Genomic DNA, 58,338 nt, shown 5'->3' with positions numbered 1-58,338 from the left:
TCAGAGGTCAAGGGACCCTTTTGAAAATGGCCATAACAGTTTTTCCTCGCCAAAATTTAGCGTAAGTTTGGAGTTATTTAGCCTCCTTAGCGACAAGCCACTATGACATTGTCGGTACAAATGAATTCCTTAGGCTTCCTTCCTTCCTTCCTTCCTTCCTCTAGTTTCATATGATGCCAGTTTATTCACTCTAGTTTTAAAACTGAGCCCGCTACAACCTAAAAGTCACAAGTTACTTTAATGCTTTAAAGAAATTAGTGGCGTTAAAACAAATTTGCGTTAACACGACAGCCCTAACTGCAACACAACGTTTACAGACACCTCACACACTATGCAGTTCTCTGAAAGTCTTAAATAAAAATATGATCAAAACTCTAAAGCTATGTTCACACTAAGAGCGACAAAAGCAACAATGACCAGCTACATTGTCGTTTAACAGCACTGGGAGCTAACTAACGGCATTAATTTAGACGGAATGGAACGGGGTGAAACAAAAACATATCAAATTTTTTAGGTTGACTCTTCACCGTGTCATTGGAGCGCTGAAAAAAATGGAGACCAGCTCAGCTTTATTTGTAGCGCGTCATGCAGCGACAAGTGCCGAGCGTCAGCTGTAGTTTCATGTCACCGGCTTCAATTGAAAATTGCTCGTGGCCTGTTGCTGTGTCGCTCAAAGTGTGAACAAATCATAAGCCTTTCTACATTGTTTCCAAATGTTGCCCGTGTATAACTCGTACAAGAGTAAGAGGGAGTTGCTCGGGTTCTTATTTTCGAGGTTTTAAATTGCTGCAGCCCCACCTGTCTTCTCTATGGCTGTAAAACTGCTGCTAACGTAGAGAAAAATGTCCAGATTTTAAAATATGGCCAAGATTTGATTTTTTAATATGGGCATGTAGAGATGAAAACTGAAGTAATGCTCCCAAACACACACGTCATGCACCTTGTGTGCCTGCGTGCATGCAGGTGTGTATGTCTGTGTGTGCACACAGGGTCCCAAATTAGCAGCCAGCAAGTGCCAAATGTTGGTCTGATCTATCCGTGGGAGTCAAATGAGTAAAGTTCACCCAACATGTTGACTGATAACTTTGTCAATGAGTAACAGTGTAGTTGTTGCATTCTGTTGCACCTGATCCAATGTATCAGTCAGTGAGCAAATAGATTTTATACAGGACATAGCACTGAAAAGGGGTAACTGTATGAAAAATGTGCATTCATTGTTAAATGAGTGAACCAGCCCTGGGCAGGTAACTCAAAGGTAAATTTCAGACATTGTGTATGCAATAAATTACTTTCATTTGACTGACTGCAAAGACTGAGTCAGTGTGACCGCCCCTGCTGTATGACTATTCTACCATTGTTATAACATTTTCATTGTGTTTGTCATATTACGTTGTCATAAACCTGAGCCTTGATTTCATTCACACGATGCCATTGTTTCGACTGTTTGTCTTAAAGGGGCACTCCAGTGATTTAATATTGCATTGGGGGGACTTGAGGGAGACCGATTTAAAAAGAGAATAGCAAGGCAGCAGAGATGTCCTGCCTTTTGGCTCCTACACTTCCCATAATGCAATGTGATATCATCTTTTGTTAGACCCACCCTGACTTGTCAATGCCTTTCAGAGTCCCGGCGTCGGGGCTTTCTCTTAAAAAAGTATGTCCAACTGCCAAGAGATAACCCCATAGAAACACAATAGGAGTTGAACGGACATTGAACTGTTTTCCGTGATCATTTGACTAGTACAAAAGAAAATGAAGATTGAAATTTGTTGTTATGGTGACAACACACGTAAGTGGCACTGGGGCTGTAAAATGTTGTCACAGCTCGCCGGTAGCTTGGCCAGTGGCCTGCTTTTTGCCTCGTTTTCTGTTACCAGTCTAGTATTAAAGCATAGCGGAATTAAAAGTGTGCACTCGGAGAGTGCAGACCTCCGCCAAGGCAGGTTTCATATACGTCGTTGGTGGCGATCCGGATCCCCAATTTCATCCATCGCGGACTTTTGGAGTAATCCTCCAAACGGACAAACCAACCAACAAACCAACGCCAGTGAAAACATAACCTCCTTCCTAGGCCTTCGGCCTTGGTGGAGGTAATTAGCAAGCTAGCTAACTAGCCAGCTATCCGCTAGTTAGCTAGCTAGCTAATTCCACCATGCTTTAATGCTACACTGTTTACAGAAAGTGAGCAAAGTTGTCACTCATCTGGCGATAGCAATGTGCTTTCCTCCGCTGTGACAAGAGTGTGTGGATGAAGCATTAAGTTGGTCACTTTTACTCATTTACTCTGGCTCTCTATGCTTTGTAACGTTACTACTCCACTGCTCGTTTTAGTCGCGAATGCAAAACCTCACCTCGGAGAGTCCGCGACTTGCATTAAGTGGGATTAATTAATACGGAAGTTAGCCAGTCGAAGTTAACAGTCGCAATGGCATATAAAAATGGTCGCCGCTCTGACCATCCTGCTACATTGATTTGAATGGGAATGTCTGTTCTACTACTATGCTATTTCTATGGATAACACTGCCGTCACATTCGGGGTTATGTTTTCATAATTTGGAAAGCTCCCACAGTCACAGAAGATATTATACAACTGATGTTGATGTATAAAACTGGTGGACTGCCCCTTTAAATGGATTGTAAAAAGCTTCCATTGTGTCCTTACCACAAAACATCTGTTGCCACACAGGCACAATAGCAGCATTAGCATCCTGCCAAAACAATGTATCTCAAGAACCTCGGCACTTTCTCATTAAGCCTCATTCATTTTTAATATAGAGTGCTTATGAAGTGGCTTTATTTGGTCCAGGACCATGGAGGTTTTTCTGCACATGATATTGTTTCAATAATGGGCAGGTTTTGTGTTCAAATTCCACAGTGAGTTTCAGTTTCTGTACACTACCTGTTTGTCTAGTTTCTCAACACTGTACATTTTGTTAACCGGTGATCTTGGCAGATGCCTGAAGAGGAATGTGTTTGTGGCTGAAAGATCATTCAGAAGGACTCGTTTCTCTCAAACCGTTGAGCCATACATCATAAACTGTACAACAGCAGTCAGCTTACAGTGTTAAGCCGCCCTGGAGGGACGAAAGACACCGCCGGATTAAGGCTTCAGTTTGAAATATTGCATACCACGAAGAGGCAAATTCACTTCTAAAAGTTATCTAAAACACAAAAATAAAATTAAAGCTGCAAGCAGCGTCGAACAATGTTTGTCCAAGTATATGTAATGTGTAATCTTACATCATTTCACCTAACAGTATCACAGGTTTTCATTGTGATGTTTTCATTACTGATAGCTGGTATACTTAACACTGACACAAGTCTAAAATACAATTACAAGAACAAATCATTTACTTTTAAAATCAGCCATATTTTATTTATACAAAATTGAATTTACAAAAAATATTCATAGCCTACAAATATTCCAAGTTTTGGATCATTGAAGCTGAAATGATTACAGCAACTGTGGGAGCACTTTAGCACTGGAGAAGAACCGTGTATCAACATGTCTACATTCATTTCACCCAGAATCTAAACTGGTAGCCTGTACTGGTAACTGGTATTAAAGGGACTGTCTGCAGTTAATCTATTGATAGGATGTTAAGTATAATCCAGATGCTGTAAAAGAGATTTATTTATATCCAGAAAACAAGTTACTTTCACACAAAACCAGACTAGAGGAGTGTTTGAATGAGCACTTTACATGTGTTGAATATGAGGTTTCTGGGTAGTGCAATGCTGACCTCTGCTGGGTTTTACCGGTGACAACATGTGCAAAGGATGGCTGGTTGATGTGGTTGTATTCTAGATATAGATACTGTACTGCTGATATGCTGATTTCAGACAAACCAGGCTACATGTTAATTTTCAATAAACACTCATTGATAGATTTTACTAAATGTTGATTACAATGCAAGATATGGACTTTGCCTTGATTTAAAAAGGTAAACCATTTTATAATATTACAGCTAACATGATGAGGTGAACTTATTTTGAAAGTTATAGCGAAATATCAATATTCCACCCAGACAAAGTGTTTCAGTAGGTTTTTAAAAGATAAAAAAACTGTTGCTAAAGTAATTTTAAGACTTATAGATACATGATGCATAAATCTGCTATGTGGTCTTGGTGTAAAAATGAGCTGCTATAGGTCCCCGTTAAGCCCGCATTCCTCCGTTTCATGGTGCAGTGTGGACAGTTTTTCTGCTACAGGTGTGCTGTATGGCAATATGGGTCAGCGCACACTTTAACTGACTACTTGTGGATTGAAGTGACTACTGAGGTGAACTATACTGCTGGCGAGCTCACTGCTAACACCAGCCTGATCTCATAGAAATACGTGAACAATGTAACAAACACAGGCCTAGGTCTTTTAACCGAAACCAACATAATTTCTGCCTTAACAAAGTCATTTTTTTGCCTAAAAACCTAAATTGTTTCCGGGTAGGAGCCACGTAATTTTAACACATTACTTGTCACCAATTGCTGTTAAGGGGTTGTGGTTATTTCATGTATTTCTGTGAGATCACGTTGGCTGACACGCTAGACAGCCGGTAGGCCTATACATGCAAGTCCTGGTCAGTCACAACAGCTCCCGAGCTTCTTTCTAGTTTTTATGTACTGGGCCGTTTTCTCTCCCCTGACATCGTGTACTTGGGATTGTTCATCATTTTATCCAATAAAGAGTTTTATTGTAGTAATACATAAAAACAGGGAACTAAAGCAAAACAATTAAAACAAGCATAGGACAATAGATCATAAAAACAGTAAATTATGATAATAATACCTTTCCTGCTTTGATAAGTCAAAATGTCTGCCGTGAAATAGGTCTATTTGTATGTCACTGTCATGTGAAAACTTCATCGTGAGATGTAATCATTTCAAATGTGAGCACGCCTTTTAAAGAACTTTCCATTGTGTTGGAGTTGCAGGAGAAATTTCAGATATCGCAAAATCTCAGCAGATAAAATGAAAAAATAAATATCTTTAGTGTAATTTGTGTGATCTGACCTGAAGAAATAAATCTAGTAACTACTACTTTTAACTATATATAAGCAATTTGTGAGAGTGCTTCTCTTTAGAAGCTGGTAAAGTGCTTGTCCAATAATGATTTAATGACACGCAACAAAATTACTTTTCCTCACATCAACTTTATCACAAGTTTACAATGATTGTAAAAAATCACACATTTACCACAAATATCATCACTTATCAAAAATTGTAATTTATTACACGGCTTTGTTGAATACTTAATTCTGATTGGTCAATCATGGCAATCTATGGTCTGTTATTTCTTTATAACAGACCGTTGCTATATGTAGCAGACCGCTGCTATGTATAACAGACCGTTGCTATGTATAACGGACCGTTGCTATGTATAACGGACCGTTGCTATGTATAGCAGACCGTTGCTATGTATAACGGACCGTTGCTATGTATAGCAGACCGTTGCTATGTATAACAGACCGTTGCTATTGCACAGTTCTGATGTCGGACTCTGGCGGAACGTTTTTGTGTCAAATTATTGATTTCTTCAGTAAGTAGCCGTGTAAAAAGCGGGATAATGTACAGCTAGCTGGTCATTGTTGTGAAAGAATCACCTTCAGGGCGATGAGAGACCCCGTCAAGAGGGAGACACCCTGTCAAGAGAGGTTATCCTGTCATTTGGACTTCGTGTTTATTTTTGTCTTTTTACAAAAATTTTAATTTTTTAATTTTTTATTTTACCAAGTCTTCCAACACATATTTTTGGATCCTTACCCTGAGTTCAAGATACATCGCTGTACAGTTGCAGTCTCACATGAGATCCAAAGGTCCAGTCACAGTGGCTATCCTACACAGCCAGTCTATACTAGTTAGATCCAGTAACGGAAAGGTCACAAGTTTGATACCGGTGCATCTAAACAATACAGTGGACTAGATGAGAGTTGAAGATCTTGTACTGGAAAGGTTGTAGGATAAATCACCATTGTTCTATTATCAAGTGGATGAAGCAGCAACCACCACAGCTGACACCAGTGCTTCAAGATGCTCTTCCTCTAGAGGCCACTGGATGTTTCTTGCGTTGAACGTGAATGGGAAAACCTCAAACTTCTCTATAGAATATAATATAAACAAGGCACATGTTTTTCCCGGAAGTTAAAGTCTAAATTTCACTTGTTCTGATGACTAGTGGTCATTTTGAAAATTGCTGTCCTCCTAAGAAGATATTAAGGCTCCGAGTTTTCCCAAATTTAGGCTGCATCAACTGACGTTCCCAGACGCCACATTTTAAACTCCTCTTATGAATGCATCACTATTTATTTTGATGTGTCCTGTCACTTCCCAGCCCTCTGGTTCTCGTCTCTCGCAGGGTCACCTCCTGGAAACATCTCCGGGTTCTCCGACAGAGTGGCTCTCACTTTCTTCTTCTCCTTAAACCTCCCAGAGTGAGACACCTTGACGTGGCGCCCCTTGCTGGCCGTTGTTTTATCCATGATCCTCTCCAGTCTGGCGTCCAGGTGAGAGCCGTGCACCACGTCCTCTGGGTGGGCGGCGGCTCCGGTGACTGTGCCGGACCCGTGCTGGCCAGTGGCGGCATTGGAAACAAACTCTGCGGGGATTTCATACAGAACCTTGGGCTGGGATTTTTTTCTCCTCAGGAAAGTGAGCTTCCACCAGCCTGGAGACGGCTCTGCCATGATGGATGAATGGTGGGATGAAGGGAGGGCTGAGGAGAGGGGTTAAAGGGATAAAAAAAAGGTTAAGATAAAAAAAAATAATTAGGCTGGGTAAGAGAAAACATATTAAGAAAGACACTTAAAAAATAATAATCTGCAACACAAACACTGTATGTATGCAGGTGCACATATCTCTCTCTTTATATGAGTATGTAGGTGTTTCTATGTGTTTGTTATAATATGTGTGTGTGCGTGTCCGAGTCCTATCCACCCATGACACACACTGTTAATATTTCAGTGTAATTCAATAGCCTCCATATGCTGAGGATGCACACATGCTCAGGTTACAGTGTGTGTGTGTGTGTCAGTGTGTCACATCAGAGAGTGTGTGTGTGTTGGAGAGAAAGAGAAACATATATACTGTAGGATGTCAGGCTAATGGATATGTACAGTATTTATGTATGTATGTATTATTAGGGCTGTCAAAGTTAACACGATAATAATGCGTTAACGCAATTTTGTTTTAACGCCACTAATTTCGCAACTTGTGATCTTTAGGTTGTTGTAGCGACTCAGTTTTAAAGCTAAAGTGAAGATACTGGCATCATATGAAACTAGAAAAATCTAAGGAATCCATTGGTACCGACTATGTCATAGAGCTTGTCGCGAATGACGCTAAATAACGCTCCAAAGTTACGCTAAATTTTGGTGAGGAAAAACTGGCATGGCCATTTTCAAAGGGGTCACTTGACCTCTGACTTGAAGATATGTGAATGTAAATGGGTTCTATGGGTACCCACGAGTCTCCCCTTTACAGACATGCCCACTTTATGATAATCACATGCAGTTTGGGGCAAGTCATAGTCAAGTCAGCACACTGACACACTGACAGCTGTTGTTGCCTGTTGGGCTGCAGTTTGCCATGTTATGATTTGAGCATATGGTTTTATGCTAAATGCAGTACCTGTGAGGGTTTCTGGACAATATTTGTCATTATTCTGTGTTGTTAATTGATTTCCAATAATAAATATATACCTACATTTGCATAAAGCAGAATATTTGTCCACTACCATATTGATAAGTGTATTAAATACTTGACAAATCTCCCTTTAAGGTCCATTTTGAACAGATAAAAAAATGTGTGATTATTTTGTGATTAATCGTGATTAAACATTTCAATCAATTGACAGCACCAATTGGAACAAATGGGTTGAGATCAAACCATGAAAAACAACCACAGACCAAAAAGCATGTGCTTAAGGGTGTCCACATACTTTATAGTATACCATACCATATTGTGTTTAAGTCCCAACATGAATGTTTGTTTCCTATGAGGCCATTACATGATAAGTAACCAACAATAAGTTTAACAGAGAAAGGGAAAGAAATAAAAATAATGAAGAAATGATCCACCAATGCTAAGATGAGACCTCTGGCAGAGATCAACGTGGTTAACTGTTTCATTATTTCATTAACTGTCCCAGCTGGTATGCAATCTGACTGCAGGTCAGCTCCTGATTGCCTTCTGGCCCCGGGGCAAGTTTTCATTGCAGCTGAGTAAACAGAAACTAACCCATATTGTTTTATTGTTTCTTTTCTTCTCTCTCTCTCTCTCTCTCTCTTTCTCTATTTCATGAAGACGTGATACGCTCAGCTAGTTGATTGTTGTTTGCCTCCCTTTGTCCCTTTTGATGTAGATTCTATACAACTTTGAAGTGACGGCGAGTATCGACTTCCAAGCCGCTCTGTGTTTGACTGCCTTTCAGTGGGAGGGAGTGGGAGGGAGCACCCATTCTGTTGCTTGTGGTGCAAAAAACAAACTAAATATAACATTTTTAAGTTTCAGTGTTCCTTTTGTGGTGTTATGTAGGCGTAACGGATCTGCAGTCATGATGGCTACATGCTGTAATATCTTTGTTGTACATACAGTACTATGACTTTTTACGACATACTATAGTATGACTTTTTTCCAACAGAATATACCATGACTTTTTTTTTGCCATAATATACAATGACTTGTTTTCAACATGCTATGGCCTACAAATAGTTGGTGCAACACAGCTAATAAGCTACAATAGCTTCCTCCATCAGAGGTCAGTAATGCCGAGACAGCTTGCAAACAGCAAAAATTTGCTAGTCAGAGTTCACGTTGAACTTCACGCAAAGAAATTATGAAAATTGTAGCGATGTCTGAGGAGCTAGAGTGAAGATACTGGCATCATATGAAACTAGACAACCTAAGGAATCCATTGGTACCGACTATGTCATAGTAGCTTGTCGCGAATGACGCTAAATAACGTTCCAAAGTTGCGCTAAATTCTGGTGAGGAAAAACTGGCATGGCCATTTTCAAAGGGGTCCCTTGATCTCTGACCTCCAGATCAGTGAATGTAAATGGGTTCTATGGGTACCCACGAGTCTCCCATTTACAGACATGCCCACTTTATGATAATCACATGCAGTTTGGGGCAAGTCATAGTCAAGTCAGCACACTGACACACTGACAGCTGTTGTTGCCTGTTGGGCTGCAGTTTGCCATGTTATGATTTGAGCATATTTTTTATGTTAAATGCAGTACCTGCGAGGGAATTAAAGACTTGACAAATCTCCCTTCATGGTACATTTTGAATGAAAAAAACGTATGATTAGTCGTGATTTACTATGGACAATCATGCGATTAATTGCGATTATATATATATTTATATATATTTTGCATGAAATCTTATTCTGAGAAGAAACTAGTCAGATAAACTAAGCAGAATAGACGAATAAAATAGCATAAAATGGAAATACCGTACTTGTATTTAAGAGCAGTACTTCGCAAATGCACTTAGTTACTTTCCATCACTGGCTTTGCAATGCAGTCTATAAACTCACCTGTTTGAAAGTTATATTGTCTCTCTCCAGCTGTGGTTGACTTCAGCAGGGTTCAGGATTAGTTTCCATCCTCTTCACTCCAAAACTTGTTTAACTACTGAATTCAGCCTTCTAGCCACAAAACCGCTTTGTGAAACTGCATTCAACTTCCACTGTCCTGCTGAGAGGTCTCTGCTACGGGGCAAGTTAATGATAAGCTGTCTCAGCAGGAAAACGGACACTTAAGTCTCACCTGACGGTTTTTAATTCCCGTTTCTTCTCAGAGGAGAGCCCATAATCCATTCTTCACCCAGAACTACAGTAAAAGCAGAAGTGGAAGTGAAGATACATCTCAGGTGAGCAGGTTTGAAGGAGAATCAATGTTAAATTGCTTGGTTTTATTCATCCTGTTGCAGGGCTTAGAAGTCTCTCCTGAAGGTGGCAATAGTAAATCACATAACATCCTACAAAAGAGAGCTAAAAGCTGTTGACAGTCAACACCACAGCATGGTTACCGTCATTTATTCTGGTACTCTCTAGTTTCCTGTCCACATTCACTCCTCCGTCTGTCTTCTCCGAGGTGCTGAGTTACAGGTGCTGTGGTTGGCCCTTCCCACTGATACACACACACACACACACACACACGCACACACGCACACACACACACACACACACACACACACACACACAAACCTCAGTGTACTTGTGAGGGCTTTGGCTGAACTCACATTATTGACTAACTAATCTTCACCTTAAACCACAACTCCAACCCAGACTTAATCTAATCTAATATAGCCTGTAGCTTGACTGTCATCAAAATGAGTCCTTTGGATTATTTCGACAGTCATGTCAACACATTAACCAGGTGATCTTACTTACTAACCTCAAAGTCAGAGCAAGCATAACTCAAGCATAACAGAGCTCATTATTCATCAATCATTCATCCTATTCTTGGCAAGTTCACACCTTAGTTTGATTTCTTACTGTGTTTCGATTATATAGATAAGATAAAAATATGCCTTCATTGATCCACAGAGGGGACATTCAGGTGTCACAGCAGCACAAAGACAGAATAAGTGCAAATAAATAGAGAAATAAAAAAATAAGAATATAAGCATAAATGAAAATAAATAAGAGGAATATACTAGTAAAAGAGTAGAAACTGTACAAAACTATACAAGAATGAACAAGAGCAATTAAAGACAAACTTACAAGGTAGTGACAAGTTAAAGTGACAAGTTACAAGATAAAGTGACACGGTATGATTAATAGCAGCAAGTCTATATATAAACAGTGTACACCAGAATAATACATACTGTGATTAAGTAACGCTACTGGAGCCGATCCCAGCTGACATTGGGCGAAGGCGGGGTACACCCTGGACAGGTCTCCAGACTATCACAGGGCTGACACATAGAAACAGACAACCATTCACGCTCACATTCACACCTACGGGACATTTAGAGTCAACAATGAACCTAACCTGCATGTCTTTGGACTGTGGGAGGAAACCGGAGCACCCGGAGAAAACCCACGCTAACACGGGGAGAACATGTAAACTCCACTCAGAAGTGTTCAAAACCCCTTCCAGGGTTTGGGGCATTTAGGTCTTGCTGTGAGGCAGCAGTGTTAACCGCTGCACCACAGTGCATGTATTAGAAACAATTCAAAGGCATTTAGGCACATTGTAATACTCTACAAAAACACGTTTTGGTTTCACATTGATCACCTGTTGCTTCATGAATTCCACATGGGACTTTCCAACTGTGAATGGATGATGGTGTTGCTGAATAAACTGCTCTCAGTATTATACAGTACAGTATTCATATCAACTGTGACTGCTTCAGGAAGTAGGACAGGAGCTAATAAGCAACCGAGTTATAATCTTTGGCATGGTCACAAAAACTATACACACGCACACATACACACACGAACACACGCATACACACACGCACACACACGCACACACATCGTATCCTTAAATCTTGGAAGTGTTTACTCTGTCTTATCTGTATCTCTTGTACTTTGATGATAACTTTATCTAATATAACAAGAAGTAGTAATATTGGATGACTGAATATCTTAAAGAGACACTCCACTGATTTTCATCATCAGGATTATCTCAAATTTGAGACTAAGAGAAAGCCTACGTTACTAATGGAGTGCATTGAGTTAAAGGTGTGGGCATTTACCAGCCAGGTAGGGTCTGATGAAAAGAGGCCTTTTGTTTTGGATCCAGTGTTTGTGGAGCAAGTCATAAATTAGTAACTAAACGTCAGGATATCTCGGCCTTCGTTTCTTCAATTTATATCATTCTTTGTTTCATTTGTCTCTTGTGAGTCCCCCAATATTATGGAAGTCCAGTGCTAAATCACTGCAGTACCCCTTTAAACTCAGTGATGTTTCATTAGGCGCTTACACTGAATCTCCATGGGAGGTGAAGCTGATGAACATGCTGACGGAAAAATGTGCCCGTCTATGTCGGCGGCGCGTCATGCAAATCAGGAACAATAGCGCTTGCTGTGATTCTAATCCACATGTCCTCATGTCTTTATCTAGATCACTGGAACTGTTTTTCATGAGAGGAAATAGGCTGCTCTTTGCTCCTTTGTCTTTGATTTCCTGTAATAAAATGAGGCTGGTAAAGGATTCACAGATGTACACAAGATACAAAGGAACGCGCAATCACAGATAATATATCATCCATAAAGATAACAGTCGGAGCATTTCATTGTTAAGAGCAGTGGATATACACCAACCATCGTTGAAGCACACAGTTTAGCAGTAGGAGAACCTCTGTGGCGTATTAACATATATCACCTGAGGGTACCACTGTATCACTTACAGAAAGAAAGAAAGTTTACCTTTCATGGAAACAGCTGACCTGTCAGTAAGACACTGGGTGCACATGCTTTGGTCAAGTATGGCCATCTTGTGGTGAATTTGGTGAAGTGCATCCCCACCACCTGCTGTACTGAAGACAAAGAATATTATGGAGAGAATGGTCAGAGCATGCAAGCATATTTCTATATCTTCTATATAGCAATAGACCACATGACTACTTGTGTTAACCCCTTATCATTCCACTCTCTGTTTTTAGAAGGGTGGGGACAGAGGATGTTCAGGTGGAGATAGCAGGTCAACAGTAGATGTCCCATTGAAGTGGTGTACATCATCTGAAAGCTGGGAACCTGAAGATTAATTTGAGATGCAGCTTAGCACTGTGTGTCAAGTTGTTCTAGTCTTTAATAAGAAATAAAAATGAATTAATCAATTCATTAATCAATCAAAATAAATTGTGAAACTGTATAAGGGTTTAGAACATTATGATAGAAGTATGTGATTCCCATGAACTATTATGTCTCATAAATTGTTACAGCAATTTTTAGGTTGATACCATTTGTTACACAAATTTGGGGCTAATTTATGTTAAATGTTTTGAACACTGCAGAATTGATAAAAATGATCAATAATCCCTCCAAAATACCAAATCAAGACACCAAGACCTTGAGAAACACCATTGAAAAAGTCATGCTGTGATTTGGTTTCAGAACCTTTTGACATTTGGAGATTTCAGCAATGATTGCATTTTGGCGTGCAATTCTGTTGTGTAAACTGCTCAGAAACCCCCTTATTGTCAATCTAGCTAGTAAAGCCATCCATCCTCTGAATGCTCTAGGTCTCTAGTTTGTGACTGTAAAGTTTCATGAGGCTGTGATTATCCTAGAGGTCACCACAGATCATTTTATACGGTGAGGTCAATGAAATGTCTCCTTTGGGGATTAACATCATCACACATGAATACAGTTGGGTTCATTGGATCCACAAGAGTCTCAGCTTTACAGTGATACCCAATGTATGTAATTCCAAGACTGTTTAGGGACCCCAGTATGCAGAAATATTCAAACACATCATTTTAGAATAGCATTTAGCATCTAAGAGCCAGATATTTCTTCAGGACCAACAAAGAGCTATAGGGAGAGAGTACTGGACTTGATTTGACATTGACCAGGTGGACACAAATATGACTTCAGATGAATTATTTAGGATAATAATTTTGCTCCATGTTTGCTGGCTGTGTAAATAGATAACTGTTTGCTAATAAGTCAGCCATGTTAACTTAAAAGGTGACAATATGGGCCTTTCTCAAACCGGACCCTCCCCACTCCCACTCCGTGACGGAGTGAACAAACACTCATAGCTGGAGGGTATAAATACAGCAGCAAGCTTTGGGGACAAACTTTTCTCTCTCCGACAGAAAGTCGTAACGTTTTGTAACCATGGTTTTGTATCAAGCGGCAACTGTTATGCACAGCACTAATAATAAGTCACAGTGTGGGCAGTGAGGTGGCAGACTCATTCACTCCACATAAAAATGTATTGCCGAGTAGGTTTCACATACAAGGAATTGGTTTTGGTGTTTTACGGCATAAACAAGAAAAATAAAGATAAAATAGAAAAAAAAATATATATTTTAAAAATAAGCCTACTGTTGAAAAATATGTACAATGTAATTGTTTAAAAAAAAAGAGGATGTGAAAAGGTTCACAGTATTAAGATTAATAATACTTCCATACTGGCATTTCTTTCTTTCTTTTTTTGTCAATTTCTTCTTCTTTTTAACTCTGATGTTTATGAGCTGCTTGTTTTTTTACAACAGTTCCTGTAAATATACAATAACACTTTACAATGAAAGGAACACATGTCTACCGTTTTCTTCTTGGGTTATGTTATATATGAATAAGAAATATGTAAATTATGTATAGTACCATACATAACAGTGCAAATAATAATGATGAAAAATTCAATAATAGTATAAATAAATAAATAAATAAATAAATAAATAAATAAATAAATAAATAAATAAGAATATTTCTTTAAATGTAAAGTATAAATCAATGCAGTATTAATGCCAGAAGAAACCAGAATATTGCACAGTTGAAAATTATTATGGGGTTAAAGCTGCTGATAGGGGTAAAAAATGATAAATACATGCTGTATATATATGTTTTAATGTATATAATTATACAACACTTTACAATCAAATGAACATGTCTACCGTTTTCTAGGCTAGATATATTTGATCATAAATGCAACGTAACCTTGAAGTTGTTAACGTCTGTATGACAATATTTAATGTCTATCTTAGACTGAACAGTTTAGGTTTTTGTTCCGGTAGTTGCATGGAGGTTACATTTTTGTACGGAGCGTGTTCCATGACAAACACTAAACGGCGTTGCACGTCATCAGTAAGAGCAGCTGGTTAAGTCGGCATCGATGCAGGCTTGCTTCCTCTCCCCGCTAACTGGTTCGGGATGGCACTTAATAAGGCGGACCCTCCACGCGAACCAAGTGGAACCAAGAGGGAGTAGGGGTGGTTTGGAATTGGGCCCTTCAAGTGAGTAGGATGAGGGTATAGTGGGCGGTTTGAAAAATGCTCTATGTCAGTGTAGTGTTTACAGTTTTCACTGCCCCCAAGTGGACAAAAAAATCTGCTATTACAATACAATTAAAACTGGAGCCAGAGCCTCATGCTTTTGTATCTGAACCTTGTGAGTCATAGCGGATATGAAATGTGACTATGAAGTTAAAGTGTTCCCAGTGTAAGACTGTCTCGTCCTCTCATATTACTCAACCCCCCCCCACTCTTGCTCATCCATCCCTCGCCTCGTTACTGGAGGTGGCAACGGGAGGGGGGGCCACTGATGAGGGTTATCCATCAACACACACACACACACACATACACACACACACACACACACACACACACACACATGCACAGTCAGACATACTGTAGGTTCACACATGAATTGTACTATATGTAAATGAAACTATTTACTAAAAAAATATATAAACCGTATATAGCAGCAACATACATTGTTACTGTCCAACCAAATTTGGAGTAATCAGAGAGAAAATAATTAGCCCTACGTTTGCAACATAATGTAAAATAAACTAATTCAGACATTAATCATGGAGGTTTACACATTTTTCAATCCCCAATATTAATGTTATAACGTTTTAAATCAGAAGAATATGCTTGCAAAATGAGGCCATCACTGCACTTTCTCTAATCTAATCATCTAGTTGTGAGCTCAACAGGTCAATTCAAACTAAACCTCAAAAAGCCAACCAACCCTTTGCAAACCATACGCTATACATCACAGATAGACTAGTTAAAACTGCCTGACATCCTCCTGGATCCACCTTCTCGCATATGTTCACATTATATGTGTTAATTTTTGTAATATGGATTGTCTATGTTGTATTTTCATCATGTTGTTACTCTGTACACGCGACATCTATTGCATGTCTGTCCATCCTGGAAGGGGGATACCTACTCTGTTGCTCTTCCTGAGGTTTCTAACATTTTTTTCCCCCGTTAAAATGATGTTGTTTTTTTTGGGGGGGGGGAGTTTTTCCTTATACTCAAACACATCAAGAACCTACTGTATGTCCTCCACCTCTCCCTTTCCTTTTATAACCTCCCCTTCTCTTCTGATCTTGTCCCTTCATCCCTTTCTCATCTCTCCACCCCTTTCCTTTGCGGCATCTTTCCTTGTGTCTTCTCCATATCAATTCTCTCTCTATCGACACCCCCATCTTCCTCCCTCCATCCCTCTCTGTAATATTTCTCCATTAGGCAGGATTTTAACCACCTCTTGTATCTCCTATTAAAGAAAGTTCTGCATCGTTTACCACGACTAGCGATCAGTCACTGTCACAGAGCAACAACCCTCACAACACACACAAAGACCAGACATGTTCTCCTGAGCACACATGCCTGGATAGATATAGATACACAAACAAATGGGTACCACACATGTACCCACAGTGCTTAGCTAGAAATCCACACTCTACGTGACACACACACACACACACACACACACACACACACACACACACACGCACACACACACACACACACACAGCAACACTGCGGCGTGCAAGAATCCATTTGTCACCGTGGTAACGCCTGGCTGTGTCAGAGGAGGGAAGGGATGGAGGGATGCTAATGGAGAGGTGGAGAAAGGAGAGAACCGAGGCAAGAATGGAGGGAAGCATGGAGTGATGAAGGGCAGAGAGAGAGAGAGAGAGAGAGAGAGAGAGAGAGAGAGAGAGAGATGAATGAGTAAAGGAAGTAGAAAGACAGAGGGAGAGAGAGAGAGAGTCAGAGAAGCAGTAAGGAAGGGAGGGTCAGGGGGTTAAGGATGGAGGTGTGGAAATAGGGAGGGAGAAAGGGATGGAGGGAGGCATGGGAGGAGGAGAGAGAAGGTATCATTAGTCCTCTTTAGCTCCCATTATGAAGATTAAAGTGAGGACTGCCTGTTCGTCTTAACCCTTTCCAACCCCTCTGTGTTGGACTGAGAGATTCCAGCTCGCTTCGTGCACTTTGGAAAGACGATCAAAACGCTTTAGGTCAAACAAACCAAGAAAGAAAGAGACATTCCAACAAGTTGGAAGGCTTTCTTATAAGTCAATGCAGACAAGTTTCACTGTGAAAGACAGGAGAGCCAAGGGATGCAAAGAGATGTAATTCACTCTGGGTGGCAACAACCCGAGGCCAAGATGTGTCTGGGTGGGATGAAAATGCTTTAGTAATAGTGGAAACATTTGCGCTCATCCCAGTGATTTACGACTCTCTTCTTTTCATTCTGGAAAGTTCATGAATCCGACAAAAATAACAGAAAGTACTCGTTCCTGTTGAGAGGTTGAGTTGAACACAAAGCACATACAGGTAGTAGGCTACTGGTAAAAGGATTTGTTGTCTAGTCTAGGGGATTCATTACCACTAAGCATCATGGCTGCACCAGCTACTTACAGGCCATCACATTCACACTGGGGCGGTTTGCAGCCGAGTGTGAATCGGTCGGGATGAGAGTCAGTACCTCTAAGTTTGAGGCCATGGTTCTCTGCCGGAAACCAGTGGATTGCACCCTCCGGGATGGGAGTGAGTCTTTGCCCCAAGCGAAGGAGTTTAAGTATCTCGGGGTCTTGTGAGTGATGGTAAAATGGAGCGGGAGATGGACAGGCGGTTCGGTGCGGCGTCTTCAGTTATGCGGGCGCCGTACCGGACCGTTGTGGTGAAGAGGGAGCTGAGCCGGAAGGCAAAGCTCTCGATTTACCGGTTCATCTACGTTCCAACCCTCACCTCTGGTCATGAGCTTTGGGTAGTGACCGAAAGAATGAGATTGCGGATACAAGCGGCCGAAATGAGCTTCCTCCGTAGGGTGGCTGGGCTCAGCCTTAGAGATAGGGTGAGGAGCTCAGGCATCTGGAGGGAGCTCGGAGTAGAGACGCTGCTCCTTCACCTCTAAAGGGACCAGCTGAGGTGGTTCGGGTGTTTGATCAGGATCCCCCTGGACGCCTCCAACTGGAGGTTTTCCGGGCACGTCCAACTGGTAAGAGGCCCCGGGGTAGACCCAGAACACGCTGGAGGGATTATATATCTGGTCTGGTCTGGGAACGCCTCAGGGAAGAGGAAAACGTAGAGCTGGAAAACGTTGCTGGGGAGAGGGACCTCTGGAATTCCCTGCTTAGCCTGCTAAGATGATAACTTCCTGTTTGGCCTACAAAAATACGTCATCCCTGCAGCACTCTATTGTCCGGAGAATCCACGGCGAACGAGTGGATGTGTTGATGACGTTTTTATCATGTAACTGGCACAAAACCGGAAGAAAACAAACATCTGAGGGTGAAGAAGAACACTCATTTACATGAAAACATCAACGAAAATGCCTCACTGGAGAGACGACAAGATTCAGGAACTTCTGTCAGTAAAGGCCGACGCCAAAACAGACGAATTCAAGGTACAGCATGAGACTCATGGCCTGCCTCCTGCTGTACCCTGGCGCCATCCCTCGCCTAAACCAAACGGAGTAAAGTATTTCCAGTAGGTGAGAATCTCCTGTTTTATGCTACATGTGTGAAAGAGAAACTCCTTGAAAGGGAGTTCATATGAGAAAACAGCTTAAGAGTCTACAGCCATGCTAGTGTCACTGTGAGGCTGTACTCAGGCACAATGGTGCTTTGAGATAAATGCTTAGGCTAGCATGTTGTCACAGTCTGGCTCTAGAACTGTGAAAAAAATGGGAGACACACGGGTATACTGAACAAATAAAGTGATTTATTAACCAGAAGTATGTATAAAGTAATGAGATGACCTAAAACTGCAGCTTTAAGCTCTTACTTGCAGTAACTTGAAGTAGTAGTAACTTAAAATAAACATTTTTTTTGAATTATACAGTGTTTGTTGTTGTTTTAAATAGGCAAAAAAAAATGGTTGAGTTTACCAGATTTTCTTTATCCACACTGTCTGAACATAACTTATATTGTATGTTGTGTGTTATCTTGTTCCATTGAAGCTCTATGATGTTTACACTAAGTGAAATACTCAACACCCAAGACTTGTGTGTTTTTAATGGCTGAATAATGATCAATTGAACAATGTTTGGACAAATGACATGCTTTAATAAAGTTAGATTACACTTACCAAGATTAACAATTTACATTTTCAATTTTCTTATAATAATCTCTTCCAAAAGCTTGGAGGTTGCGACAGACCCAACTTCCAACAAAACTATCACTACACTAAACAGTTAATAGAAACTGTTTTACCAAACAGTGTTTAGTGTAATAAAGTCTCCCTCTGCTGGTACAGTCAGAGTCCTGAAATCATAAAAAACACAACTATCAGGTTATCATATCTGCACTGTGTTCCTGCATGAATATGATTGGACTTTACAAGGCTCAGAGCAATGAATGAACCAATGATTGTGAGGCATACTGCAAACAGCTGATGCCAATCAGCCATATTGTTGCAAATTCAACTCTGCCTGAACTAATGCTATGATTCATTTTTGAATGCTTGAATTGGATGTGAACATTTAAAAAAAAAAAAATGTATATCTGAAATAATGCTTCACATTTACACATCAAGACATTTGATCATAGTATGTACAAAGCAGTAGTTAGTTAAAGGGGAACACAGTTAACATTAGGCCGATAATGTCTCTCAATGTCTGAGATGGAGAAACAGAGACAGGTAACCAAAGAGGAAAGAGGACAGGAGATGGGGAGACAGAGACAGGTGTTCAGAGAGGGGAGAGGACAGGCAGCTGGACTCAGTACCTGTCAGAGGACTCTTTCAGTGCAACTAGCCAGCGCTGCAGTCACTTACTGATCTCCGATTAAGCGTCAGTTTATGAAATGGAGTGTTTTGTTTTTAACATTGTAAAACTCATATTTACATCGGGGACAATACAATACCAGTTTAACTTGGTTGAAAGCTTCACTTCCATTTTAAGAAGCTCAGTGGTTTAAAAGCACATCTGATTTGGAGAAATCACAAGAATCATCAAATCTCACCTTTACCTTTTCAATAGAAATAATACATGTTCAGTGAGTAGTATATAAGATTTACAATTTAAAATCGAGCAATTACATTACAGTTGGCTGAGCAACGTAAAGTAATATAACATGTAATGTAACTACTTCTGCTGTTGAGTAATTAGTAAAGTAATGAACTATGAAGATGTAGACATTCATCTGTAAAGTCCATAAATGTAAACCCTTTATCAGCCTAGCAAGTAGTAAAACTCTTCATGTGTGTTCTTTTGTCTTTGTACTGTCTGTAGTGTGTGTGTATGCCTAACTCAGAAATATATAACATAATAGAAATACTACAAACAACATCAGCCCAACCATACAATATGTCCACTTTTTTCTCTTGCTGTGGTACTCTTCTTGGAGCTTTCTGAAGCTTGTTTTCTCCACTTCCAGACTCTGTTTATCCTCTTGACGCATTCGTTCCCAGGTGTCCTTCCTTTCCTTATCCCAGGCGTCTCGATCTCTCTTCATCTCTTTTCTAACCTGCTCCAGCTTCTTTGCAGCATTTTCTCTTTGCTCTCTTTCTGATTGAACTATTTTCTCCGAAGCTTCCAGTTTTCTTCTCCATTCCTGTCTCATAGTGTCCTCTTGTTTTTTACGCCTTTTTTCCTCTTCCTCCCGTTCTTTCTTTCTCTCCTCACGTTCCTTTTTGATGCATTCGTCTTTCTCCTGCAGCTGTTTTGCTCTCAGTTTTCTCTCCTCCTCTGTGATTTTGCTTTTCTGTGTTTTCAAATCTTCCTGATGTTTTATCTGGAGGTCCTCCTTCTCTTTCAAAATCCTCTCCACTTGTATCTGTGTGTCTCCCTCTCTGTCGTCAAACATCTCTGCGTCGTAGCAGCCGCCATTTTTCTTCACCATGGCCTCAACATTGCCCAGCAGCTCTCTGACTTGTGTGCGGTTTGTGTCATCTTTGTTATTGAAGAGCTGGTATCTTCCTCCACAGTCATTTATGAGTTGTTTGACAAAGCCATCGCAATCTTCGGTATAACTCTCAAATGACTGATCTTCCAGTTCATCTGCTCTGGTGAATATAATGATGATGAAATCTCCAGACTTCTTGCCAAAATATTTCTGGATCAGTTCCACGGAGTCTTTTTCCTCTGGTGTAAAGTTCCCAATCTGCAGCACCAGTAAGAACACATGAGGTCCAGGAGACAACATGCTCATGCATCTTTTAATCTCCTGTTGAATTTCAGAGACAGTCGTATCGAACAAGCCGGGGGTGTTGACGACGACAACAGGCCGTCCATCAATCTCTCCTGTTGCTTTCTCACAAGACTTGTTCGGTGGTTTTGGGGTGATTCTGGGTTTGAAATACTTTTTGCCTAAAATGGTGTTTGCTGTTGAACTCTTGCCGGTACCAGTCTTTCCAATCAGCACCATCTTGAGACACTCTCTGCTGTGTTTCACATCCTGCAGTTCAGCTCTAAGCCTTGAAACCTTCTCCATCTGAGCCTCGGTAAACATCTTCATTGTGAAGCATCTGGATCTTTCACCTCTCATCTCTTCAACAGCATCCAACAGCTTTGGGATCTGCTGTTTGTCCTTGATGTTGAGAACCAGATATCTTCCTCCGCAGCTCTGACAGAGCTCCTGGATGCCATTATTTTTCTTTATTAACTTAACGACATCTGGATCTGTAGGATCTGACTCCACAGTGAACAGAATCATGGTGAAGTCATTGACTGGAGAGCTGAATGTGTTCTGGATGGTCTTTAACTCTCCCTTGTCTTCATCAGTGAGAGGACCCACAGGTAGGACCAGGATGAAGGCATCAGGATCACAGAGGGAGATACACTTGAATGATTCCTCCATCACTTCCTCCTCAGGTTTTCCATACAAGGCAGGAAGCTCCACCAGGGAAACCCGACGTCCACACACCTCTCCCTGATGTTTAACACACTCTGATGAGCTGGAGACTGAATGAAGCTCTGTCTGACCTAAAATGGCCTTGGCTGCTGAAGTCTTCCCTGCTCCTCTCCTCCCACACAGAACCAGCTTTAAAGCTGGTTTGACGTGTCCAGACTTTGGTATCATGATCAAACCTGCATCCCCGTCCTCAAACACATCACAGCTCACACGATCTCCATTGTTCTCCTTTGCAGTTTGACCCAAACGTGTTAACAGCTCTGGAAGTTCAAGGTTCTTCTGGTACAAGTATCTGTATCTACACATTGTCATCATGTCTTTTAAGGGCTGTTCTGGTTTGCCCATGAAACCTGGACTCTCCTCTCTGGGTGTTGATATCAGTATCAATGAACGATCAAATGATTGATCACCGAAGAGTTGAAGGACCTTGCAGAGCTTCAGTTTCTGTTCCTCAGTGAAGTCTTCAGGCTGTAGAACCAGCAGGAACACATGAGGTGCAGAATCACAGAGACCCAGACAGCTTTCTACATCTTCTGTCAGTTGTTCTAGGGGGATGCCAGGAAGCAGCAGATCTGGAGTGTTGATGAGACATATTTCTTTGTCCTTCAACTGTCTACTGACTCCCAGACAGATGTCTAGTTCTTTCTCAGTCTCGAACAAAGCCCCTCCCAGTATTAACTTCACCACTGAACTCCTCTCAGACCAGCTGTTCCCCAGCAGAACAACCGCCAGCCCAGACACTGAAAAGAAAAACACTGAATTAGAAAACCTGCTCTTCAACTAAAGACTTCAAACAAAGTGAATACAATAAAATAGTTTTTATGACCAATGAGGAAGTCCCTGCTTTATTAAGGTGCACTTGAATGTGGATTGTGTCAGCTGTGTTATCATCTTGAAACTTGCAAAATCACCAGTGAGCTTTCAAATATTCACATAAATAAAATTGCACCCACCACCCACAACCACTGTTCACCATTCTATATGTTAATATACAGAAGGATAATTCTGACTCAGTGCAGTTTAACCTACTGTGAGGTGGCAGCCATGGGAAGCTGCTGGTCCGCCTCACAGGTTGCAGATCATCCGACGCTGTAAGAATACAGAGCATTGATTCATTCACACGTAATCTTTAATTAAAGCTGAAGTAGGTGAGATTGGAGCAAGTATGATTAAAAAAGTTATTTTTATAAAACGGTCGCTATATCGTGACAGTAGTACATGAAACAGGTAACCTGAAAAAAAATCATGTGCCTCTGTGTCCTCCGGTGCTCCTAACGGCATCTGCAAGTTTTCACATACTGGAGGAAAACAAGCAGTAAGAGCTGATCTGTGGTCTGCTTTTCAGCTGCTGTCTATGAGAGCCGGCTGTCAATCACTCGCAAACTCCGACCAAACGGTCAAAGTAGGCAACACTGATCAAATATGAATCAATATTATGTTACTGTAATGCCTATTTCTCGCCTCAAATGTTTTCAGAATCATCTTGTAGTGTACTGTTTAGCTGTAAAATGAGAAAGTTTGTGAAATTGTAAAATCTGATGAAGGATTGCCAAGTTCCGGTCACATAACTGGAGCACAGCCAATAGGAACGCTCTCTCTCTGAAATGACCTGTGATTGGTCAAAGTCTCCAGTCACGGTCTAGATTTTCTAAAGCCTGAAAACAGAGCCATGAGGAGGAGCAGAAGTCTAGTTTTCTCTCAGAACACTTGAATTACAATATGCTGAAAGGTTTTTATGGAATTTTTGCCCAATGATGCCAAAAATATACTGCCTACTGCCACTTTAAAGGGTGTTATTCACTGTTTCCTGATATTATATTGCGAATGAACTGTTAGCAAACTCTTGAAAATGACTCATGTTGTGTAATCCATCCCAGTGAACAACAATTCCACAGTAATATTACTATAGTAACGATGCTTATAATAATATATTCCACACTATATTTATCAGCAGATGTGGATATGGAGCTCTGGAAATCAAATGACTTTTAGTGCAGGAATAAGAAAGATGATGCAGATTTTTTATGCAGATGCTGAGAGCAGACAGTGTGTTATCCGGACTAATAAAGTCTGACTGAACTCACCTGTTGCTGCAGTCGCCATGATATCACTCAGATGGTAACATCAGAAACTAATTTAACTGGAAACCAACTGCTGGGTTTGGGAACCTAAAGAGAGGATAGGATAACATTTTCAATGGTCTTGTTTGTTAACTTATCTTACCTCATCTGCTGCTGCCTCATATTACATCAGTAAACCTCCCTATACACACACACACACGCACGCGCGCGCGTGTCTGTGTGTGCGTGTACAGGGAGGGAAAAATGTGCTTATCGGGTGTGATGCAGGCCATTGTTATTCCTCACTCGACTCGAGCACCACAAATTCTGCTTTATGTAAGTGTTCACATACATTCATTAGTCCACACATACCTACCTCTGTAAGCACACACACACACACACACACACACACGCACGCATTTCTATGGAGCTATACGGGACTCCCATTCAGTGATGAGACAGACAAACGGGGCTAGAATTGGTATTGGCGATCCTTTCTTAACTGTGGTCTGCTGTATTTTGTCCACCTCAACCATATCTGATTTTATATTAATAGATTTAAGATGCTAATAGATGATTTTGGTGTTAAAAGGGTTCAAAAGAAAATAGAAACTGTCATTCCTCAGTTAACAAAAAATGTAACCTATAGGGTACTTCATCTGGAGTCTTTCCTTTCAAGTGTCTGAGAGGATAAACTGTCATGAAAATGCCATATATATACTGTATATATATTTTAACCCTCAGATCCTAACATAAAAGAAAGTGGACATGAGTAAACCTTACGTTCCACTTCAATTTCTGAATTAGAATCCAGCCAACAGCCTACAATCCATGTAGATTTAATGAGAACTGTTTTCAGCTTCTATTAGCCAAAAAGGCAGAATGGCTATAATTTTAGCAGTTAAATAATAATGTGGCCCACCAATGCAATCTGGATAATAATATAGATAGATAAAGTCCTGTAGCTACAATCTAAAATGTAAACAAGATTTATTTTTGTCAACTAAGGCCTGTACAGACTTGTGAAAAATTCTACATTTAATTACAATATAGTTTAACAAAATGTTTTTGTTCGCAAAGGCATTTCAGACAAAAACCTAATTATCTAATTCTGCAGCACTATGGTTTGTAAAAAAACTCACATGGTTTATAGACTTCATTGCACTGTATATAAAGTAAAAATATATATATTTGGGTATAATCATTGTGTTTGAAGCCGAGTGCACTTTAAAAAGCATTTGATCTTAACAATCTTCCCTGCATAAAAAAGTGTTATATGGAATGGTATTTGGTTGTACTCTGATTTGTAGCAGTAAAAGTGGTGAAAGATAGTGGTAAAAAGTTAATGTTTTATCAATGGTGATAAAACTTGTAGTTGTAATGATTAGCTTCCTTGTTCACCTTCAGTCTGAACTTCAGATTTTACAGTCATTTATGCATTTATAGACAAATGAAGGCACATTTCTCAGTATCAGTATATACGTATTAGTCATTGTAGCAATCTTCATAGCATTGGGCTTGTTTTTTTATTTTTTTTTAGAATTCACCAAAAACCTCAAAACTATTTTTCAAACAATTAATTTCCATGTCATTATTTACCTGAGGTCCAAAACCTGTAGCTACAATGTAAAATGTAAACAAGATTTATTTTTGTCAAACAGACAAGGCCTGTACAGACTTGTGACAAATTCTACATTTAATTTTCCATGAGTTCATAATTAGAATATAATTTAACAAAATGTTTGTGTTCTCAAAGGCATTTCAGACAAAAGCCTAATTACCTAATTCTGCAGCACTATTGTATGTAAAAAAAAAACTCACATGGTTTATAGACTTCATTACACTGTATATAAAGTAAAAAAATATATATTTGGGTATAACCATTGAGTTTGAAGCTGAATGCACTTTAAAAAGCATGTGATCTTAACAGTCTTCCCTGCATAAAAAAGTGTTATATGATAGCTTGTACTCTTATTCGCAGCAGTAATAGTGGTGAGAGACAGTGGTAAAAAGTTAATGTTTTATCAATGGTGGTAAAACTTGTCTTCAGTCTGAACTTCAGACTCTACAGTCGTCTGATCATTTATAGACAAACGAAGGCATCAGTAGATTTCTCAGTATCAGTATATATAAGTCATTGTAGCAAACTTCATAGTATTGGGCTTGTTTTCTTTTTTTTTTAAGAATTCACCAAAAACCTCAAAACAATCTTTCAAACAGTTCATTTCCGTGTCATTACTTACCTGAGGTGGCTATTACTGTTGTCGTGATTGATGGTCTCCCATCATGGATTTTGAAAGTATATTGCGAGAAAGAGCATATTCTTTTCAGCTCAGTCGATGTGGTTACTTTTGGTAAACACTGATTCTGGTCCAGCTAATCACCAGTCCTGAATAGTCAGCATACACATAAGGATTAGAAACAATCCGTTTTTACTCAAGCCGAGAACTTTGTCTCTCTTACAATTATACATGTTTATTTGATTGAATTTATATTTCAGATGTGACTACTCACCAGGTGAGATCCTCTTTGCTTCTGTCAGTGAAATTATAAACTCTGCACTGACGTCGAACTCACCTGAGACAACCTCTCCTCTTAGAGTGGGCAGGGCACTGCAAACACACCATATCAGTTCAAAGAGCTAAGTTAATGTTTAACATCCTCTTAAGTTATAAACCAGGGAAGTCTGATACAGATTAAGACAGTAGGCTATTCTCCTTCACCTTCATGTTGCAAACTTCTATCATACGTCTATATGGTCTTCTGGAGGTATTAAATCTGTCAACAAGACATGATAATCATTTAAATCAGGGATGTCCCGACCCCAAAGTTTTGGGGCCCTGGTCCCAAATAAAGTCCCATAATATTGGGTTTCTACCAATGTCGACCTGATACTTATACATACCTAAATAACACAGCTACCCAGTACACACTTAAGTTGGTGCAACCAGTCCAACTGTGTGATTGAAAGTTGAATAACTCTGCAGCATCACAGCTTTATGTTTTAATAAATTTTTTACCACAGTGAGAATTCAAAAAAGAAACTGTTGTACACAACTGTTTAACAGCCCCTTGCCTGAAAACAATTCTACCAATAGCAGTAAGCAACATCTCATCTCACCGCGGACGGCCAGCAGCTCCCGCACCTCGGAGTCTCGCCACACATCCACACACGTATCTCTCTGCTCGAAGAAGGAAGAAGGAGGGGTCATGTGTCATCAACGCGTCATCAGTCACTCTGTGTTATACCCTGTGATCTTAATGCTCAGGCTGATCGTAATCCTTAAAACAATTCCTGAATCCCGATCATGATCCAGATCGCCACCAAAATCTAATGGCTCGTTCATTGTGCTACACTCCGCCCCTCCAAAAGATTTAATTCAAATCCATCATGAACTTTTGGAGTAATCCTGCTAACAGACAGACAGACAGACAGACAAACAAACAATCCAACAAACCAACGCTGGTCAAAACCTCCTTCCTAGGCCAAAACAGTTATCTGTGCATTACATAGAAGTCAATGTAGCAAGTTATTTTTGTGGTAATTTGTATATTTTGGTCACTTTATCCAAGTACACTGCACCAAAACACCTCCCAGGCGCTGCAGTGTTATACACTATTTTTTGTGTTACAGCTGTTGCAGCTCCCTTCTAATGCATAATCTGTAAATGAGGAGTGTTTTCAACTAATACTTCTGCAGGCTGCAGTGTCTCCTCTGGAGGGAGCTTTAGGGGCGATTAAATGTAGTTACACCAGGCAGGTTTTGTGCCCGACGCTGACTTTCATTGACTTAACGGCCACAGGTGTCGCTGTTAACAAGCATTTCTGATTCTTACAAACAGTCCCTTTAAGGTACATTTTGAACAGATAAAACATGTGATTAATTTGCGATTAATTGTGATTAACTACGGACAATCTTGCGATTAATCACGATTAAATATTTAATCAATTGACAGCCCTAACCGGGAGATAAAATATAGTTAAAAAAATATAGAAAATAGCCAAAGAGGGTTGACAAAACCCAGCAACACATTAAATATTCATAGTAGAAAGTTTTAAAGGGGACATAAAATTCGGGCTGCAGTAGTCCAGGTGGGAAAAAATAAAAGCATGTATGACCTTATGTAAATCAAAAGGAGACAGAAAAGATCAGATTTTAGAGACTTTTTTGAGCTGAAAGAACAACTTTGGGGTTGCGGTTATTTTTGGAAATGATGTCTTAAAATCTTGTCTTTTTTACTTTACTTTCTGGTAGTTTGTCACTTGTTCTACAACACTGAGCGCCTTGTTTTATTTTCTTGATGACTTCTATGTAAGCGGGAACTTCCGGTGCTGAGAAATAAAGCACGCTCTTTTCCTCATGGAGTTGAAAGTTTACAATCTGATGTCCCTCTGGGACTCAGTTAATGCTGGATGTCTGGACATATCTGCAGAGGATCACAAGGGATGGATCAGGCACCTAAAAGATTCGTTCTCAGGTGTGTTGTAAGAGAGGACATATTGTATAATGTGAGGCCAAACACACGCAAGACAGGGTTGACTTGCACTGTTGTATTTCTATATTAGTGTTTTTCAGATTATTGTGTAATGAGTGACAACCAGTGGTGAACGTCCGGCTCTGAGAAGTGAAGTCAGTAAACTTTTATTCTTTCTTACAGCCAGCAGGGGGCGACTCCTCTGGTTGTATAGAAGTCTATGAGGAAATGAGCCTTTACTTCTGACTTGATTTATTACCTCAGTAAACATTGTAAACATGAGTTTATGGTCTCAATCGCTAGTTTCAAGTCTTCTTCAATACAGCATGATGTTCATTTAGTAAATTATGGTCCCATTTAGAGTCAAATAGACCATAAAGCAGTGGATGCTTTAGGGCGTGGCTACCTTGTGATTGACATGTCACTACCATGGCGGTTTCCGGTCTGGGAGTTGTCCGTGTTTTCGTCTTACAACTTTAACCCTTTCACAGTGTGTTTTCACTTCATCAAAGTTAGTGTATATGAGTAATGAGATGATCTAAAACTGCAGTTTTTTGGGAGATTACATGAACCTGATAGCAGGTGGGGGCTTGTTGTTTCTCATCTGAATTTCTTTGAACTTGTGCTGGCAGCTTTAAGCTCTTACTTGCAGTAACTTGAAGTAGCACTAACTTGAAATAAACATCTTTTTGAATTATACAGTATTTGTTGTTGTTTTAAATAGGCAAAAACAAAATGGTTCAGTTTACCAGATTTTCTTTATCCAACATAACTTATATTGTATGTTGAATGTTATCTTGTTCCATTGAAGCTCTATGATGTTTACACTGAGTGAAATACTCAACACCCAAGAATTGTGTGTTTTTAATGGCTGAATAATGATCAATTGAACAATGTTTGGACAAAAGACATGCTTTAATAAAGTTAGATTACACTTACCAAGATTAACAATTTACATTTTCAATTTTCTGATATTAATTTCTTCCAAAAGCGTGGAGGTTGTGACAGACCCAACTTCCAACAAAACTATCTAGCACTCAACAGATAATAGAAACTGTTTTACCAAACAGTGTTTAGTATAATAAAGTCTCCCTCTGCTGGTACAGTCAGAGTCCTGAAATCATAAAAAACACAACTATCAGGTTATCATATCCGCACTGTACTCCTGCATGAATATGATTGGACTTTACAAGGCTCAGAGCAATGAATAAACCAATGATTGTGAGTCATACTGCAAACAGCTGATGCCAATCAGCCATACAATCGCAAATTCAGCTCTGCTGAACTAACGCTTTGATTCATTTTTGAATGCTTGAATTGGATGTGAACATTTAAAAAAAAAAAATGTATATCTGAAATAATTGCTTCACATTTACACATCGAGACATTTGATCATAGTATGTACAAAGCAGTAGTTAGTTAAAGGAGAACACAGTTAACATTAGGCCGATAATGTCTCTCAATGTCTGAGATGGAGAAACCGAGACAGGGGATCAGAGAGGGGAGAGGACAGGCAGCTGGACTCAGTACCTGTCGGAGGACTCTTTCAGTGTCACTAGTCAGCGCTGCAGTAACTTACTGATCTCCGATTCAGCGTCAGTTTATGAAATGGAGTGTTTTGTCCTTCTTTTTAACATTGTAAAACTCATATTTACATCCGGGAAAAATACAATACCAGCTTAACTTGGTTGGAAGCTTCACTTCCATTTTAAGAAGCTCAGTAGTTTAAAAGGACAGCTGATTTGGAGAAATCACAAGAATCATCAAATACTTTTCTAAACCTTTACATTTTCAATAGAAATAATACATGTTCAGTGAGTAGTGTACGAGATTCCAATTTCCAAAAATCCAAAAATCAAGCAATTACATTACAGTTGGCTGAGTAACGTAAAGCAATATAACATGTTATGTAACTACTTCTGCTGTTGAGTAATTAGTAAAGTAATGAACTTACTTTTTCAATAATAAAGTAATGATTAATTGATTACATTTTCAAGTAACTTGCTAAACACTGCTCTTAAGCTTTGGAAATTAGATTTTAGACCAACTCTTTCTAATGTGTCTGTGTCCTGATGTGTTTTTGAATTGGTTTACAGCTTCACTTCCAGTCACGATTGTGAACTGAAGATGTAGACATTCATCTGTAAAGTCCATAAATGTAAACCCTTTATCAGCCTAGCAAGTAGTAAAACTCTTTATGTGTGTTCTTTTGTCTTTGTGCTGTCTGTAGTGTGTGTGTGTATGCCTAACGCAGAAACATATAACATAATAGAAATAATACCAACAACAGCAGCCCAACCACACAACATGTCAACCTTATTCTGTTGCTGTGGTACTCTTCTTGGAGCTTTCTGAAGCTTGTTTTCCCCTTTTCCAGACGCTGTTTATCCTCTTGACGTATTCGTTCCCAGGTGTCCTTTCTTTCCTTATCCCAGGCATCTTGCTTTCTCTCTATCTCTTTTCTAACCTGCTCCAACTTCTTTGCAGCATTTTCTTTTTCTGATTGAACTATTTTCTCCAAAGCTTCCAGTGTTCTTCTCGATTCCTGTCGCATAGTGTCGTCTTGTTTTTTCCGTCTTCTTTCCTCTTCCTCCCGTTCTTTCTTTCTCTCCTCACACTGCTTTTTGATGCATTCGTCTTTCTCCTGCAGCTGTTTTGCGCTCAGTTTTCTCTCCTCTTCTGTGATTTGGCTTCTCAGTGTTTTCAAATCTTCCTGATGTTTTCCCTGGAGGTCCTCTTCCTTCTCTTTCAAACTCCTCTCCACTTGTATCTGTGTGTCTCCCTCTATGTCGTCAAACATCTCTGCGTCGTAGCAGCCGCCATTTTTCTTCACCATGGCCTCAACATTGAGCAGCAGCTCTCTGACTTGAGTGCGGTTTGTGTCATCTTTGTTATTGAAGACCTGGTATCTTCCTCCACAGTCATTAATGAGTTGTTTGACAAAGCCATCGCAATCTTTGATATAACTCTCAAATGGCTGATCTTCCAGTTCATCTGCTCCGGTGAATATAATGATGATGAAATCTCCAGACTTCTTGCCAAAATATTTCTGGATCAGTTCCACGGAGTCTTTTTCCTCTGGTGTAAAGTTCCCAATCTGCAGCACCAGTAAGAACACATGAGGTCCAGGAGACAACATGCTCATGCATCTTTTAATCTCCTGTTGAATTTTAGAGACAGTCGTGTTGAACAAGCTGTGGGTGTTGACGACAACAACAGGCCGTCCATCAATCTCTCCTGTTGCTTTCTCACAAGACTTGTTCGCCGGCTTCGGGGTGACTGGTTTGAAATGCTTTTTGCCTAAAATGGTGTTTGCTGTTGAACTCTTGCCGGTACCAGTCTTTCCAATCAGCACCATCTTGAGACACTCTCTGCTCTGATTTTCATCAGCTCCTCCCATCTCACTTCTCTGTTTCACATCCTGCAGTTCAGCTCTAAGCCTTGAAACCTTCTCCTTCTGAGCTGTGGTAAACATCTTCATTGTGAAGCATCTAGATCTTTCACCTCTCATCTTTTCAACAGCATCCAACAGCTCTGGAATCTGCTGTTTGTCCTTGATGTTGAGAACCAGATATCTTCCTCCACAGCTCTGACAGAGCTCCTGGATGCCATTATTTTTGTTTATAAACTGAACAACATCTGGATCTGTAGGATCTGTCTCCACAGTGAACAGAATCATGGTGAAGTCATTGACTGGAGAGCTGAATGTGTTCTGGATGGTCTTTAACTCTCCCTTGTCTTCATCAGTGAGAGGACCCACAGGTAGGACCAGGATGAAGGCATGGACGCCCTCAGGATCACAGAGGGAGATACACCTGAATGATTCCTCCATCGCTGCCTCCTCAGGTTTTCCATACAAGGCAGGAAGCTCCACCAGGGAAACCCGACGTCCACACACCTCTCCCTGATGTTTAACACACTCTGATGAGCTGGAGACTGACTGAAGCTCTGTCTGACCTAAAATGGCCTTGACTGCTGAAGTCTTCCCTGCTCCTCTCCTCCCACACAGAACCAACTTCAAAGATGGTTTGACGTGTCCAGACTTTAGTGTCATGATCAAACCTGCATTCCCATCCTCAAACACATCACTGCTCACACGATCTCCACTGTTCTCCTTTGCAGTTTGACCCAAACGTGTGAACAGCTCTGGAGGTTCAAGGTTCTTCTGGTACAAGTATCTGTATCTACACATTGTCATCATGTCTTTTAAGGGCTGGTCTGGTTTGTCCATGAAAGTTGGACTCTCCTCTCTGGGTGTTGATATCAGTATCAATGAACGATCAAACGATTGATCACCGAAGAGTTGAAGGACTCTACAGAGCTTAAGTTTGTGTTCCTCAGTGAAGTCTTCAGGCTGTAGAACCAGCAGGAACACGTGAGGTCCAGGATCAGAGAGATTCACACAGTTTTCTACAGGCTTTGTCAGTTGTTCTAGGGGGATGTCAGGAAACAGCAGATCTGGAGTATTGATGACAACTATTTCTTTCTCCTTCAACTGTCTACTGACTCTCTGAGAGCAGTCTGGTTCTTTCTCAGTATTGAACACAGTCTCTCCCAGTATGAAGTTCCCCACTGAACTCCTCTCAGACCAGCTGCTCCCCAGCAGAACAACCCTCAGCCCAGACACTGAAAAGAAAAACACTGAATTAGAAAACCTGCTCTTCAACTAAAGACTTCAAACAAAATGAATACAATAAAATAGTTTTTATGATCAATGAGGAAGTTCATGCTTTATTAAGGTGCACTTGTGGGATTGTGTCAGCTGTGTTGTCATCTTGAAACTTGCAAAATCACCAGTGAGCTTGCAAATATTCACATAAATAAAATTACGCCCACCACCCACTACCACATCTACATGTTAATATACAGAAGAATAATTCTGACTCAGTGCAGTTTAACCTACTGTAAGGTGGCAGCAATGTGAAGCTGCCGGTCCGCTTCACAGGTTGCAGATCATCGAACGCTGTAAGAATACAGAACATTGATTCATTCACATGTAATCTTTAATTAAAGCTGAAGTAGGCGAGATTGGAGCAAGTATGATTAAAAGAAGTTATTTTCATAAAACGGTCGCTATATCGTGACAGTAGTATATGAAACAGGTGACCTGAAAAAAATCATGTGCCTCTGTGTCCTCTGGTGCTCCTAACAGCATCTGCAAGATTTCACATACCGGAGGAAAACAAGCAGTAAGAGCTGATCTGAGGTCTGCTGTCCAGCTGCTGTCTATAAGAGCCGGCTGTCAATCACTCGCAAACTCCGACCAAACGGTCAAACTAGGCAGCGCTGATCAAATATGAATCAATATTATGTTACGTAAATGCCTATTTCTCGTCTCACATGTTTTCAGAATCATCTTGTAGTGCACGGTTTAGATGTAAAATGAGAAAGTTTGTGACGCCGCCACCATTGTAAAATCTGGTGAAGGAACGCCAAATTCCGGTCACATAACTGGAGCACATCCAATAGGAACGCTCTCTCAATGAAATGACTTGTGATTGGTCAAAGTCTCCAGTCACAGGCTAGATTGTCTAAAGCCTGAAAACAGAGCCATGAGGAGGAGAAGAAGTCTAGTTTTCGCTCAGAACACTTGAATTACAATATGCTGAAAGTTTATTATGGAATTTTTGCCCAATGATGCCAAAAATATACTGCCTACTGCCACTTTAAAGGGTGTTATTCACTGTTTCCTGATATTATATTGTGAATGAACTGTTAGCAAACTCTTGAAAATGACTCATGTTGTGTAATCCATTCCAGTGAACAACAATTCCACAGGAATATTACTATAGTAACGATGCTTATAATAATACATTCAAAACTACATTTATCAGCAGATGTAAATATGGAGCTCTGGAAAGTAAATGTTCTTTAGTGCAGGAACAAGAAAGAGGATGCAGATTTTTTATGCAGACAGTGTGTTATCTGGACTAATAAAGTCTGAGTGAACTCACCTGTTGCTGCAGTCGTCATGATATCACTCAGCTGGTAACATCAGAAACTAATTCAACTGGAAACCAACTGCTGGGTTTGGGAACCTAAAGAGAGGATAGGATAACATTTTCAATGGTCTTGTTTGTTAACTTATCTTACTTCGTCTGCTGCTGCCTCATATTACATCAGTAAACCTCCCTATACACACACACACGCACGCGCGTGAAACCAGACCACACATTTGCCAAACAACCACATAGTCTTCATCCTTGCAGTCTTTTCTCTGGTTAAAAACTGAAAAAATACTCTTTGAAAACACAATGAAATATAAATCTGACCTTTATTTTGCTTGTCGAAGTTTTTTTTCGAAGGAGGTGAAGTAGATGCCACACGCTAAAAATAGAGTCAGACAAGCCACACAAAAATGAGATTTATGTGTTATTGGACGTCTTACAAGTATAAAGGCTTTAGGGACTAAGTGATTGGTTTGACAAATGTTCACCTGGTTAACTTCCCCACCTCCAGTAAAGAGCAGCACAGAGATGCTTCCCAGAGCATTTCTATGGAGCCATACGAGACTCCCACTCAGTGATGAGTCAGACAAACGGGGCTAGAATTGGTCTGCTGTATTTTGTCCACCTCAACCATATCTGATTTTACACTAATAGATTCAGGATGCTAATAGATGGTTTTGGTGTTAAAAGGGTTCAAAAGAAAAAAGAAAATGTCATTCTTCACTAACCTATAGGCTACTTCATCTGGAGTCTGTCCTTTAAAGTGTCTGAGAGAATAAACTGTCATGAAAATGCCAAATAGTATATACTGTGTATATATTTTAACCCTCAGATCCTAACATAAAAGAAAGGGGACATGAGTAAACCTTACGTTCCACTTAATTTTCTGAATTAGAATCCAGCCAACAGCCTACAATCCATGTAGATTTAATGAGAACTGTTTTCAGCTTTTATTAGCCAAAAAGGCAGAATGGCTAGAATTTTAGCAATTAAATAATAATGTGGCCCACCAATGCAATCTGGATAATAATATAGATAGATAAAGTCCTGTAGCTACAATCTAAAATGTAAACAATATTTATTTTTGTTAAATAGACAAGGCCTGTACAGACTTGTGAAAAATTCTACATTTAATTACAATATAATTTAACAAAATGTTTGCGTTCGCAAAGGCATTTCAGACAAAAACCTAATTATCTCATTCTGCAGCACTATGGTATGTAAAAAAAACTCACATGGTTTATAGACTTCATTGCACTGTATATAAAGTAAAAAAATATATATTTGGGTATAATCATTGAGTTTGAAGCTGAGTGCGCTTTAAAAAGCATTCAATCTTAACAATCTTCCCGGCATAAAAAACTGTTATATGGTATGGTATATGGTTGTACTCTTATTCGTAGCAGTAAAAGTGGTGAAAGAAAGTGGTAAAAGGTTAATGTCTTATCAATGGTAGTTGTAATGATTAACTTCCTTGTTCACCTTCAGTCTGAACTTCAGACTTTATAGTAATCTGTGCATTTATAGACAAATGAAGGCAAATTTCTCAGTATCAGTATATATAAGTCATTGTAGCAATCTTCATAGCATTGGGCTTGTTTTTTTTGTTTTTTTTAGAATTCACCAGAAACCTCAAAACAATTTTTCAAACAATTAATTTCCATGTCATTATTTACCTGAGGTCCAAACCTGTAGCTACAATGTAAAATGTAAATGTCAAACAGACAAGGCCTGTACAGACTTGTAACAAATTCTACATTTAATTTTCCATGAGTTCATAATTAGAATATAATTTAACAAAATGTTTGTGTTCTCAAAGGCATTTCAGACAAAAACCTAATTATCTAATTCTGAAGCACTATTGTATGTAAAAAAAACAAAAACACATGGTTTATAGACTTCATTGCACTGTATATAAATTCAAAAAAATATATTTGGGTATAACCATTGAGTTTGAAGCTGAATGCACTTTAAAAAGCATGTGATCTTAACAGTCTTCCCTGCATAAAAAAGTGTTATATGATAGCTTGTACTCTTATTCGTAGCAGTAATAGTGGTGAGAGACAGTGGTAAAAAGTTAATGTTTTATCAATGGTGGTAAAACTTGTCTTCAGTCTGAACTTTAGACTCTACAGTCGTCTGTGCATTTATAGACAAACGATGGCATCAATAGATTTCTCAGTATCAGTATATATAACACATTGTAGCAAACTTCATAGCATTGGGTTTGTTTTTTTGGGGGGGGTTTCACCAAAAACCTCAAAACTATTTTTCAAACAATTCATTTCCATGTCATTATTTACCCGAGGTCCAAAACCTGTAGCTACACTGTAAAATGTAAATGTCAAACAGACAAGGCCTGTACAGACTTGTGACAAATTCTACATTTAATATTCCATGAGTTCATAATTAGAATATAATTTAACAAAATGTTTGTGTTCTCAGAGGCATTTCAGACAAAAACCTAATTATCTCATTCTGCAGCACCATTGTATGTAAAAAAAAAACTCACATGGTTTATAGACTTCATTGCACTGTATATAAAGTAAAAAATATATATTTAGGTATAACCATTGAGTTTGAAGCTGAGTGCTGAAAGCATGTGATCTTAACAATCTTCCCTGCATAAGGAAATGTTATATGATAGCTTGTACTCTTATTCGCAGCAGTAATAGTGGTGAGAGACAGTGGTAAAAAGTTAATGTTTTATCAATGGTGGTAAAACTTGTCTTCAGTCTGAACTTCAGACTCTACAGTCGTCTGAGCATTTGTAGACAAACGAAGGCATCAATAGATTTCTCAGTATCAGTATATATAAGTCATTGTAGCAAACTTCATAGCATTGGGCTTGTTTTCTTTTTTTTTTAGAATTCACCAAAAACCTCAAAACAATTTTTCAAACAGTTCATTTCCATGTCATTACTTACCTGAGGTGGCTGTTACTGTTATCCTGATAGACGGTCTCCCATCATGGATTTTGAAAGTATATTGCGAGAAAGAGCATATTCTTTCCAGCTCAGTTGATGTGGTTACTTTTGGTAAACACTGATTCTGGTCCAGCTAATCACCAGTCCTGAATAGTCAGCATACACATGAGGATTAGAAACAATCCGTTTTTACTCAAGCCGAGAACTTTGTCTCTCTTACAATTATACACGTTTGTTTGTTTGAATTTATATTTCAGATGTGACTACTCACCAGGTGAGATCCTCTTTGCTTCCATCAGTGAAATGACAAAATCCCCACTGACGTCAAACTCACCTGAGACAACCTCTCCTCTTAGAGTGGGCAGGGCACTAACATACGATGTCAGTTCAAAGTGCTAAGTTAATGTTTAATATCCTCTAAAGTTATAAACCAGGGAAGCCTGATACAGATACAGACAGTACGCTATTTTCCTTCATCTTCATGAAGACGTGATAATCATTTAAATTGGGGATGTCCCGATGCCAAATTTTTTTTTGCCCCGGTCCCAAATAAAGTCCCATAATATTGGGTTTCTACCAATGCCGACCTGATACGTGTACATACCTAAATAACAAAGCTACCCAGTACACACTTAAGTTGGTGCAAGCAGTCCAACTGTGTGATTGAAAGTTGAATAACTCTGCAGCATCACAGCTTTATGTTTTAATACATTTTTTACCACAGTGAGAATTCAAAAAAAGAAACTGTTATACACAACTGCTTAACAGCCCCTTGCCTGAAAACAATTCTACCTATAGCAGTAAGCAACATCTCATCTCACCGCGGACGGCCAGCAGCTCCCGCACCTCGGAGTCTCGCCACACATCCACACACGTATTTCTCTGCTCAAAGAAGGAGAAAGAAGAAGGGGTCATGCGTCATCAATGCATCATCGGTCACTCTGCGCATGTGTTATACCCTGTGGTCTTAATGCTCAGGCTGATCGTAATCCTTAAAGAAATTCCTGAATCCCGATCATGATCCAGATCGCCACCAAAATCTAATGGCTCGTTCATTGTGCTACACCCTACCCCTCCAAAAGATTTAATTCAAATCCATCATGAACTTTTGGAGTAATCCTGCTAACAGACAGACAGACAAACAAACCAACAAACCAACAAACCAACGCCTGTGAAAACATAACCTTCTTCCTAGGCCAAAACAGTTATCTGTGCATTACATAGAAGTCAATGTAGCAAGTTATTTTTGTGGTATTTTGTATATTTTGGTCACTTTATCCAAGTACACTGCACCAAAACACCTCCCAGGCGCTGTAGTGCTATACACTATTTCTTGTGCAGTACTATTGCAGCTCCATTCTAATGCATAATCTGTAAATGAGGAGTGTTTTCAACTAATACTTCTGCAGGCTGCAGTGTCTCCTCTGGAGAGAGCTTCAGAGGCGATTAAATGTAGTTACACCAGGCAGGTTTTGTGCCCGACGCTGACTTTCGTTGACTTAACGGCCACAGCTGTTAACAAGCATTTCTGATTCTTACAAACAGTCCCTTTAAGGTACATTTTGAACAGATAAAACATGTGATTAATTTGCGATTAATCGTGATTAACTACGGACAATCTTGCGATTAATCACGATTAAATATTTAATCAATTGACAGCCCTAACCGGGAGATAAAATATAGTTAAAAAAATATAGAAAATAGCCAGAGAGGGTTGACAAAACCCAGCAACATATTAAATATTCATAGTAGAAAGTTTTAAAGGGGACATAAAATTCGGGCTGCAGTAGTCCAGGTGGGAAAAAATAAAAGCATGTATGACCTTATGTAAATCAAAAGGAGACAGAAAAGATCAGATTTTAGAGACTTTTTTGAGCTGAAAGAACAACTTTGGGGTTGCGGTTATTTTTGGAAATGATGTCTTGTAATCTTGTCTTTTTTACTTTACTTTCTGGTAGTTTGTCACGTGTTCTACAACACTGAGCACCTCGTTTAATTTTCTTGATGACTTCTATGTAAGCGGGAACTTCTGGTGCTGAGAAATAAAGCACGCTCTTTTTCTCATGGAGTTGAAAGTTTACAATCTGATGTCCCTCTTGGACTCAGTTAATGCTGGATGTTTGGACATATCTGCAGAAGATCATAAGGGATGGATCATGCACCTAAAAGATTCGTTCTCAGGTGTGTTGTAAGAGAGGACATATTGTATAATGTGAGGCTAAACACACGCAAGACAGGGTTGACTTGCACTGTTGTATTTCTATATTAGTGTTTTTCAGATTATTGTGTAATGAGTGACAACCAGTGGTGAACGTCCGGCTCTGAGAAGTGAAGTCAGTAAACTTTTATTCTTTCTTACAGCCAGCAGGGGGCGACTCCTCTGGTTGTATAGAAGTCTATGAGAAAATGAGCCTTTACTTCTGACTTGATTTATTACCTCAGTAAACATTGTAAACATGAGTTTATGGTCTCAATCACTAGTTTCAAGTCTTCTTCAATACAGCATGATGTTCATTTAGTAAATTATGGTCCCATTTAGAGTCAAATAGACCATAAAGCAGTGGATGCTTTAGGGCGGGGCTACCTTGTGATTGACATGTCACTACCATGGCGGTTTCCGGTCTGGGAGTTGTCCGTGTTTTCGTCTTACAACTTTAACCCTTTCACAGTGTGTTTTCACTTCATCAAAGTTAGTGTATATGAGTAATGAGATGATCTAAAACTGCAGTTTTTTGGGAGATTACATGAACCTGATAGCAGGTGGGGGCTCGTTGTTTCTCATTTGAATTTCTTTGAACTTGTGCTGGCAGCTTTAAGCTCTTACTTGCAGTAACTTGAAGTAGTAGTAACTTGAAATAAACATCTTTTTGAATTATACAGTATTTGTTGTTGTTTTAAATAGGCAAAAACAAAATGGTTCAGTTTACCAGATTTTCTTTATCTAACATAACTTATATTGTATGTTGTGTGTTATCTTGTTCCATTGAAGCTCTATGATGTTTACACTGAGTGAAATACTCAACATCCAAACCTTGTGTGTTTTTAATGGCTGAATAATGATCAATTGAACAATGTTTGGACAAAAGACATGCTTTAATAAAGTTAGATTACACTTACCAAGATTAACAATTTACATTTTCAATTTTCTGATATTAATTTCTTCCAAAAGCGTGGAGGTTGTGACAGACCCAACTTCCAACAAAACTATCTAGCACTCAACAGATAATAGAAACTGTTTTACCAAACAGTGTTTCGTGTAATAAAGTCTCCCTCTGCTGGTACAGTCAGAGTCCTGAAAACATAAAAAACACAACTATCAGGTTATCATATCCGCACTGTACTCCTGCATGAATATGATTGGACTTTACAAGGCTCAGAGCAATGAATGAACCAATGATTGTGAGGCATACTGCAAACAGCTGATGCCTATCAGCCATATAATCGCAAATTCAGCTCTGCTGAACTAACGCTATGATTAATTTTTGAATGCTTGAATTGGATGTGAACATTTAAAAAAAAAAAAAATGTATATCTGAAGTAATTGTTTCACATTTACACATCGAGACATTTGATCATAGTATGTACAAAGCAGTAGTTAGTTAAAGGAGAACACAGTTAACATTAGGCCGATAATGTCTCTCAATGTCTGAGATGGAGAAACCGAGACAGGGGATCAGAGAGGGGAGAGGACAGGAGATGGGGAGACAGAGACAGGGGATCAGAGAGGGGAGAGGACAGGCAGCTGGACTCAGTGCCTGTCGGAGGACTCTTTCAGTGTCACTAGTCAGCGCTGCAGTCACTTACTGATCTCCGATTCAGCGTCAGTTTATGAAATGGAGTGTCCTTCTTTTTAACATTGTAAAACTCATATTTACATCCGGGAACAATACAATACAAGCTTAACTTGGTTGGAAGCTTCACTTCCACTTTAAGAAACTCAGTAGTTTAAAAGGACAGCTGATTTGGAGAAATCACAAGAATCATCAAATACTTTTCTAAACCTTTACATTTTCAATAGAAATAATACATGTTCAGTGAGTAGTATATGAGATTCCAATTTCCAAAAATCCAAAAATCAAGCAATTACATTACAGTTGGCTGAGTAACGTGAAGTAATATAACATGTTATGTAACTACTTCTGCTGTTGAGTAATTAGTAAAGTAATGAACTTACTTTTTCAATAATGAAGTAATTATTAATTGATTACATTTTTAAGTAACTTGCTAAACACTGCTCTTAAGCTTTGGAAATTAGATATTAGACCAACTCTTTCTAATGTGTCTGTGTCCTGATGTGTTTTTGAATTGGTTTACAGCTTCACTTCCTGCCACGATTGTGAACTGAAGATGTAGACATTCATCTGTAAAGTCCATAAATGTAAACCCTTTATCAGCCTAGCAAGTAGTAAAACTCTTCATGTGTGTTCTTTTGTCTTTGTGCTGTCTGTAGTGTGTGTGTATGCCTAACGCAGAAATATATAACATAATAGATATAATACAAACAACATCAGCCCAACACAACATGTCAACTTTCTTGTCTTATGGTTGTACTCTTCTCGGAGCTTTCTGAAGCCCGGTTTCCCCTTTTCCAGACTCTGTTTATTCTCTTTACGCATTCGTTCACAGATGTCCTTCCTTTCCTTATTCCAGGCGTCTCGCTCTCTCTTCATCTCTTTTCTAAACTGCTCCAACTTCTTTGCAGCATTTTCTCTTTCTGATTGAACTATTTTCTCCGAAGCTTCCAGTTTTCTTCTCCATTCCTGTCGCATAGTGTCCTCTTGTTTTTTCCGTCTTCTTTCCTCTTCCTCCCGTTCTTTCTTTCTCTCCTCACATTCCTTTTTGATGCATTCCTCTTTCTCCTGCAGCTGTTTTGCTCTCAGTTTTCTCTCCTCTTCTTTGATTTTGCCTCTCAGTGTTTTCAATTCTTCTTGATATTTTCTCTGGAGGTCCTCTTCCTTCTCTTTCAAAATCTGTATCTGTGTGTATCCCTCTCTGTCGTCAAACATCTCAGTATCGTAGCAGCCACCATTTTTCTTCATCATGGCCTCAACATTGAGCAGCAGCTCTGTGACTTGTGTGCGGTTTGTGTCATCTTTGTTATTGAAGAGCTGGTATCTTCCTCCACAGTCATTTATGAGTTGTTTGACAAAGCCATCACAATCTTTGATATAACTCTCAAATGGCTGATCTTCCAGTTCATCTGCTCTGGTGAATATAATGATGATGAAATCTCTAGACTTCTTGCCAAAATATTTCTGGATCAGTTCCACGGAGTCTTTTTCCTCTGGTGTAAAGTTCCCAATCTGCAGCACCAGTAAGAACACATGAGGTCCAGGAGACAACATGCTCATGCACCTTTTAATCTCCTGTTGAATTTCAGAGACAGTTGTGTCGAACAAGCCGGGGGTGTTGACGACGACAACAGGCCGTCCATCAATCTCTCCTGTTGCTTTCTCACAAGACTTGGTCGCCGGCTTCGGGGTGATTCTGGGTTTGAAATGCTTTTTGTCTAAAATGGTGTTTGCTGTTGAACTCTTGCCGGCACCAATCTTTCCAATCAGCACCATCCTGAGACACTCTCTACTCTGATTTTCATCAGCTCCTCCCATCTCACTTCTCTGTTTCACATCCTGCAGTTCAGCTCTAAGCCTTGAAACCTTCTCCTTCTGAGCCGTGGTAAACATCTTCATTGTGAAGCATCTGGATCTTTCACCTCTCATCTTTTCAACAGCATCCAACAGCTCTGGGATCTGCTGTTTGTCCTTGATGTTGAGAACAACATTTCTTCCTCCACAGCTTTGACAGAGCTCCTGGATGCCATTATTTTTCTTTATAAACTGAACAACATCTGGATCTGTAGGATCTGTCTCCACAGTGAACAGAATCATGGTGAAGTCATTGACTGGAGAGCTGAATGTGTTCTGGATGGTCTTTAACTCTCCCTTGTCTTCATCAGTAAGAGAACCCACAGGTAGGACCAGGATGAAGGCATGGACGCCTTCAGGATCACAGAGGGAGATACACCTGAATGATTCCTCCATCACTTCCTCCTCAGGTTTTCCATACAAGGCAGGAAGCTCCACCAGGGAAACCAGATTTCCACACACCTCTCCCTGATGTTTAACACACTCTGATGAGCTGGAGACTGAATGAAGCTCTGTCTGACCTAAAATGGCCTTGGCTGCTGAAGTCTTCCCTGCTCCTCTCCTCCCACACAGAACCAGCTTCAAAGATGGTTTGACGTGTCCAGACTTAAGTGTCATGATCAAACCTGCATCCTCATCCTTAAACACATCACTGCTCACATGATCTCCATTGTTCTCCTTTGCAGTTTGACCCAAACGTGTTAACAGCTCTGAAAGTTCAAGGTTATTCTGGTACAAGTATCTGTTTCTACACATTGTCATCATGTCTTTTAAGGGCTGGTCTGGTTTGCCCATGAAAGTTGGACTCTCCTCTTTGGGTGTTGATATCAGTATCAATGAACGATCAAATGATTGATCACCGAAGAGGTGAAGGACTTTGCAGAGCTTCAGTTTGTGTTCCTCAGTGAAGTCTTCAGGCTGCAGAACCAGCAGGAACACACGAGGTTCAGGATCAGAGGGACTCACACAGTTTTCTACATGTTGTGTCAGTTGTTTTAGGGGGATGTCAGGAAGCATCAGATCTGGAGTGTTGATGACAACTATTTCTTTCTCCTTGAACTGTCTACTGACTCTCTGAGAGCAGTCCGGTTCTTTCTCAGTATCGAACAAAGTCTTTCCCAGTATGAAGTTCCCCACTGAACTCCTCTCAGACCAGCTGCTCCCCAGCAGAACAACCCTCAGCCCAGACACTGAAAAGAAAAACACTGAATTAGAAAACCTGCTCTTCAACTAAAGACTTCAATCAAAATGAATACAATCACATAGTTTTTATGACCAATGAGGAAGTCCCTGCTTTATAAGATGCATTTGTGGGAATGTGTCAGCTGTGGTATCATCTTGAAACTTGCAAAATCACCAGTGAGCTTGCAAATATTCACATAAATAAAATTGCGCCCACCACCCACAACCACTGTTATTCTATATGTTAATATACAGAAGAATAATTCAGACTCAGTGCATTTTAACCTACTGTGAGGTGGCAGCCATGTGAAGCTGCTGCTCCGCTTCACAGGTTGCAGATCATCCGGCACTGTAAGAATACAGAACATTGATTCATTCACATGTAATCTTTAATTAAAGCTGAAGTAGGCGAGATTGGAGCAAATATGATTAAAAGAAGTTATTTTTATAAAACGGTCGCTATATCGTGACAGTAGTACGTGAAACAGGTAACCTGAAAAAAATCATATGCCTCTGTGTCCTCCGGTGCTCCTAACGGCATCTGCAAGATTTCACATACCGGAGGAAAACAAGCAGTAAGAGCTGATCTGACGTCTACTGTCCATCTGACGTCTATGAGAGCCGGCCGTCAATCACTCGCAAACTCCGACCAAACGGTCAAACTAGGCAACGCTGATCAAATATGAATCAATATTATGTTACTGTAATGCCTATTTCTCTCCTCAAATGTTTTCAGAATCAGCTTGTAGTGAACGGTTTAGCTGTAAAATGAGAACGTTTATGACGCCGCCACCATTGTAAAATCTGGTGATGGAATGCCAAGTTCCGGTCACTTGACCGGAGTACAGCCAATAAGAACTTACTCTCAATGAAATGACCTGTGATTGGTCAAAGTCTCCCGTCACGGGCTAGATTTTTTAAAGCCTGAAAACAGAGCCATGAGGAGGTGCAGAAGTCTAGTTATCTCTCAGAACACTTGAATTACAATATGCTGAAAGGTTATTATGGAAATTTTGCCCAAATGATGCCAAAAATATACTGCCTACTGCCAATTTAAAGGGTGTTATTCACTGTTTTCTGATATTATATTGTGAACTAGAAGTCCACTTGGAGAGCGCAGACCTCCGCCAAGGCAGGTTTCATGTACGTCGCTACGTTGGAGTTATTTTTATGCAGATGGTGAGAGCAGACAGTGTGTTATCCGGACTAATAAAGTCTGACTGAACTCACCTGTTGCTGCAGTCCCCATGATATCACTCAGATGGTAACATCAGAGACTAATTCAACTGGAAACCAACTGCTGGGTTTGGGAACCTAAAGAGAGGATAGGATAACATTTTCAATGGTCTTATTTGTTAACTTATCTTACCTCGTCTGCTGCTGCCTCATCTTACATCAGTAAACCTCCCAGTACACACGCGCACGCGCGCGCGCGCACACACACACACACCCGCACACACACACACGCACACACACACACACACACACACACACACACACACACACACACACACACATATAAATGGAGCCATATGGGACTCCCACTCAGTGATGAGACAGACAAACGGGGCTAGAATTGGTCTGCTGTATTTTGTCCACCTCAATCATATTTGATTTTACACTAATAGATTTAAGATGCTAATAGATGGTTTTGGTGTTAAAAGGGTTCAAAAGAAAATAGAAACTGTCATTCCTCACTAACCTATAGGGTACTTCATCTGGAGTCTGTCCTTTCAAGTGTCTGAGAGGATAAATTGTCATGAAAATGCCATATATATACTGTATATATATTTTAACCCTCAGATCCTAACATAAAAGAAAGTGGACATGAGTAAACCTTACGTTCCACTTAATTTTCTGAATTAGAATCCAGCCAACAGCCTACAATCCATGTAGATTTAATAAGAACTGTTTTCAGCTTTTATTGGCTAAAAAGGCAGAATGGCTTTACAGGCTTTTAACAATAATATAATGTGGCCCACCAATGCAATCTGGATAATAATATAGATAGATAAAGTCCTGTAGCTACAATCTAAAATGTAAACAAGATTTATTTTTGTCAAACAGACAAGGCCTGTACAGACTTGTGACAAATTCTACATTTAATTTTCCATGAGTTCATAATTAGAATATAATTTAACAAAATGTTTGTGTTCTCAAAGGCATTTCAGACAAAAACATAATTATCTAATTCTGCAGCACTAATGTATGTAAAAAAACCTCACATGGTTTATAGACGTCATTGCACTGTATATAAAGTAAAAAAACACATATTTGGGTATAACCATTGAGTTTGAAGCTGAGTGCACTTTAAAAAGCATGTGATCTTAACAGTCCTCCCTGCATAAGGAAGTGTTATATGATAGCTTGTACTCTTATTCATGGTAAAAAGTTAATGTGTAATCAATGGTGGTAAAACATGCAGTTTTAATTATTAACTTCCTTGTTTACCTTCAGTCTGAACTTCAGACTCTACAGTCATCCGTGCAATTACAGACTAATGAAGGCACATTTATTATAGTATATATAATATAGTATATATAAGTCATTGTAGCAAACTTCATAGCATTGGGCTTGTTTTTTTGTTTTTTTTAGAATTCACCAAAAACCTCAAAACAATTTTTCAACAGTTCATTTCCATGTCATTACTTACCTGAGGTGGCTGTTACTGTTATCCTGATTGACGGTCTCCCATCATGGATTTTTGAAAGTACTGTATATTGCAAGAAAGAACATATTCTTTTCAGCTCAGTCGATGTGGTTACTTTTGGTAAACATTGATTCTGGTCCAGCTAATTACCAGTCCTGAATATTCAGCATACACCTGAGGATTAGAAACAATCCGTTTTTACTCAAGCCGAGAACTTTTTCTCTCTTACAATTATACATGTTTGTTTGTTTGAATTTATATTTCAGATGCGACTACTCACCAGGTGAGATCCTCTTTGCTGCCATCAGTGAAATTACAAACTCCGCACTGACGTCGAACTCACCTGAGACAACCACTCCTCTCAGAGTGGGCAGGGGACTGCAAACATACGATATCAGTTCAAACAGGTAAGTCAAAGTTAACATCCTCTTTAAGTTATAAACCACGGAAGCCTGATACGGATACAGACAGTACGCTATTTTCCTTCACCTCCATGTTGCAAACTTCTATCATGGAGCATACGCCTATATGGTCTCCTGGAGGTATTAAATCTGAGAAAAAGACGTGATAATCATTTAAATTAGGGATGTCCCGATATTACTTAATTATTAATATTGGGTTTCTACCAATGCCAACCTGATACGTATACATACCTAAATAACACAGCTACCCAGTACACACTTAAGTTGGTGCAACCAGTCCAACTGTGTGATTGAAAGTTGAATAACTCTGCAGCATCACAGCTTTATGTTTTAATATTTTTTTTACCACAGTGAGAATTCAAAAAAGAAACTGTTATACTCAACTGCTTAACAGCCCCTTGCCTGAAAACAATTCTACCTATAGCTGTAAGCAACATTTGAAAGACTAGAATGGCACTCGGAGAGCGCAGACCTCCGCCAAGGTGCCTGACTTTAAAAACAGATCACAGCTGGCGGTATCGTGAGGTGGTCGGCTTGTTATTAACACGGTGTGTTTCCGTGTAACGTATCGGCGGATGCCTCTCTCATTCAGCGCCCTTGTTATGTCTGTATAACGTTACACTACGTTACACTACGTTGTCTCTCATCTTCTCATCATCTACCGCTTTTTCTATCTCATCGCGGACGGCCAGCAGCTCCCGCACACACATCCACACACGTATCTCTCTGCTCTCAGAAGGAGGAAGAAGGTGTGGTCATGCGTCATCAATGCGTCATCAGTTACACTGCGCATGTGTTATACCCCGTGGTCTTAATGCTCAGGCTGATCGTAATCCTTAAAACAATTCCTGAATCCCGATCATGATCCGAATCGCCACCAAAATGTAATGGATTGTTCATTGTGCTACACTCCGCCCCTCCAAAAGATTTCGTTCAAATCCATCGTGAACTTTTGGAGTAATCCTGCTAACAGACAAACAGACAAACCAACAAACCAACAAACCAACAAACCAACAAACCAACGATGGTCAAAACCTCCTTCCTAGGCCGAAACAGTTATCAGTGCATTACATAGAAATCAATCTAGCAAGTTATTTTTGTGGTATTTTGTATATTTTGGTCACTTTATCCAAGTACACTGCACCAAAACACCTCCCAGGCGCTGTAGTGCTATACACTATTTCTTGTGCAGTACTATTGCAGCTCCATTCTAATGCATAATCTGTAAATGAGGAGTGTTTTCAACTAATACTTCTGCAGGCTGCAGTGTCTCCTCTGGAGAGAGCTTCAGAGGCGATTAAATGTAGTTACACCAGGCAGGTTTTGTGACACTGGCAGTTGTCACTCACTGCGCACTGATTAACAGTTGTGATGCCTGAGGTTGACATAACCATCATCCAATAAACCCACGGACATATTGTCCCTATGGAGAATAAGAATTATCAAGGAAAGAACAAATTCCTCAAGAACATGCAAAGAGAGAGAGAGAGAGAGAGAGAGAGAGAGAGAGAGAGAGAGACGTGTCCTTACAGCTCACACTGAAGTGACATACACCACCGTTTCATCTGACTGTGTAGACTGCCTTTGTGATGTATCGTTCCTGTTATCAGTCTTTGAGCTTTCCATTCATTCTCATCAAGTCCCCCATCCAACGCATCCTCTTGTCTTAGGTGCTCTTTTGTTTTGGAGTCATTTGTTAATTAGATTAATGTTATCATGTGGATATCAGAGGACGAATGAACGAAGCCTCGTGGCTTAATTCTTATTTATTAATTTATTTAATATTGAACACTCATGGGGCTCCACAGTCAGACATGTTGCAACATTTTTTGTTTTGTAATTCCCACAATGCACCAATCAACATTGTAACATTATTATTTATTTGAGTTTTTTTGTTTTTTTTCTAATAATGCTTATTTTTTGCTTGAAATTATGTAATTTCTTGTTAATAATTTCCAATGCATATCTTGAAAATCAATACAATTTGATAACAAAAAAAATTGTAACATTACATTTACTATATGATAGTTATATAGAATAATATGAATACAAAAACATACTGAGATTAAAATGTGATTTTAAAAATGTGCTTATAGGGTGTGATGCAGGCCATTGTTATTCCTCACTCGACTTGAGCACCACACATTCTGCTTTATGTAAGTGTTTACATACATTCATTAGTCCACACACACCTACCTCTGTAAGCGCACACACACACACACACATGCACACGCATGCACACACACACACACACACACACACACACACACACACACGCACACACACTAGAACCACCACAAACATAATGCATCTTAAGGGTGTGCAGCAGATTGAGATCTCTCTCTCTCCCTTGGAGTCGTTCCTGATTTCCCTTCCCTGTTTCTCATGCATGCAAACACAAGCACCAGCATGCATGCATAAAATCATGCATGTGCGCACACACACACACACACACACACACACACACACACACACACACACACGCATGCACACACACACACGCACACACACACACACACACACACACACTCACACACACACACACACACACTCTTTCATGTAAATCAAATCTCTGTTGGCTGCCCAGCTTTGTCTTTGTAGCCTTATGCAAATGACCAGTTAATAAATGCTGGCTAATGAATTCATTACATGCTATCTGACACGCATGCACGCACGCACACACCTGATGTGATTTGCATGACAATTGACCAGATTTGGCTCAATGTTACTCCTCATTTAGGGGACATAATGTAATATAACGTAACAAAACATAACATCTCTTATTACACGGCTGTGTTGAATACTCGATTCTGATTGGTCAATCACTGCGTTCTGCGGTCTATAATTTCTCTATAACAGACCGTTGCTATGGGCGCAGCTCTGGTGTTGGACTCTGGAGGACCGTTTTTGTGTCAAAATATTGATTTCTTCAGTAAGTAGCCGTGTAATAAGCGGGATAATGTACAGCTAGCGGGTCATTGTTGTGAAAAAATCCCCTTCAGGGTGATTGTATGTATATATTTATTATTGTAAATCAATCAACGACACAAAACAATGACAGATATTGTCCATAAACCCTCACAGGTACTGCATTTAGCATAAAAAATATGCTCAAATCATAACATGTCAAACTGCAGCCCAACAGGCAACAACAGCTGTCAGTGTGTCAGTGTGCTGACTTGACTATGACTTGCCCCAAACTGCATGTGATTATCATAAAGTGGGCATGTCTGTAAAGGGGAGACTCGTGGGTACCCATAGAACCCATTTTCATTCACTGATCTGGAGGTCAGAGGTCAAGGGATTCCTTTGAAAATGGCTATGACAGTTTTTCCTCGCCAAGATTTATCGTAAGTTTGGAGCGTTATTTAACCTCCTTCATGACAAGCTAGTTTGACATGGTTGGTACCAATGATTCTTTAGGTTTTGTAGTTTCATATGATACCAGTATCTTCACTCTAGCTCTAAAACTGAGCCACTACAACCTAAAAATCGCAAGTTGCGATAATGCGTTAAAGAAATTAGTGACGTTAAAATAAATTTGCGCTAACGTGTTATTATTATTAGCGCAATTTTTATAAAGATAATAAAAAACTTTTTTGAAGATTGTATAGAGTCAGCATGTGATGAAGAGATTTACATCATCTATAACAATTAAATAAAGATTTTCAGAAAGAGGAAATGAAAGTCTTCCTGACTAGAATGCATCAAATTGAAAATAAAATGCATGAAACCCTGCATGGGCACAAAGGATTAATAATGTTTGACAATACACAACACACTGACTTGTGACACAAAAGTGAAAACAAGAAAGATCACATTCATTAGGAACAAGCAGACACACACACACTGACCTGAACCATATTGTTGCCTGGACAAACTGCATCAGTGTATTCTTGTATGATATAGCCTGAAGCAATCTCCATTACCATAATAATACATGCTAGTAATTTGCTGTGTTTTTCCATACACTTTCACTGTCAGTGTTACGCTTCCGCAAGAGAAACCACAGACACTTCATCCTAATGTCTCTCCTGTCCTCTCTCTGCTCTGTGATCATTCTTTGTGTCAGGCACTGTGACCTTTGACCTTCAACGTCCATATAAAGACGATGAAAGACGATTTACTGTGCTTCAATTACCACACTTGCCCTAAATTCTGGCTCAATTTTCCTGAAAGGGTTATTATTATTAAACCAAAAACAACAATAAAACAAAAATGAAATAAAATACAAACATCCGAGGAATCACAAAACATCAAAACACTGGAGGTAGGGCTGTCACAGTTAACGCGATAATAACACGTTAACGCAGATTTGTTTTAACGCCACTAATTTCTTTAATGCATTAAAGTGAAAATACTGGTATCATATGAAACTAGAAACCTAAAAAATCCTTTGGTACCAACCCATGTCATACTAGCTTGTCGTGGAGGAGGTTAAATAACGCTCCAAACTACATTTTTGTCAAGGAAAAACTGTCATGTCCATTTTCAAAGGGGTCCCTTGACCTCTGACCTCCAGATGTGTGAATGTAAATGGGTTCTATGGGTACCCACGAGTCTCCCCTTTACAGACATGCCCACTTTATGATAATCACATGTAGTTTGGGGCAAGTCATAGTCAAGTCAGCACACTGCCACACTGACAGCTGTTGTTGCCTGTTGGGCTGCAGTTTGCCATGTTATGATTTGAGAAAAATGTTTATGCTAAATGCAGTACCTGTGAGGGTTTCTGGACATTATTCGTCATTATTTTGTGTTGTTAACTGATTTCCAGTAATAAATATATACATACATGTGCGTAAAGCAGCATATTCGTCCACTCTCATGTTGATAAGAGTATTAAATACTTGACAAATCTCCCTTTAAGGTACATTTTGAACAGATAAAACATGTGATTAATTTGCGATTAATTGTGATTAACTATGGACAATCCTGCGATTAATCACGATTAAATATTTAATCAATTGACAGCCCTAACCGGGGGATGAAATATAGTTAAAAAATATATAGAAAATGGCCAGAGAGGGTTGATAAAACCCAGCAACACATTAAATATTCATAATAGAAAGTTTTAAAGGGGACATGTGTTCATTTCCAGGTTCATACCTATATATTGGGTTTTCCATAGAATGTTTACATACTTTAATGTTCAAAAAAAGCTATTTTTCTCATCTGTCTGTCTGAATATACTTGTATTCACCCTCTGTCTATGAGAAAATGAGCCTACTCCTCACTTGATTTATTACCTCAGTAAATACTGTAAACATGAGTTTATGGTCTCAATCGCTAGTTTCAAGTCTTCTTCAATACAGCATGATGTTCATTTAGTAAATTATGGTTCCATTTAGAGTCAAATAGACCATAAAGCAGGGTATGCTTTAGGGCGGGGCTATCTTGTGATTGACAGGTCGCTACCACGGCGTTATCCGGTCTGGGAGTTGTCCATGTTTTCGTCTTACAACTTTAATCCTTTCACAGTGTGTTTTCACTTCATCAAAGTTAATTATAACATTTTGGTCGCCTAAAAATGTCTTATTTGGCGTTTGGGTGTACTTAGCTCCACCCTCTTATGTCTCTTCTGGTTGCAAAAAAACAAATGGAGACAGCCAAAATGCTGTTCTCAAGACAAGCTTCAAAACAGTAGTCCACAAACCAATGGGGGACTATGTCCACTTCTTATATACAGTCTATGGTGACAACGTGTTTCTGTTGGGAGACAAATGTTGTCAGTGCTGTGGTACAAGAGTTGATCCTGAAACGTGTATCAAATGTTCTGGTTGCATTACTGCTTTTTGGAACTGAGATTCACTGTTGTGCTGAGCTGCATGTTGTTAAAGAGAACTGTGTGGACAGTTTTGAAAAAGTAAACTTCATGTACAAAAATGATGGCTTAGCGATTGTGAAAAACTGTAAAACATTGATATTCCCAAGTGGCAGCAAGTGGTAACTTTAAAGGTCTATAGATTACCCAGAAAACCACTGTCAACAGTGACATTTTGAATACGGTTTCCATACGTTGAGTTTAATTTCATCTACTTGCGATTTCCAGTCTCACCATTTAACCTCAGTGCATGCTGGTGGCCCGCAGGGACTGGCCAATCAGGAAGCAGGAGGGCCATGGGCACTTCCTGTCAGCAATCAGCGCCATTCAGGTGTGATGGATGGATATCAAACACACACACACAAACACACACACACACACACATACAAACACACACACACATGGAGCTTCACCAGTTTTTCATAAATCTTCGAGCACACACACAAACACTCTCTCTACAGAGTGGTTGAAGTTAAACAGTGCTTGGTGTGTGACACCACCATCCATTACACTAAAACAGGAGTGTATGTGCCAAAACCTGACACTGCACAGACCCTCTGTGTGTGTGTGTGTGTGTGTGTGCATACATCATGTGTGTATTACATCTCAATCAATAGACTTTACTTGCTCTCCACCTCACTCTTAACCCTCTCACCGTTCTGTGTGTGATCCGTGGCCTCCCTCTGTCTCACTCTTTCGTCTCCTTCTTGATTATTGATTCTCTTCTCTCTGTGTTTCTTCCCCTCTTCTCTCTGAGGTTGTAAAACATATTCTACTTTGATTGGGTTAATCACAAAGTCATTGTGGAATGGGACAAAACAAGAATATACACTGTGGGGGAAAGAAGCACTAAGCAGCCGCTTAGCTTAGCTTAAAGAAACAGGAAACAGGGAACCAGCGAGCCCGGCTCTGTCCAGACGTAAGAAAATGTGCCTACAAGTAAAGCTCACTGATTGACACGTTACAGCTTGTGTGTTTAAAAAACGACACGCTGTGGTTTTACATGGGGTTATATGCTGGACTATTTCTTGGCCGGGAGTAGTTGCCAGGCAACCCAGCAAACGGAGGAAGATTCAGGTCACAGCCAAGAAATAGTCCAGCACGTAAACCCCTCTAAGACATTAAGTGTTGATTTTTTACACTGTAATCTTTAATGTGCATGTCATCAAGTTTTGAAAAACTAATAGATGGGTCGACCTCTAGCTCACCTGGTAGAGCGTGTAGTACCCCATGGAGGTTAAGTCCTTGGCAGCGGCCCGGGTTTGATTCCGACCCGCGTCCCTTTGCTGTGTGTCATCCCCTTCTCTCTTAAAAAAGAAAAAAAACAATAGAATCCAGTTTCACTTCCCCATCTGGTGCTCAGTTCATTTGGTCCAGATCAAGGGGAAAATTATATGTTATTGCTTATTCGTTCGGCTCTTGCACCCACTAACTTATTACAAACGAACCAAGAGCTGTAAGTATGAAGTTATACAGACTGACAGGTGACAGGCTGGGTATTGTTTGTAAAAAATTACCAGTACCAATAATACTAGCCCTAAAGGGATACCGACCAGTGCTTCATTTACCTTATTTTACTACTTCATTTGATACTCATCATGTGAATGGAAGCTTTCTGTGTATCCCACTGGCTAGCTAATCGCCGCTGCACTGCACTCATACGCCGCTGATAACATTGGGTCAGGACGGCGGCGTCGCAGAAGCATAAGCATAAATATCTATGTTCTCTGGTGGTCACAAAGAACTCACCAAGAAAGAACTGATTATCAGCATTAACAGTTTTATTAGACTGCAAATCAACCACGTTATAAGTAATGATAAACTGGCCAACACAGTCTCACATTGTGAAATAGTCATGGAATTTGATCTATTTGATTCGTGTACATAGACACAAATTTCACTTTTTTTCGTGATGCTCAGCACGACATTCAACAACGTGTTTTTCATGTGTTTTCCTACAAATGTCCAGCAACACGTGACACACAATTTCCTCTCCAGTCTTTTCAAAATAAGACTACTCAGTTAAGTTTAGGAATAGATCGATTTGGTTAGGCTTAGGCAACAAAACTACTCAGTTAGCTTTAGGAAAAGATCGCGGTTTGGGTTAAAATAACTCCGGAAATGTCGCAACTTAAGTACAGAAGTTACGTGACAAATAAATCCACTTTGACTTTTGGTTTCACATGGGACATGAACACCGGTCTCCTGGGTGAAGGTCCTGTGTTTTTTGATGGTCCAATACGAAATACCATCACGAAAAAAAAAGTGTCTATACACACAAATCAATACATCAAATTTCGTGACTATTTCACGAACTGCTGTGCGACTGGGCTGAACTGGTAGAGACAGGACGAGACAGAGGTGGGATTACTAAAGGAACGCTACAGACTATTTAATTGACTGCCAAAGCAGTTTTAACTGCTTTTATCTGTCTGAATTATCAATCAAAATTCCTGCAATCAAGTGATTTACATAATTATAGGATATGCATTGCTTATGCAGATTGATTATATGATCACTTCCTGGGTCCGTTCCTCAGATCCTCTCACAGCAGTCTGCACAGTGACTTGTTTCTGCTGTTTGGGTCTAGTGCTAAAACACTTCCTGTTTGTAGATACTCATTTACTATAGCATATATTGTAATATTATACATGTTTCATTTTGAGATGGAGTTGCAGCCCAACCTATCAGCTATAGGAGCCCTTTACACAAAAGTAACATTTGAAATGATTTTGAAGCTAGTTTATTAAACATGATTGAGTGAGAAGTCTGGTTTCAGTATGACATATAGATCACTTAAAAAGGTGACACCCAACAAATATAAGCTACTTTTTCATCCTGCCAGCATGCACTGTATTTGAAAAGCGCCTCTATATACTTTAACTTGAATTATGAACTTACGGTAATTCATTTCTTTTAATTACAACATTTTTTTTCTCAAACTGCACACGTAAACATATTTTTTTTTTCACCTGCTGTGTGTGTGTGATTACCAATTAAAGAAAACAGTGAGTGATCGGGCCAGTGTGGAGCACAGATAACACCCACCTCATGTTTCTCCCTCCGCTCACCATTAATATGGAATTCTGATAATGAAATTATATTTAAAATGTAGCTGCGTTTTTAAAAAAAAATCTCTCCTTTGTGGAGATGAAGGTGGTGTGTGTGTGTGTGTGTGTGTGTGTGTGTGGGGAAGAGGGTGGTGGAGGCTGTTAACGCTGCGAGCCGCTGAATGAAACGGTGTGGGGAGTCGGTGAGTGCAGATAAAGCCCTGCTCATGTATCAGCCTGCTCACCTGTCTGCAGCCACACCGCTGTAATGGATAGACACGAGCTGCAACCATCACTCATACTCACACTATGTGTGTGTGTGTCCGTGTGTGTGTGTGAGAGAGGGAGAGAGAGAGAGAGAGAGAAAGGGAGTGTGTGTGTGTGTGTGTGTTTTGTGTATTTGGTGGTGGTGGGAGTGATTATATGTCTGCATGGGTGCATGACAGAGAGAGACAGAGACAGAGTGTGTAGCTGTGTGTGTATTTGTGTGTGTGTAATTTCTGTCTGTCTTTCTGTCATTTTGATTGATACTTCTAACACTATGTGTCTATGTGTGTGTCTGTGCATGTGTCTGTGTGTGTGTGTGTGTGTGTGTGTGTGGGAGGAAGGGGTTATGGGAAAGGGTCATCGGAGGGAACCGATGTGACGGACAGCTGGCAGGACACACAGGGCGCTGGAGCAGTAAGGGGTGAAGCGGTGCTGTCAATCTAAAAAACAAAACAAATCAAAACAAAAAAAGAGGTTGGGGCTTTTATTATGGAGGCAAGAGGACTTTTATTGTGGAGTCACATAATTTTTATCTCCCCGCGTTTAACCCGTGTGTTATTGAGATTAAAAATCTCTTTCATAACGAAGACTTCGCCAAACAACGCGACAACAGTTTGTTGCGTTAAGCTTCGGTCTCTGCTGGGTCTGGGTTTCGTTTTCTTTATGCTAATTGCGTCCGTCTGTATGTGTCATGTGCTGCAAGTAGATATGTCTCCATCTCCAGCCCAGTATCAACTTAGGTCTGTGTCGGACGAGTCCTCATCTTGTTATTTCGCAAACAAGACCAAACAAGAGGTAAAAAGTCCAAAACAGAATAGTAAGAAGTCTGGAACACTTCAGCATGGAAGCACTGTTCCCCACTGGTGAGGAATGAGTGGAAGTGGGACGGTATATATACTGCAGGGGTAATGAGTAGACGGGGAAGAGGTGGGGGAGTCAGATGATCTGGTGATGGTCGGAAGCACAGGGTTACTGCAGGGCAATTGGGAGTGGATAGGGAACACTCATAGACTGTAAGTGGACATTCTCACCGTCACGTCACCCATTTGTTGGTGGACTATGGTTTTAAATTCTTGAGTTCAGCATTTTGGGTTTCGAAATCTTGTTTTTTTTAGGAGAGGGTGGAGCTAAGTACAACCGAACGCTGAATAAAACATTTTTAGGCCACCATAAATGTTATAATTAACTCTGATGAAGTGAAAACACACTGTGAAAGGGTTAAAGCTCTAAGATGAAAACACGGACAACTCCCAGACCGAACAACGCCGTGGTAGCGACCTGTCAATCACAAGGTAGCCCCGCCCTAAAGCATCCCCTGCTTTATGGAACATCATGCTGTATTGAGACCATAAACTCATGTTTACAATGTTTACTGAGGTAATAAATCAGGTGAGAAGTAGGCTCCTTTTCTCATAGACTTCTATACAACCAGAGGAGTCGCCACCCGCTGGCTGGTAGATAGAGTGCAGGTTTAAGGCTCTTCCAAATTGACTTCAATTCTCAGAGGTTGCCGCCTGGAAACAGCAGGAATGCAATGTTTTTGGCATCATTGGGCTAAAATTCCATAATAACCTTTCAGCATATTGTAATTCAAGTGTTCTGAGAGAAAACTAGACTTCTGCACCTCCTCATGGCTCTGTTTTCAGGCTTCAAAAAATCTAGCCTGTGATGGAAGACTTCCAATCACAGGTCATTTCAGAGAGAGAGAGTGCTCCTATTGGCTGTGCTCCGGCTGGTAGGCGGTGCTTGGTATTTTTTCTCAACTGTTCTCAACATTGCTGCTGGGTCAAAAACTTTCTCATTTAACAGCTAAACAGAACACTACAAGATGTTTCTGAGAACATCTGAGGAGAGAAATAGGCATTACATTAACAGAATATTGATTCATATTTGATCAGCGCTGCCTAGTTTGACCGTTTGATCAGAGTTGGTGAGCGATCGACAGCTTCTCAGAGACGGCAGACTCCAGATCAGCTCTGATTGGTTGTATCCCAAGTTTGAAAATATAACCATGATGATGTCATGGGGGGTTATCTCTGCATGGACTTCCGAATTTTTAACAGAAAACCTGTAACAAACTGCGGGTATAGAGGTTTAAAGAAGTGGGCGTTAAGGA

At 39.9% G+C, this 58,338-nt stretch overlaps 4 protein-coding genes across 7 annotated transcripts; all 4 read right to left on the bottom strand.

Moving 5' to 3' along the window:
• Positions 1–5,497: 5,497 nt before the first annotated feature.
• On the bottom strand, positions 5,498–10,304 carry prr15la (proline rich 15 like a). The gene is made up of 2 exons (XM_037791352.1): positions 9,536–10,304; positions 5,498–6,709 (listed from the first exon to the last, which is right to left on the bottom strand). Exon 2 carries the CDS (start codon positions 6,678–6,680, stop codon positions 6,318–6,320), a length of 363 nt encoding a protein of 120 aa, XP_037647280.1. The 5' UTR covers positions 6,681–6,709; positions 9,536–10,304; the 3' UTR covers positions 5,498–6,317.
• An 8,805-nt stretch (positions 10,305–19,109) lies between these two features.
• On the bottom strand, positions 19,110–38,228 carry LOC119502333 (GTPase IMAP family member 8-like). Of its 3 annotated transcripts, XM_037793238.1 has the most exons (7): positions 38,004–38,228; positions 37,454–37,551; positions 37,183–37,328; positions 34,580–34,634; positions 23,857–23,940; positions 22,802–22,861; positions 19,110–22,512 (listed from the first exon to the last, which is right to left on the bottom strand). In XM_037793238.1, the coding sequence occupies exons 5-7, from the start codon at positions 23,873–23,875 to the stop codon at positions 20,165–20,167; spliced, it is 2,427 nt and encodes an 808-aa protein (XP_037649166.1). In that variant the 5' UTR covers positions 23,876–23,940; positions 34,580–34,634; positions 37,183–37,328; positions 37,454–37,551; positions 38,004–38,228; the 3' UTR covers positions 19,110–20,164. The 3 variants fall into 3 exon arrangements, with proteins under 3 accessions (XP_037649166.1, XP_037649168.1, XP_037649169.1); XM_037793240.1 differs by lacking the exon at positions 34,580–34,634; XM_037793241.1 differs by lacking the exons at positions 34,580–34,634; positions 37,183–37,328; positions 37,454–37,551; positions 38,004–38,228 and adding exons at positions 26,076–26,221; positions 26,347–26,997.
• LOC119502334 (GTPase IMAP family member 8-like) lies at positions 29,204–33,267 on the bottom strand. Its single transcript, XM_037793242.1, has 2 exons — positions 33,211–33,267; positions 29,204–32,933 (listed from the first exon to the last, which is right to left on the bottom strand). Coding segments are annotated over exons 1-2 (2,382 nt in total). The 5' UTR covers positions 33,212–33,267; the 3' UTR covers positions 29,204–30,552.
• A 2,028-nt stretch (positions 38,229–40,256) lies between the features above and the next one.
• On the bottom strand, positions 40,257–46,827 carry LOC119502332 (GTPase IMAP family member 8-like). 2 transcript variants are annotated; one of them, XR_005210045.1, is made up of 5 exons: positions 46,663–46,827; positions 45,240–45,323; positions 44,299–44,358; positions 41,538–44,017; positions 40,257–41,503 (listed from the first exon to the last, which is right to left on the bottom strand). XR_005210045.1 is itself a non-coding variant. In XM_037793237.1 (4 exons), the coding sequence occupies exons 2-4, from the start codon at positions 45,256–45,258 to the stop codon at positions 41,646–41,648; spliced, it is 2,451 nt and encodes an 816-aa protein (XP_037649165.1). In that variant the 5' UTR covers positions 45,259–45,323; positions 46,663–46,827; the 3' UTR covers positions 40,257–41,645. The 2 variants fall into 2 exon arrangements, 1 of the variants encoding a protein (XP_037649165.1); XM_037793237.1 differs by having other exon boundaries at positions 40,257–44,017.
• Between the last annotated feature and the right edge of the window lie 11,511 nt (positions 46,828–58,338).

This window comes from Sebastes umbrosus, chromosome 14, assembly GCF_015220745.1.
Source record: "Sebastes umbrosus isolate fSebUmb1 chromosome 14, fSebUmb1.pri, whole genome shotgun sequence".
NCBI classification, from domain to species: domain Eukaryota; kingdom Metazoa; phylum Chordata; class Actinopteri; order Perciformes; family Sebastidae; genus Sebastes; species Sebastes umbrosus.
This window is presented reverse-complemented; position numbering and strand designations above follow the sequence as displayed.

Coding starts and splice junctions, on each gene's coding strand:
- LOC119502333 (XM_037793238.1), bottom strand. Junction 22,513..22,801: donor CCCATGGCTGCCACCTCACA/GTAGGTTAAACT, acceptor TTTTCTTTTCAG/TGTCTGGGCTGGCGGTTGTT.
- LOC119502332 (XM_037793237.1), bottom strand. Junction 44,018..44,298: donor CACATGGCTGCCACCTCACA/GTAGGTTAAAAT, acceptor TTTTCTTTTCAG/TGTCTGGGCTGAGGGTTGTT.
- prr15la (XM_037791352.1), bottom strand. CDS start 6,680: ATGGCAGAGCCGTCTCCAGGCTGGTGGAAGCTCACTTTCCTGAGGAGA.